The 72,089-nt window shown below is 40.8% G+C and overlaps 2 protein-coding genes across 2 annotated transcripts; one reads left to right on the forward strand and one right to left on the reverse strand.

The window, feature by feature from the left end:
* Positions 1 to 7,331: 7,331 nt before the first annotated feature.
* LOC133903512 (pre-mRNA-processing protein 40A-like) lies at positions 7,332 to 21,629 on the reverse strand. The gene is made up of 29 exons (XM_062344928.1): positions 21,445 to 21,629; positions 20,611 to 20,702; positions 20,461 to 20,529; positions 20,055 to 20,363; positions 19,792 to 19,920; positions 19,586 to 19,647; positions 19,390 to 19,459; positions 18,803 to 18,855; positions 18,649 to 18,706; positions 18,250 to 18,569; positions 18,096 to 18,168; positions 16,666 to 16,764; positions 16,498 to 16,566; positions 16,355 to 16,432; positions 16,125 to 16,211; positions 16,015 to 16,049; positions 15,800 to 15,905; positions 14,790 to 14,870; positions 14,616 to 14,708; positions 14,492 to 14,545; positions 14,302 to 14,418; positions 14,124 to 14,222; positions 12,925 to 12,972; positions 12,685 to 12,777; positions 12,472 to 12,579; positions 11,114 to 11,178; positions 10,360 to 10,462; positions 9,333 to 9,668; positions 7,332 to 7,633 (listed from the first exon to the last, which is right to left on the reverse strand). The coding sequence occupies exons 2-29, from the start codon at positions 20,644 to 20,646 to the stop codon at positions 7,502 to 7,504; spliced, it is 2,982 nt and encodes a 993-aa protein (XP_062200912.1). The 5' UTR covers positions 20,647 to 20,702; positions 21,445 to 21,629; the 3' UTR covers positions 7,332 to 7,501.
* Positions 21,630 to 68,643: 47,014 nt separating this feature from the next.
* LOC133903828 (calmodulin-binding transcription activator 4-like) lies at positions 68,644 to 69,782 on the forward strand. The gene is made up of 4 exons (XM_062345294.1): positions 68,644 to 68,732; positions 69,086 to 69,217; positions 69,324 to 69,439; positions 69,690 to 69,782. The coding sequence occupies exons 1-4, from the start codon at positions 68,720 to 68,722 to the stop codon at positions 69,780 to 69,782; spliced, it is 354 nt and encodes a 117-aa protein (XP_062201278.1). The 5' UTR covers positions 68,644 to 68,719.
* Positions 69,783 to 72,089: the final 2,307 nt, after the last annotated feature.

Raw genomic sequence — 72,089 nt, forward strand, 5'->3', positions numbered from 1 at the left:
AACATAAAAGGTAGACATATTACAATGGGAAAAGTCACTTAACCCCCATACGAAATTTTGAGTTATCTTACAAAGGAAAAGCTAGACACGCATCAAGATGGCAATGAATAAGAGCTGCAGCTGGGCCAGCCACCACGGGCGAGGAGGAAACTTGTGTGGCTGCGGGCGATACAGTCAGGCGACCTGGACCAGAAGTGGACTGTGGTTAATTATTTCATTTCTTTTCTTATCAAGTTTGCGTGGGGTACCATATTGAGTTGCACCAACCAATCAGGTCACCTAAATGGCCAAGCTGTTAGAAATAGTGAATAGTATGCATTACCTTATAACGGATGTTTACGTATAGATTTTAAATCTTATTACAGACGGTTATAGATTTTGATTCTGTAAAAACGTCTGTGATATCGAATTTATTATAGACGGTTTCAAAACCGTATGCAATACACTTACACACAGACGAATTTTTTCAAATAATTGTTTGTGCATAATAAGAGTCACCTATAGTGTTTGTTTAAACCTATTTATGATTACTAAGAGTTATATATAAGTTTTATTTGAACTCATCTGTGTTTATTATCATAGACTCATCTGTGTTTATTATCATAGACGAATATTTTTTAAAAGATTATATGTCTCTCTTTCCAATTTGCTTTATGGCTCAACAAATTTGCTTATAAGGGGGCAAATTTGCTTATAGGGAGAAAAAGTCATACAGATACACACTTTATGATTCTCAAATTAAACACATTGATATATTACATTGTTTATAATATCGATCACACATTGTTCAGAACACAAAACACAACTATTTACATATATATCACAAAGGTTAAGAGCATCACATAGATGCAAATCACATATTATTCAGAATACATAAATCTAGCTAGCTACACATCATTATTGGTCAATTGACACCGTATTCTAAGAGGATAAAATGATTGACATCATGACGACACCGTGTTCAAAAAATGAAAAGTGATCGACAAACATAGATCGATCGACATCGTCTTTTAAAAAGATGAGATGATATATATTATCTCAGCCTCTTATGTTTTAGCTCAATATCAACCTAAGAATCATCTTCAATTAGTAGCTCGCCGTCATCCAGATCTGGTCACACCTTGATGATCTCACACATCAGCTAGAATCAGACTGCGTTGCTGCCAAACTGCCAGCAATGGTTCAGCAAGAAATGGGCATTCAAGACTATCTTGCAGTTGACAAAAATGTCTCCACTCTAAAGAATAGCAATGGAGAAATTCCCATCCGATAGAACATAATAGAGAATGCGGTTGACATTGTACATAGGGTCGACGGAGGGAGCCTTCACAATAGTGAAGAAGACAGAGTCCACCGAGCCGAAGTCTAAGCCAAGTATCCGCGTCGTCGAAGCTGCCAAAGGGACAACCTAATCCTACCACCTCCTAATTGCCTTAATTGTGCCATTTAGATCTACAATATAAACAAGATTGTGCCATCAGTTGCACGGATCAAAGCTATAAAAACCTAGTTAATAAACTCTAACTAAACCATGAAGGGAACCGTATAATGCTCACATCGTGTAGTGAAAGGAATTAAGCCCCCACCGAGATCTAACTTCATCGACGTTGATGATGAGTAAGGATGCAGAACACTCCTCACTTCTCAATGACATGGAATACTTAAATATGACGAATGAGGAAGAAGAATACTCCTCGTCATTATATATTGAGGAAAAATGAGGAGTTGTGGGTGTGTAAAGCTAAAAGACCATTGTGAGACTAGCGATTTGTGTGTGTTTGAAGCCAAGAGGCAGGGGAGAATAATGATCAAATTTGAAAATATTCACAGGTCTCTAAATACAGATGGATGTTTATAAAATCTTTTTATGTCTACCGAATAGATACAGATAGATCTTACAAGAAACCATCTATGAAAATATCATATATGAATTTTTCTAAAAATTGTTTGTATCTGTATGATAGATATAGACGGATTATAAAAATTATACGTGAGTTCATTCACACATAGACGCTTGTCTTGTTACAGATACATCTATCTTAACAACTGATTGAGGATATTTTGTCTGTAACAGTTTTTAAGAAATTATGTGTGACATACCGTTTGTTTTTAATGATTTTCGTGACAGTGATACTTTAACACCGAAATCTCGAAAATTACAGGGTAGCATGTACTTTGCTTCTCAGAGCAAGCGGAGCACATGTCCGTCCTTCAGATTGATGCCGTCTGCTCATGGCGCGTCCTTTTGTCCTTCTCTTTTGATAGGTAACGATGGACCTGTTAAATCCCATCCAGCCAACGGTCTGGATCCTCCCCATTTTATTTCTAGCCTCTAACTCCAACGACTCGCCAACATGGCCACCTTCAACCCATCCATCCAAGTTTGAAGCACGTTCCACAAAACCTACTACTATAAGGTAGTGAGCGTACCATTCAAGCACTGTAAATAACAAAGTAAATCATCCTTTGTGGCTATCATTGATCCTCAGTCCGCTCCCCTCTCTTCTCTCTCGTACGCCTCCGCAGCCAGCTCAAATGCTGAATACATGTCTGAAGCCCGATCGGGTTATAACTTCAACGATTATCTTTTGGATTAATTAGTTCAAACCAATGAATTTGTGAAAATAACTGTTTTATGCAATAAGTACATGTATCTTGCCATCATGGTGCAGTGTTGATGTATAAATTTTCTACCAGTGACGTAACTTTGACACTTTAGAATATTTTTGCCCCACGGCCTATGAACCGTCTCAGGTAAGGGGTGTAGCTAAGTGCGACGGATATAGCGGGGTTTGTCAAGCGAGTTTTCGACAAGACCGCGTAAACCCTGAAACTTACCTCTTGCCGATCCACCGCAGACGTCGCCGGTGCTCCTGCCAGGTCCAGTGGGGTCCACACAGAGTCATTTAGGAGGTCTGATGTGCAACGCCGTCCACCGGGATCGGCACCCACACGGCCACCTGGACCACGCCCTACATGCCTCGACACAATAGGTACAGATATTTTATACGCAGGACGTTGAGATATTCTTTTATTACTGATGCTTTAATTTCAAACAAATATTATGTGCACCTACACATGTCTCGACGCTGCCACCTAGACCAACCTCATCGCCTGTAGGCCTCTAAGGTAATGGGCGACACTAAATTGCCGTATTCAGTATATTCAATAGTATATCTAATATATTCCACAGGTTACTACGGTGATGAAGCCGGACTATCTTCAGCTGCACCTCCACCGTTCGCCACCTACTACGGCATGCACGCTTGGCCATCTACTACTGCACACGCATACCATACAGGTGCAATATTGCATTTTATACAAATACTTTCATTTGCACATTTTCCGTATCTAATAAATTCATTTGTCCGTAGGCCCCTCCAGTCAGTACACATGGATGGTGGCAGAACCTTCGTAGTCGTCATACCCGAGTCAGAAGGATGAGCCTAGGCCAAACCTCCCATTCAACCTCGTGAGGGACTTCTTTGAGCCACACCGGACTACGACGTCATCGCACAGTTCCAGCTGCCCAGTGCTCTACTTCGGACACAGCACACCTAGGAGGAGGCCTCGACACCATTGATCCCTACTAGGTCTACCAGGCAGGTTGGTCCACCCGACGCCCTAACCTACTCTAGGGGGCACGTGAGGGCGAACCAGCGGCAGCGGCTCCGGGACCATGATGGTGGGACCAGCCGACGGCACGGGGGAGACAACAGTAGGATTGTACATTTACTTTTGTAACTTACATATCTGTTTCATGATGCATCTTCGATTAGCGAACTATTCTTACATATTCGGATGTGTCTACTCTCTATGGTCTACTTACCAGTCATAACTGCATTTCTTATTCCAACGTGATCGCATGCTAGCTGCATTTCTTAATCTAACATGACCACACGCTACTTTCTATCATCCTCGGCTTTGTATGAACCGTTCACGACAAAGCTAGAAAAGTATTTCTTACAAAGCTACTTATACACGAAGTGACCACACGACTCAGCTTTAACCATGAAATGACAACACCTCTGTCCTGATATAATCTGTAGACACGAAGTGACCGCACGACTCAACTTTAACCATGAAATGACAACACCTCTGTCCTGGCGCAGGCTGTAGACAAGAAGTGATCACACGGGAGAGCTTTAACCATAATATAAATAACAACACATGTATCTTGACACATGGAATCTCTGCCTAGCATCAATGTCACAACTTTTCCATTCTTGAACAGGGAATCCAATGCTCTATGCCCTCGCCAAGCCCATGCACTCAGTTCATGCACCTGCCCTCAGCCACCATAAATAACCTCACCTTCATCCATAGATACACCACTCATTTCTCAGCTCTCTCAACTGCAATGGCTTCCTCAACTGCAAAGTCTTTCTTAACTCCACCAAGCCCACCCAAGAAACATTGGAGGATTTTCATCCCTCAGGAGGTTGAACCACCGATGTGATTCTGTGGCGACCTTTGTAGACTTCGCGAGTCCCAAGATATCTCCTACTCCTATGGCCTACGCTTCTTCATGTGTGCCAACTACCAATACGACAAGCCTCAACATGAACCGTATGAGTACCCACGGGTATAGCGACATAGATCAGTCATGTGGCATTTTCCACATCTTGTTCCTGATTTCACACACTATTTTACTAATCTCTCATCTTGTTTTATTTGTGCAGTCTCCTCCACCTATTTATGTTCATTGAATGGCTTGACATTGAGCAAAATAAAAATCAGAAGCGGTGAGTCGACATGATGTGGAGGAGGGAAGCGTATGCACGCTGGGAGTACGAGCAACAGCAGGAGGAACAATGGCTAAAGCGACAGGAAGAGGAGCGCATGAGGAAGGCCGCGCATGACCATACCACAGCTGAAGCCCACAAAGCTGAGAAGGCAAGGAAGCGGAAGAGGGCCCGTCACGCTAAGGCGGCTGGCCCTAATGCCCTTAGAAAGTATAAATATCCTAGATGCACTCTGTAGAGAGCATCTAATGCAACCCGACATATTTTCACTCTCTAAGGCATGTTAGGATTAGCAATGGCACGCTATTAGGTAGGTGTTTAGACGTACCGTACATGCCACCATTTTTTGTCATCGTGTCTTCGTGGTTAGGGTCCCATGTAATGTTTGCTACCGTATGTCCCATGTAATCTTTGTCGCCGTTTGTAACCTCTGTGCCGGGTAATATGATAAGAGTGTTTCACATCTATAATTGTTCACAAAATTAGATTTTATATTCTCCCAACAATACGTCACTAAAAAATTATTTATACAATTTTACATCAAATACATAAACAAATATCGACAAATTTACAACGATCCACAATTTCCAAAATATCTCTACTCCATGATGCTGTATTGGTCACTTTTTGATCGTTTTGATCCGAAATTTGCAACATTTCAATTTCAAATATTTTTCACTGAACGAATGTGCACTATTTTTCAGATTAAGCTATAGAAACGTTAAATTAAAAAAAAAAAATTTCACCAAAGCTAGGCAAAGCTAAACCTATCCACCCTTTAAAAGGGCGGCGAGTAAGGACACCAAAGCCGAGCAGGGCTAAGCCTACCCGCATCTGAGAGGGTAGTTAGGGCGGCGGGGGCCCACCCACCCTCTGAGAGGGCAGTAGGGGCCGTAGCAATCCCTACCGCCGTCTAAAAGAGCCGTAGGCGACTATTTCTACAAATCTTACTGCCAGGAGTCTATTTATTTAAATATTTAATAGAAAAAATATAAAAAAACTCAAAAACGAGGCCATTTGGATCAGATGCTGGCCTAGCTAGTGTCTACTTGGGCCTGGTATTGTGATGGGCTAGACTACCTAATGCCAAACTGCACACCAGCTAGGTGAACTTTTATTCCTCCCAGAAAATGATATTTTTTCTTCTTTCTTCAAGATTCTTGTTTATTCAATTGTGCATAACACATAAGGATGCAAATGGGGCGGAAAGTGGAGGCTCAGCCAAGGGGCCATCATCACGGCCGCCGGGAGAGACGGTGCAGGCTTGCGGCGCCACTGGCCCGCATCGACCACTCCAGTTATGTGGGGCTTGCGGTGCGGGATACATGGGCTTGAGGCACGGGCTGATCCGGCCTGGCCCGGCCCCACTTGCACCCTTATTAACCTGTAATTCTCCAATACGTGACAATACATATCCGTTGATATAGCTACTAAATACCAAAAGTGAGGTGCTGCACAGGAACCAGCCATGATCAACAGGAATGTTTGAAGTGATTTCAGGCTATGGCAACAAACAGGCCAAGCGGCAAGAATACAGTCACACATCAGCGCATATCTGCATGAGCCAACAACAGAGAAAGAATGCGTTTAATGAAACGCTGTCACCTGCCCCAAACAGGAAGCCCGAGTCTGACAGTACGGAGTACATATGAATTTGGGGGTACAAACTTTACGAGTTAAGAGTAGAAACTGGATAAGTTTGTCGCTGAAAACCGCACTACAGACATACAGTGAACACACTTGACTACCAAAATCAGCTATCCTCGACACATTTGCGACAAAATCAACCGCTCAGAACATTTTGATGACAAGATCAGCACTCGTCCAAGAGTACATCCATTCCCAAAGCAAGATAGGTACCATACTTGTCAAAAATTGAGTAACTTCAATCTGTTACATCGTCACAAACCACCCTGTTAAGATCAGCTAATAGCAATGGCAATGCAGACTTCAGATGGGATGCAAAATTGGCCACATGAGAAGTCAGAAGAGCTGCAGCAGGACCAGGAAATTGCCACATGCTTGTGCTGGCGCTATTGCCACATCCATCCCCCCCCCCCCCCCCCCCAGCTGCCTCAAGGCAAAGCAACAGGCAAGAGATGGCAACAAATCCATGATGTGTCACTAAGAGCTACAGGTAACACGCTGATGTTTCGGTAATAAACTTCAACCAAATACAATAAGCTTAATCCTGGAAAGAAGACAACTAATGGTGAGAGCTATTTATTTGCTAAAAGTTGCATGTCTGAGTCAGACCAAGACTTGCAACTGATATTTAAGCCTCAGTCACACTTTTCACGCCTACACAGTAAAGAACAAGGGGAAAGGCAGAGAAAGAAGTAAAAAGGTGTCTAGGAAGGCAACAAAAGTAGTTTGGCAATGGTACAAAATACACGGCTACATTTTGCATGTCCAGACAATATTAGTTAATATTCACTCACACCAACCCAAACCAAGACATACCAATCACATGAAGCAAACAATATGGTTAAGATAGATCTTTTCAAGAGAATGTGTACTGCCAAGAAAAATCACACATTGTTTACGTAAAAAAGAAGAAAACAGCAATATGCTACTGCAGAAAAGTAGGACAGTAATAAATATATTTTAGAATATGTAGAACTAAACTCAGTAATTATAACACTATTTGATTGTTAAGCAGCACCACTACTTTGCCAAAAGAAACAAAATAGCAGCAATGGAGAACATGACAAGGGGACAGTAAGTACTGACAATCTTCGTAGCAAAAGGAAAGACTAATGGACCTCCCCATCTTCTCCAAGTTCACCATCTTCAAGCTCATGTGCACCATTTCTTCGGGAACTATCTCGATCCTTTTTATGTCTTTTGTGCCGGTTTTCACTATCCGAGTCTGAAGCATGTGTATGCTGCATGAATGACAATCATGATCTTATCACACGTTTAACCATATGTATTCAACCATGGTAATATTTGAAGTGATCTATGCAGACTGCAGAAAATATGCAACACAATACAACAATTACATATTGACGGCAGCTATCGTGAACATTTCTATTAATTTTGATGGGAGTACAAGGAGTTGAAATCCCAGTAATGGGCAATTCTTCTTTAGCATGTGCCGGTAGCTGGCCACACTTCATTTTTGCTAACTTCTTCCAACTTTTTGAAAAAAAAAATCAACTTACAGAACCATTGATATAAATAGCACACAGTTACAACCAGCATCGGGGTTTCATTTACTGTTACATGTGCCAGTAAATGTTGAAACTGATATGATTATGTTATCATTTCTTCCTTAGCTCTACAAAGTTATGCTCCCTCAGTCCACAAATGTAAGGCATATTTTTTAATTATCTTGTCCACAAATGTAAGGCTCATTCCATACTCCAACGCAAATTAAGGTTGTTGTTCCCTATAAACCCTAATAAATGTCCATTTTTCTTTTGTACACTTAACATGCATGCACTGAATATAGCCTTTAGAGATAATAATTAGGGGTAGTATAGTCATTTGAAAGCCTTCTTGGTCTATGTGCAAGACAAAATAGATCTTGCATTTGTTGACGGAGGGAGTATATCATTAACAAAAATTGCAAAAAAGGTCCTTGGTCTGGTTATCTTACAAAGTTCAACTTTAGCCGAACATGTTCCTTGCCAAATAGGTACATGCATCAATTAATCAACGAACAGATGACAAGCTTCCTTTTAGTTTTTTACCCATTATGATGGATGCACTTACATAACGTATTGGTAAAAGTCCGGAAACCAACCAAACTAGAACCGAAGTTTAAAAAACAAGAGAATCTAACAAGTCTGAAGGACCTCTGCTGCAACACTAGTAAAACGACATAATGACCCGTACTTTGGTAGAATGGGTCACTAACAAAGTGTTACCCTGCAACAATTCTCCAAAGCCATGGAAATTTGTCGGATTGTCCTACAGCTAATTTTCCCTTTGAACAATATAAAGTATACCTCTCAAATGCTCAATGTTCTAAGAAAACAGTAAATGATATTCTATCGATGACCAACCTAATAGAGACAAAATGGCCTAATCGGCTGATTTTGTGGCCTATCCAACTGATTATAGCAGAATGGGTGGGTATATTCCCTGCAGATGGCCTAGTATGCAGTTTAGTAGATATAATTTTAGAATAAAATACTATAACTACTAAACTAAACATTTTGTAGAGTAATGCTAGTGTTGCTTTGCAACAATTCTACATCAGCCGTCCATTAGCAATTCTCTTCTACCAAGACAGTATAGTTGTTATAAAGTATACTAACAAAAAAATTAGCAACAACTGCATCACCAAAAAGTCCTTGTAATTATACAATTGAACATCAAAAGGAAAAGGCAAGCATATTTTAAGTCCAATAACACAAACAGGAAACAATTAGGTGTAAGACTGGAAAGGAGACGGTCTTGCAACGGTTGCGACAAGGTCTGCTGATATATTGGCACTAAACACAGTAAGCCACAGATACGTTAAATCTGGTGATTTGAATAATCTTAACACCACGGGTTGTATGAACAATATAATGCCAAATCAGAGTCACATCCCTAATGTTTAGCTTGATTTGCACGGAATAACAGATGTTATACCTTCCTAGATTTCTTGCGATCACTGTTATGCCTCCGAGACTTCTTAGAGTCGTCCTTATCGTCCCTTTCTGAGCTTACATCATCTGTGTCATGGTGGCGTCTCTTATGCTTCTTTTCTTTATCTTTCTCTCTTTTCTTATCTTTTGAACCATGGGTGTCCACATCAGCACCATCAATCTCCATGTCATCTCTCCTTGATCGATCCTTTCCTTTTTCCTTTTCTCTTTCTTTCTCCCGGTCTCTTTCTTTTTCTTTGCGTTCTTTATCCTTCCTTTCTTTCTCTTTCTCTTTCTCTTTCTTCCTCTCTTTCTCTTCACGCTCTTTCTCTCTTTTTGCCTAAGAGTAAAAATTTCACAAAAAAAGGGAGAACTCAATAGAAACAAATGACAAAAAGATTCATATGCTGCAACTAATACATAAAGTAGTGGATAAAGTAGTTCATAGTTCAGTTGGTTTTTTTACAAATGTTAACAGAATTTGAAATTTGGTTTTGCAATGACTCAAACCGAATTAATCGAAGTGCACATGCTTAATTTGGTTGACAAAATACATAATACTAATTGAGAAAAATTGCATGACATGCCTACACGATCATAACTTATAGATGTGAAGCATGAACTTATTAGTTAAAAGAAAGAATGTAGTTTAAACTACTCGTGACTATTGAATTTAGCATTATGAATGATTGAATGTACATGACATCTACAAACATACTAAATTTAGGTGATAAGACTTTGATTCTAATACTTCAGCTTGTCGGTTACATAGGTTTTGTAAGTTAAAACCCAACTAAACCAAAGGAGCCAAAAGGCCGAAGTAATCAGCTTTTTTGGCTCAGTTAGGTAACAGGTTCAGTTAGTTTTTGCCCCCAACTCTGATAAGTAGCACAAGTGAATACATCAAGACATCTACTATTCCCAGTAAGTGTGCTTGCAGCCATGTACTAATACAAAACACATAACAGCAAGAACTAAACAGGTTATGATGACCGCAGATAAATTATAGGACATGACAATATAACCATTACCTTCTCTTCCTCCCTCAGACGCTCTTTCTCTTTTAACCTTTCTTTCAGGTGGACAACACACTCTTCAAAAAGCTCTTTAGCGTAAGTTTCACTGTCCAAGGCCCTAATGCAAACAAATCCAACATATCATTCCCTACCCCCAAAATAACAAATAGCAAGATCTGATAACATGTACTGTCATGCAGCAGTTCAAACATCGAAGATCTGTCAGCCCCAAATATGCAAGAAACATTTGATTTATGGACGAATTTCTCATGTTGCCTCTGAGACCCAAAAGAACATTTTGCATGACAGCTTTGTAAATAGTTAATGGAAGTCCAGCACCATCATTATTTGGCTTGAATTAAATGAACAGATTATTCCATAGGAGATAGGACTCCTTGATTTCACTTATAGGAGCCCAAAAGTATCAGGAAAAGACAGGACTCATGCGTAGTTATACCAGATAAACTAGTTTCCAAGATTTTTAAAATAATTCATGAAAAGAAATTCACTTGTGTCCACGTTCACCACAAACTAACATCCCCCCCCCCCCCCAAGAAGTATTTTCCAAGTCCAACTGAATCTATCCAACCTGTTACCAGAAGCAATTGGACTGTTGCGACTAATATTAATTTCTCTGTACTACGCCCAGGATAAAGCTAGGACTGGTTAAAAAAATGTTTTCTTACTAGCAATGTCAGTACATAAACCAGTGGAGTGTATCCAGGTAGTATGGTAAACTGTTGTTATAATGTTTAAGGAGTGCCAGTACCTGAACTCTTGGCTGTCTTCGAATAGTTGTTTAGAATCATCCCATGTTGAAGAAGATGATATTTCCTACAATGTTTTGAAGAAACACAATAAATCAAATCAAAAGGATGACATGTCCAGTCCAATACTGTCTGGAGATTTATATCACCAGGCCCATAGGAATACAACACTGGACTAAATATACATGATGTTGCAAGCAAAACATATATTCATAAAAGCGGCCTCGGAAAGGACTCAAGACTTGCAGTGGAAACCAGACACTTACCCAAACAAGTCCACACTAAGTTATTGCTTGGATGGAGACGATATGGTTTTTGAAATATCAATGCAGAAACTATTGATGATGATTCAATATGTTCAGAGCAAACAAATATTGAGAAAATTAAAACATAAAAGGCAAATATAGAAGAGCAGCAATCTATTTTTCTGGTTCAGAGGCCAAATTCCAGAACCAAAGGGTCCCGGATTGTGGACTGATACTGGGAATTATTAAATCTCGCAAGAACCATACAATGTAGTCGAGTAGTTGATGCAAAATCAGAATAAGAGAGGCACAGAAGTGACGCTTCAGGAAAGAAGCACCCCGTAAGATTTTGAGTTTTAAAGCACCCAAATTTTCTAGACTTCGAAAATTCTGCATTTTTATGCACTCCACAAATACAGATAACATTTTCTAGTTCAAACTGATCCACTGTGTATTTATTAAAAGAGGTCAAAAACCATCTCATCAAAAAGTTGTGGATTAACGTCTACAGAAGCAGATCAAGTTAGCCGATAAGTAACAAGTTATAGCCAATTATTTATGATATTTTATCATCGCAGTTTACCATATAGACAATATCAAAACACTTAATTAACATAGGGCATGTTCAAATACTTTGCCTAACCACACCCAGCAAGGGTAGGGAGGACACATATTTGGTTCGCTCACCTTGCCTTTCTTCTGGGTAAGGTGAGCAAGGCTTCTCTTCCATTTAAATTTGGCTCACCTCCATGGGCAAGTTTTTCCTTGCCCAACCTTGTGCACTAGCAGGGATAGGTATGTTTGGATAACGAAAAAACAGATGCCAATACTATTATTACCACTTGCGCGTTTATCACATTTTTATACTAACCGCTTGCAGGTTAATACTACATGCAACACAAGTTGCGCTTACAGATTAAGTTGGCAATTCGCAAGAAAAGCTTCTTAGGGTGCAAGACTTCAGGTGTGTTGTGCAACAGCCCTTCGTTTTGTCTCATTTTCTCCATAATCTCTAGAAAAAGGTTGACAATCTTTGTTTCCCAGCATAGCAGGACCATGCAATGTAGGCAGCGGCAAGGCAAATAAAGTAACATGCTTACAGTTAACTGCAATACCTTGATTGAATACAGAAGATCTGAAAAATTTTCACCCAATCGCTGGCGTTTCTTGGCCTCCTTTTGCTCCTTTTCCCTGAGCCTTTCAATCTGATCATCATAAATAAGCTGCAACAAATCCAGCGAGAGTAAATCAACTGTAAACTTGCAAAAATACAACATATCGATAACATATATTCGGGCATCGACCAAAACTTCAGACCAACAGAATACCTTGATGTTGATTAAAGATAATCCTTTAAGAGCGTCATCCTCCAGAACAGCAGTTTGGAATTCCTCTAACATCCATGAGGTTGTCATAGGAATCTAGACAAATTAAGTTAAGAAGGTTGCAAACCATAAATATGATAAATTGACAACTTTATGCTGCATGCATACTACATGATAAAACAAAGCCTGCTATTTTGCACAAGAGGAAAAATGTAGACCATGGATTGTATACAAAGGAGGTACCTTTCCAGATTTCACTGCTTCCTTAATTTGGTCCTTGTCATCTTGATACTGAAAGAAGATAAATATAGCATGAAACCATACGTGTGCAGTAAGTAAATAAACAGACAGCTATCTAAATGAACTTATTTCATGCATAGTACAACAGATCCATATGAATGGTGAGATTCATAATCATAAACATCAAATTAACAGCTAAGAATTTTTCCAGCAGATATTCAACTGAGATTGAAATATTGAGTAAACATGTCATGTAGGGCACCATCCAGGAGGCGGAAACGAGCAGGGCCCAGCAGTAGCACCTGGCCTGGGCTGCATCAGTTAGTTTGGTTTATGTAGTATTTCAAATTAGCCTTTAGTTATTGCTAGATTCATTCGCAAGGGTCCCGATTTAAAGAGGGGACTAATTGTCAATCATGGCAAGCAAGAAGTTATATCCAATCCCTTCCCATTTTCTCTCTTCCTCCCCCTCTGCACGCCATCTTTTCCCATTCACTTCCCCACACCATCAGCACCATGGTTCCTAATTGCCGGTGAGGCCCAGGGTCTAACACCAGCTACAACACAACTATTCTTTGCACTCTAACTCAGCTAGTGATTAGTGACAACACAGATAAATTAACATCCACCTTGCAAATGTTGAAAGCGGTGAGCACCCCAAAGGATCTAATATACAAGCAAATTTCACGAATATATCAATGTGATTAGACAGAATGTGGACAACGAAGATAGCAGGGGTGCCAAATTGAGAAACAAGCGAGTAACTAAATAGAAAAATGATGTTCAAAAATACCAACTGTAGTTATTGAGAATTTCTTGGATGGGTAGAAGAGGTCAAATTGCAAAGGGTTCATTCTAAGGAATCTGTTTTACTATTACTAATTACCAAAGATTAGTGCATCCCAGCAATAACTCAGGCACAGTGAAGTTAACATAGTATTCCTGTATTGACATCTTTTATATCCAAGTGAATGTGAGTCCATAGCAATGATTAGGGGCAATGCAGAGTTCCAATCATTAACTAAATATTTGGTTCTATGCTTTCCAAATAACTTCTCAGTGCAGTCAATCGAAGCTCATAAATCTATGACGAATTATAGGAACATCTTTATACAAGTGCAAAAATAAAGAACAATAGTATAACAACCGCTTACATATAGGATAATATGTTACAAAGATAATCAGAATTTTCAGAAAATAACCTGTTTGTCAAGCTCCTCCATCACACCGTCAAAGAGCTCTTTTGGCGTCGAACCAGACGAGTTTGAGGCTACTGCCAAGTAAGCATGTGACTCCTTTATCTGTGAATTGATAAAATGTAAATAAGCAGAAAGATATTTTATCACTTTATCTATTTGCGAAAATCAATATTTCAAGAACCTGTGCACAATAATCACGCCACCGAGTTCTTGCAGTAAGTGTGCCATCGGCGACATGTTCTTCCAACATTTTACGAAACTCATCACGATTTTTCCTCTCTTGTCGCCTTGCTTGCTCCTGCGTGTGTAAGCTAGTTAAATTTTCATCTGCAGGAACAGAACATTACAATAGAGGTAAGAGAATGTAATACCTTTTGTATCCTCTTCAGCTCTTCCTCTTCTTTCTCCAGATGTCGTATATACTCCTGCAATACACAAAATGTATAGTTGAACTTGAACCACAGAATGGCAAAAGTTGACAGTTAAAATACTAACTTGAAAAAATTCCAAGCGATCAATCTTTTCAAGTCGGGAACAGCGTTCATCATCTTCCAGCCGTTCTTGAACTTTTCTCCACTGGGTAGTTGCCTGCAAGCATGAAAAAAGAATTTTTCATTTGTGGAGCTGTGTGTGTGTTGATTGACTAAATAAGAACATCAAAGGAATAACCTTGATGAAATCACATGATTCCAGAAAAGCTCTGTATTCCGCTACATGCCTTTTGTGTTCTTCAGCAGCCTTGGCTTTCTCCTATAAAAGGATAAACATTAGATCATTCTCAGTATACAGTACCATCTTGCCATAAATGAAAATCAAGCGAGTTGAGCAGTAGCTCAGTAGGTTAGTGCCTCCGGTAGAGAGGACAGCCACCCGGGCTTGAACCCGGGGCGCACCGGTTTGTGAGTACCTCCCTGAGAAACTAGTTTCAACGAGTTTCCTGGCTAGCCAGGGTTCGGTAAACCCCTACCTTAAATTTAAAAAATGTCTGGGGGGGGAGTCTCTCCTCGTGGTCAAGGGAAAAAAATTAAAATCAAATTCTGATCAACAACATGTGACAATTCTGAAGTAAAAACTCCATCATTGTTGGAAACTAATGAGGTGCTTGAACCCAATCTTATCTCTAAACTTTATCTTACTACAAGGTTAAAGAAATGGGACGATCCTTCGCCATGGGATACCTCTTGGGCATAACGCCACAAAAAACAAGGACAGGGGCATGCTACAAATAACGGCTAAGTTCATAATGAGACAAACCCATTATAGGATGCGGCCATTCCCTAAAACGAACAGGTACTAAATGAAGTGCTTACGATCAAGTATACCATAAGCAAATAGATTCACAATCAAAAAAGCAAAGAAACCAAAACCGTAAAGGAGAAATGCTTCAGTTACTCATTTCAAATGAGGAATAATTGTGATCCTAGAAAAATAGTTTGACAGACTAAATAAGCAAATAAAGGTATCAAATATCTTGTATTTGAGATTTAGCATTACTAAAAAGTTTAGTAATTGCAACTAAGCTTTTCTATTTCAAAAGCTTAGTACTAGGACAAGTGTGAACAAAGATGTAGCAGGCTTCAAAACTAATCTCAATGAAGTTATAAGAATCCTCCAAGCTCACTAGTAAAAATTACCACAATGGCAAGAGTAACAATGCATAAGGTTTAATATCAGAAAACCTTTTTATGTAGTTCCACAACATAGTTCTCAAATAAATCCTCTCGCTCCCTAGGACGCTCTACAGCTTTGAACCTTTCATCATCTTCAAACATAAGTATTGCTTTGCTGCACAGTGAACAACAAAATTAAGTGCACCTCCAACAAAAAGGAAAAGTGCAGAACTGTTGGGTTTGATTGTTATATCCAAATCATAGCCTGGAATTGGAGGGCATACCTCCATCTTGTCGACGATGTAAGCTCCTTGCATTCCTGAATTACACAACAAAACATTCAATATGGTACAAGTAATAAAGAAACATGGAAAACTTACTAGAGCCATCTTACTTCAAGCATCACAAGGAAATCATCACGTGCTTTCCTCTGTTTGACACGTTTTTCTTCGGCTTCAAACTTTTTTCGCTGGTTCAAGTACTGCAGAAACAAAAACATCAGACCTGAGCCTTAGTGAACAATTTACTACAAAGACCTGAAGGAATCCACGATACTAATAAGAAAGAATTCGGATCTTACAAGAAACAAAGAAAGTTAGGATCTTGCAAGAAACAAAGACTAACCTCATTAAAAGCTTGCTTTCTCTCTCCAAGAGTTTTCAAAGCGCCATATCGTTTGTCATTTATGATAATTCTCATAGCCTGGAAATATTATGTCAGTGATATGCAATTCAGTGGTTGATGTTAAATTAACTAGACTTGCATACCTGATCCCATGTCCAATCAGACTCAACATTTACTGACTCAAGCAGGGTCTTGAATGCATTTTTTGCATCCTATATATCAAAAAAAAAAAACACTTGTATACATAGATGAGATTATCACTTCAAAAACGAACATCTGATTCTTAATTTAATTATCTTATCCATTCTCACCAACTTATTGGCATAGACTACGGGTTCTTCTTCACTTGCTTTCTCCTCCACTGGCGTGACATTGATCTTCCCTGCGACTGGCATGGTCTTTTTGGCCTCCTACAGAGTAGTATGAGGAAGCGGCATCAGCATACAGTTTCTCTTAGTCTACTAACCGCTATCAAATGCAGAAACATACAGCAACAAAGCCTTATATCAAATGAAATAATATAAGTGGAAAAATGTGATCACATCCATTATCAAAAAGATTGTCCAGTCCAACTCCAAATCGCTCAAATTTCCTTCAAAGGAAAAAGTTATGATGCTGATGCTGAGGATGTTGACATACTCCATGTCTCAACTCAAGTCCCTTCCTCCCACCCTCCCTCCAAAAAAATAAGGGAAGATGCAGTCTTTTAACAGTCATTTCTACCCACTAAAGGAAGCAAAAAAGTGGCTCTCCTTGGTTCCTTCTACATACTGAGTAGTCACAGTACAGGATTTTATAATACAGCAGTCACAGCACTCCCTGAAGCCTCTTAACACACTCTCTCTAAGTGCCAGCAGAGAAGTAACATGCACAAGAGTACCGAACAAGGTGATGCAACTAGATAATTTTAATAAGAATCTACTTCACGGTACAGGAACATCCTTCCATAGAATAAGCTACCTGATGTCCGGAAAATCTCTAATCAGTTTCAGTGTTGTGGCACACATCACTACTGCACGAGGCAGCACCAGTGCCAGATGAAGGGAGTGGAGTAGATAATGAGTCTATCATCATGAGATATTGGTTTTATTGAGAAGCCCTGTTCCACTAGGGATCCAGTTTTATTAGAAAGCCTGTGAGGTCTGAGTCCAGTGCACCAAAGTAAAATATACCTATCTCTTATCAACCTCCCATGTATCTATTATTCTTCCTAACAAGCACCTCTCTAATCTGTTCTGCTTTTTTCCTTTACTGTACATCTCTGTCACCCTCTACTCTTCTTCCCCGACCATATCACAAGTTCAAAACTCTCTAATATGTCCTTGTCCCAAGCACACAGCAAGCATTTAAGTGTTCCACAACAGTTGTAGAAGATCACAATTTTCCGAAAGAAAAAAAATACATTGACATCAGGGTATGTCTAGTTACTTTATTTTTCATAAATAGGCTAATACAAATAGGTAAAGCAAAAGATTATTATCTATCAAAGAATAACAGAAAAAAAGGAAGCGCTAAAAGGCATGTAAAAACAGGCTTGGTAAGGATGTTGAGAAGGAGAATAATTCACATACAAATCTGAGCTGTGAAGTTAACAACAACAAAGAGGCAATCAGAGACAAATTGTAACAATGCGGAGTCATTGATTTGGAATTTTGGACAAAATAGAGGAAAGGTAAATACCTCAATTATGAAGCACTTGCTAATCTTACCAAACAAAATTGCATATGGAATGCAAGCATACCTCCAAATCTGAAGCGGATGTACCATCTTCTGTGTCAGCAGCACTTATTACAGATGAATTATCATTATTGTTTCTGCATAGTTCAACAATGGCATTAGAACAGTGTCAGTTAGTATAAATTTTTGGAGAGAAAAAGGTAAATATCTGTGAAAACCTGCTAGTCCCTGAATCAGTTGCAACTAATGGAACTTCAGTGCTTGTTGTAACAGGAACAGAAGTACTTGGACCACCATTTTGCATGCTAACATTGGAAGAACTGGTGGTGTGGTCCACATTATGTGATGGGACAGCACCAGGAGGAACAGAGTTTCCATCATGCGAGCTGGAAGCAATTATACCGACTACAGATGAAGACTGATTAGCAGGTACAGTAGAGGGCTCCGCAGAAGCAGATCCGACAAGAGCACCAGCAGTTGTTCCTGTTTCTCGGTCAGGTTGTTGATTCGATGCCTTTTCTGCCAATTCACGTGCAATCTAAAAGAAGAAAGTAATTGTAGCAATACTGTAGTTGCCAACTGGACAAATATGTCAAATGAAAAGAGAAAGAATAAACCTTTAACTCATCAGGAATAGTCCATTTCGATTGCTTTGTCACTTTGTTGTAATAGTACCTGGAATGATAGAACAGTCAGAATACGGAAAGAAAATGGATGAATCATTGACAAATAATAAAATTTGAGTGGCAATTAATTCCAGTATGAACTTACTTTCGACCTTCTGGTGTAGTAAACTCCTTCCATTCAGTCGAGGCGTCAGCCCTCTGTTAAAATGCTAAAACCAGATAAGTGCATCTAATACAGCAAGGATGCATTCAGTACATTAATTATTAGAGAATGAACTGTCATCTAGAGAAAAAAAGAATTAAAAAACTTTCTTGGTCCATTGTAAATGCTCCTCAACCAAATACATAAAAAACGACATAAAGAGATTGAAGCCTAAATTAGGCAAAATGGCAAGAAACTCTGGGTGGAGGTACTTTGGGTGACAATGCTGCTTATAAAAGAAAGCACAGCCATGTAAGAATTGTTCTATTGTGCTTAGCAATTTTTTGGACTCTGAACTTTAATAGTGAAATATGACATAAAATGCAGAAACAAAACACAAAATTTGCATAGCACGAGCTAATGAGATGATATCATGATAATCATATGTTTAAGGTGCAACTACAACAACACAAAATTCATTAAAACGACCATCAATTCACCAGAGTATCAAGTCAAAATTCCAGCTTATAGCACCAAAAACAGAAGTATAAATGATGCATATAAGGCTAGAGGCACAAAGTACAACTAACCTCCAAAGGTGTCATCAACTCAACAGGTTTCTCCCAACTTGACTGCCTTGTCTTCTTATTGAAGTAGTACCTAGATAAGGGGCGGGAAAAAAAAGAAAGCAAGCCAAATGAGGGGAAAACCAAAACATGGAATAATTAAATTACTAGTGTGTCATGAAACAAGTTAATAACAGAAACTAATTCGAAGGTGACTTACTTTTTTCCATCAATCGCAGTGTGTTCTTGCCAATCCGAAGAGCTAGGTTCAGATGAGTTGACCTTGTCATTATCAAACTCAGTTATTGCAAGGTGAAGTATATAAATTTTACATAGCAGACAGAAAAAAATGATGCAGCAGAGGTCATAAAAAATTTTATGCTAGACAAAAATCAACTGATGGAGCATAGGTCCTACAATACTTACTGGAGGCAAGGTTGCTGGAGCTGACACTGGCTGATGCCCAGGCTGCACCAGAGCTGTCACATGAGGTACGCTCTGGCCTGGAGTTGTACCCCAGGGTTGCATTACAGGAGGAACCGATGTTGGTTGATACTGAAATGTACAATATAAGAATTAGTAATAACATATAAGAAGAGAGTTCATACTGTATACACCAATAACCAAAACTAGAAATAAATAGATAACGGAGGATAGTTAACTTGAAAAAAACAACAAATAAGACTTACCGTGTAGGATGGAGGTGGCATAGGGGCACCCATGGTGGACAAATGGCCACCAGGATACGCAGCTTGCTGCTGCGGCTGCAGTGGTGCTGATGACATTGGTCTAGCTGGCTGATATGCCATAGGAACTGCTTGGGATGAGGGTGGAACCTGACCTGAGTGAGGTAAATGCTGCCCAGGTTGCGGAAAATGTGGCATCTGCCCGGGCATGCCAATGTTAGCTCCTGGCATAGGCTGACCAACTGGTCGAAACTGCTGCGCCGCTGGTTGCATGAATTGAGGATGCTGCTGTGGAGGAACCACTGGCCTAAACTGAAATTGGAGCATGAAAGAACAATGTCAGACACATAATATACAACTCCGGAGGTAAATGCAGAAAGAAGAAAAAATGCCTGAACTTCCGGTTTACCTGCATAGGCATTGGTGGTCCAAGATTTTGTTGTGGAGCGCTAGAACCCATCATGGGAGGTCTGGGAGGCTGCTTATAGACAATAAAGATGCTTACCACACGGGCACTACAGACAACAAAACCAGATTTACACCAAAGGGCAGCACTTACCTGAGGTGGCCCAGAAGGCTGCATATTACTCGCCATCAAAGCACATCAAACAATGACCAAAAAATTATGAAGTGTCTCTCCAGAAATCACAACTGTCAATTGCCAAAAGGAATGGAAGATCAAAAGACTGGTTAGAACATAACACGTGGAGAATCAATCAGTTACTGAAGAACTGCAATAGCTAACGTAAACACCCTACATGCCATGTGCTCACTATTTATAATCTACCAATACATTGAATTTGTACATGGGCAAGAAACTGTAGGTTTTGGCGCCTTCCCATTGCTTCTCCGCGGGAAAAAAGGTAAACCACCTGCGCCCTTCATTTTTTTCTTCTGGCGGCAAGTGAAATATGGCGTCGGATCAGGTTCACTCCAATGCAGTGACCATTAGATGCTACAGGCCAGCCAACATGAACCAAAAGATCTCCCACCGTGTGCTTTCATATGCCTACCAATGACCAAAAAAAATTCTAGGCTTTCCTTCCGGGGCTGACTCCCTCTGCACCAAGACATCCAACTTCTCTGATATAAAAAGCATGCCATTTTGTTGCGGGCAAAATTTAGAGTCGTTGTGCTCGACATGCGCCCAGATTAGCTACAGGAGTACAAAAATCTAGGTTCCAATCCCTCTCCTCCCCTCCTCTGTCAAAGGAACAGATTAAAAATACCTGCTTTCCGACCAAAAACTAGCTCCACATATTACAACCGAAAGCTTGCGCGGAACGCAGACCCGGAAACCCTAGCAGCCGCAACGGACAAGCGCGCAGGCGAGCGAATCGAAACCCTAGAAACTGGGAGATCGTAGAGACGGGGAGCAGCGAGGGGCACTCACCAGCGAGGAGGGGGAGGCGGCGAGGGTCTGGAGCGCCGGGGAGGGGTTTAGGGTAAGGGGTTGAGTCGGGCGCGGACGCCGCCCAACGGGAGTGAGTCGGGAACTCGGGATGCGCAGGAGACTCTGCCGCTGGTCCTCCCTCTCGGGGTTAAGACGTGCGGGGGTCTTGGGCGGATTAATTAATTCCTCCCTAGTCTGGGTTTGTATTTTGGGGAAGTGGAGCATACCGTCGCGGTCAGCCGTAACCTGGGGTCGCCGACTCTGCCCCTCGCGGTCTCCGGTCGGCGGTAACACGATTTCGTTTCTGCAAACCCGATCAAACACGTTAGCGACTCAAAAAATTGTGGAGCTGGCAAAAGTATTGATGAACAAAATTGAGCACTTGACCTTAGATATGTTTGAAGAAAAAAATATGACACGTGTTGGCAGTTTCATATACAAACTAAACAGGCCAGAACTCCTCTGCCACCACTGGTATAATGAAATAGTTTTACTCATGTATCATCAATATTAAGGAACATTACCTATTTGTGAAAGTCCATGCCCTATTATCTACTAATATTTAGTCAATAATACATCGATAAAAAGATTATAAAATATGTATGTGCCTCACATCGTGCTATGTGGCAGTGTCTACTGCCAACCTAAGCAAAGGAAGAATCTCAAACTCAAAATATAGCAAGTGATACAAAGTTGCATCATTCAAAGTGGTATTAGTAAAGATCGAAGATTCTGTAATCAAGAGTTCCCACAAAGTCAATATTATGTAACATATCTTGAGCGATTGCTTTTTTCTCATTGCAAAAATTAAGGTATCACTAAGAAAAATTGGAATCCTAATATGTAACATGTACAATAATAGGAAGCGATCCTTTTCAACGTGGTTCCTGACTATAGCTTTGAAAAGTTCATGCAACATCAAATCAAACCTTATCTGCTAGATCTTTTTAGCCTTATATATAAGATAGTTAAACAATAAGAACCATAGAGTGTTGTGCATCATTGTTGTAAGGAAGTGAGAAGGAAATGAAATGAACGAATAGAATAGTGATAGAGGCTCCTACCTCTTATAATTTATAGTGGAAGAGGCAAGCAGCATGAGCACTAGAGTTATCATGGAGGGGTAATCAATCAGAAAAAAAAAATCAATGAGTTTAATATAGCATGTACCACACAACAAAAGTTTGTAATATTCTTTTTAGATAGTCCACTACAATTGAATACCCTATCCCATTGAAATTTATGGCATAAAAGAAGAAAATGAAGAGTTGTATGCCCCTCAATGCCACTCAATTTGCAACAAAGATTTTCTTTCTAACTAGAGTAGCAAACTTTATTTTTGGCTTCATTTACATGAAATGAACCCTATTAATGAGACAATGCCATGTTGTTAACCTTAAATGTTCACATAACCCTATTAACTAATCATCGTTCAGTTATTAACTTATGGTATTTTGTTGTGTTTAGTTCAAAACTAAACTATGTAGCAGTTCCTTAGTTTTTTTCTCATAATTTGAACTGATCACCTCTAATTGTTAATTTAGAACCAAACTATCATCATTCATCAACTCCTTAGTGTTTTTCTTAATAGCAATTGATCGCCTCTAATGTATGAAATTGATTTCAACAACCAAAAACATTCCTTTTGAGCCATTTTTAGATGAAACATTGTGCATGACCTTAGTATCATATAGCAATATTACTTTACTAAAGATTTATGATTTATATGTACATGTGGCATATTGATACGATGAAGATATTCAATGTCAACAACTTTACTTATGTTATATATATATATAGCAGCTCATAGAGCTCATAGAGCTCAGAGCATGAATCGACAACTTTGGTTTGATTAAAGAGCTCACATCATATTATTAACTTTTTAATATATGTGAAAACATAATAGGACATATGTTTTCCAGATCAAAACAATGACTTGATAACCATTTGTCGTAGTTATATCATTGAATGTATAATGTATTCATACATAAAATTGGTATTACCATTGGATATAGCTTATTTCCTAGCATACATGCTGCCCAATTGTGATGGTAGTAGTAGATAACTTCACTGATAAAGTGTCAATGACACAAGTTACAATTTCAAATCTCTTTGCTTCTCTTAGTTGTCTAAGATCAAACTGTAGTTATAGCAGTGATGCATCACACTTAATCAAGCAAAAGATCATGGAATTACTAAGCAAAAGGTAATTTGTTCTTTATAAAGCTGGAGTTTAAATTCCTAGCCAACTCGAACAAATCTATATTACTTATAAAAGTTGTAGTTTGACATATCAAATTTGTTCACCTCCATAGAGAAACATAACCCTATTAAGCTCGACGCCCTTCTCTAATAATTATTATAAACGTTCTTTAATACCATGACTAGTAGTCAATACCAAAATCCAAGGAACATCATCGTCCCTTCAAACTCATGAGTATAAATTCACCTCATATTAGGTCAAATTATTGATGTAGTGGTACTATATCTAGTATATGAAGATAACTTTAATTTCTACAAGTAGGAATATTAACCGACAAGAGAAGATTTTCTTTTACCACTCATTTCACGTGCATTCTCTCTTGTGTCATTGATAAAATGTGCAAATAGATATAATAGTGACTTTTGCTTCTTAGTATATGAATCAAATAATATATGGACCAAAGAAAGGTTACTTCTTCTTGATCCAAAATTAATAAAATAAAGAAATCCATGTTTATGATACTATCGTGCCCTAATCTAAGCAAAGGAAGTCCAAGAGACAAATCTGAATAAAGAATAAAAAGTAATATTTGACCAAACAAAACTAAGAAGAAAGATGATTCTTACTTTGATACAAGAAGAATCGACACAAGAAAAATCCAGCTCTTTTTCAGGAGTTAGAGGGAATGCATCTCAGGTACACCAATAGGTAGATATAAAAGGGTTAATGGGGGATTCTCAAAGGACAAATAATTGATTTGCCTCTTCAAAACAATTTACGCGAGGGACTTTCTTTGACATAATATATAATTTCCTGCTACATAGCCTATAAAGGGGTTGTAGATATCTAGAAGTGGAATAGAATAAACTGGTTGAAGGGTAATGCATTGAATTGACTAGTTTTCAAAATAGTCTCTCTTTTTTAGCTTAGCTCTATTCATGCTAGTTCCAGATAATCCTTCTAGTTAGAAAACTAAACATTTCAAAATATGTATGAATATACAACCTATAATTATTAGCATTCTCAGAGCCATAGAATGGAAGAGGGGGTTGGATAAGCCCCTGTACCATATCTATACAAATAGAATAGTCCATTTATATAAAATGGTAAAGGGGGCTCTTCTACGATCATCAATTACAGAAATTTTTTATTTACATTCATGTCTTTTAGAAAGAGCCGCTAAATTAAATCATCTTTTAGGCAAAGGGAGTATGATCGCTTTAACTACATGTCACATCCCATTGTTTGCATTTGCATGTTGTCGGTGTATCAGGAACCAGGGTTCCCGAATCCTGAGGCCAGGCCAGCCACCCGCCATATGGCGCCATCCCGCGAGATCTTTCCTGTAGGATGAGAAAAGGCCAAGTCCCGGGAGAAGATGCTCGGGGTCACGGTCGGTGGCCCCCCGAGTCCCCCAGTTCTCCGATGATCCACGGAGTCTAAGTACCGGGAAGAAAGTGCTCGGGGAGGTGTATGGTCACCCCCGAGCACCCTAGTCCCCCGACGTTCAGAAGAGCTAAGTTCCGGGAGAGAGTGCTCGGGGCTGCGCGCGGCAGCCCCCGAGCACTCTGTTCCCCGAGGGTCCGTGTAAGATTGCTCGGAAGAGAGTGCTCGGGGCTGCACGTGGCAGCCCCCGTGCACTCGGTTCCCCGAGGGTCCATGCAAGAGTGCTCAGGAGAGAGTGCTCGGGGCTGCACGTGGCAGCCCCCGAGCACTCGGTTCCCCGAGGGTTCGTGCAAGAGTGCTCGGGAGAGAGTGCTCGGGGATGTAAACAGTACCCCCGAGCACTCGGTACCCCGACGACCCAAGAAGGCCCCCGAGGGACCCACCGTCGAGGTGTCAACCAGTCAAAGGTCTGCGGCCGCATTTAATGAGCTTGCGTGGCCTGACATCTCCAACTACTCCCGCCGCATCAGTTCCTGCCATGTTCTGACAGGAAGGCGTGGGGTCATTAATTGCACGGGTCCCGTCCCGTGCCATCCGACTCGTCTCGGGATAACGTCGTGAGGATGAAAGCGTTCCGTCTGCCGCACTGCTGTGGCAGGGGAACAAGACAGGACGGGCACGCCGGGTTGCTCTGCGGTTGCCCGATGGGTCCTCTCCACGGCGCCCGTTGCCAGGGTATTTATTATGGTGACGGGCGACCGGGCGTGCGACGCATTTTTCACCCCCGGTCATTTCGCCCAGAAGAAATGATGACGCCCTTTCCATTCATGGCGTCTTGACAACTCGTGCCCCCTCCTTTTCGTTCGGGACATGTCTCGGCCGGCGGGTATTTAAAACCGCCGGCAACACAGAAGTAAGGGGGTAGGAAAAAATATCAAAAGTCCATCAACGAACAACGAACAACGGGCAACAAAGAACAAAGAGGAATCGGAGACGGCGAACTGGGATCGAGAATAGACACAAAAGAAACACTGTGAGGAAGGCTGAGCCCAGTTCCAACCGAAGAACAAGGAGCTCCATGCTCTTAGGTAGGCCATTATTCTTGTAACTAGCAAACATCCTTGAGGGACTTCCTCAGGACAATTATAGCATCCATACAGGAGTAAGGTATTACGCCCCCGTGCGGCCCGAACCTGTCTAAACTCCGGTGCATTTACTCCTTTTTGCACTAGGTCCACTCCCCCACCACCGGCCGTTGCATTCATTCCCATTTATTTTCCCGACGAACTTATTCAGGATCATCCCCCGGCCGAATCTCTAAAAAGGGGTCTCTCGGGATCCCTGCGACAGGAGTTAATTCTCCGACATATGTTAACATGCATGTCATAAGCATTCATAAGTATTGTTTGAATGTTGTGCAAATTGAATTGGTTTGAATTTTAATTAAATTACAAAAGGAAATCACATGAAATGATAACAATGCAATTAAGTGGAGGTTTACATAGGAACTCACTTTCTCACCATATAACCTAGGGCTAAAAATAATTTTAGAAATTAGTCTATCATGTGAAATGAATATTAGTGATTTTTTTTAGATTTTTGAGAATTTATTTGAGGCCCTAATTTTGCTACAATATTCAAAAGTAACCCTCTTTGGAGAATTTTAATTTGAGTTCTACATGAGCTATTGAGATGAATCTGGTTAAAATGGGTTTTTTAATCATAGGAGTTGCACAAAAAGTTGTAGAATTTTTTGAGGTCTCTTGGATCAGTGTTCAAGCAGAGAAAGGTGACATAGGTGTTTTATGCCTCCGTTCACTATTTCGCCAGCCCCACACGTCAGTCACCCCTCTCCCTCTCATTCGGTCATATAGGACTTAGACGTGGGGTGGCCGCATGTCAAAGCCCAAATTTCATTACATGCTATTAATCATTCATGAACATCATTAGTATCATAATTAAAGCTATGAGCAAGTAATTAATGCAATTGAAGTGTTAAACATAACTGTTAAGTTAATGAGAAGTGATGTTTTGTGAAGGAGCTCACAGAATCACTATGCAATATAGGTGTCGGTGACATAGAAACCGGGGGTCCCCGAGTCCCGAGGCCAGAACAGCAGAGTGCCACGTGGCGCCCTCCCTCGGGGGTTATCTCCCCGAGATCCGAGAAGATCAAGTTCCGGGAGAGGGTGCTCGGGGCCATGAACAGTGGTCCCTGAGTACTCGAGTTCCCCGATGACCCGAGAAGACCAAATACCGGGAAGATGGTGCTCGGGGCCATGCACAGTGGTCCCCGAGCACCCAAGTTCCCCGACGACAAGAAAAACCAAGTTCCGGGAGAGAGTGCTCGGGGTCGTGAACAGTGGCCCCCGAGCACTCGGTTCCCCGAGGACCCGAACAGTCAGTTCCGGGATAGAGTGCTCGGGACTGGGAACAATAGCCCCCGAGCACTCACAGTTCCCCGAGGGCCTGAGAATTCCTCCGCCGGTGATCCCCACAGAGGCCCAGCGATGAGGTGTCAACTGGTGAGAGGCCCGATGCTGCATTTAAGAGGGCGCGTGGCCTGTCACTTCCAACCACTCCCCCCACGCCTGCTGTCAATCCCTGCCACGACCTGGCAGGGAGGCGTGGGGACATTTAATGCACGGGTCCCATCGCGCGTCATCTGGCGCGCCTCGGGATAACGTCGTAGAGCTCGAGGCGCCCCGCCTGCCGCCCTGTTGTGTCAGGCTTGCTCTGACGGGCAGGCACACCGGGCTGCTCGGTGGCTGCCCGGTAGACCCTCCCCATGACGCCCGTTGAAAAGCGGCATGATGATGAACAAGATCAGACGGGGGCGTTTTCAACCCTCCCCGTCACCTCGCGCAGTAGTACATGATGGTTGCTTTCCATTTATGGCGCATCGGAACTCGCGCCATCCTTTCTGAGCACGCTACCGCCCCGACGAGTATATAAGCGGGGCGGGCTCCCCGGAGAAAGAGGTTTTTTTATAGATCGACAGAGCACACAGAGGTTGAGATCAAGACAACAGAGGACGAACCAGAAGACAAGTCTCAAAGAACAAGGAGCATGAAGCTCTAGACTTAGATAAATATTTTTGTAACGCAGCAGATACTCAGAGAGGCATTCTCAGAGTATTTATAGCATATACACAGGAGTAGGGTGTTACGCTCAATACGGCCCAAACCTGTCTAAAAATCCCTTGAGCATTTACTACTTCCTGCATCCGTTCATTCCACCTCCACCTGCATCTCATTTACTCCATTTATTTCACCTACGAAACGAATTCAGAATCATCCCCCCGGTCGAATCTCAAAGGGGGTCCCTCCGGATCCCCGCTTGAGTAGTTCACCATCCGACAATAGGGTTCAAAATAATTTTAGAAATTAATCCATAACATATGAAGAATATTAGTGATTTTTTCCAGATTTTAGGAATTTAATTTGAAGCTTTGGATATTGGAGCAAGTTAGAAAAATTAACAACTTTGAAGAATTTTAATTTGAGTTGGGCTTGGGATTTTTGGGTCAACCAATTAAAATGGGTCGCATATGAATAATAGAACCCCCCACAAAATTTTGTAGATTTTGCAATGTACGGGAAGATCTTTTTGGGGCAGAGAGAGGAGGAGAGAAATGAATTGAGCTCTGGTGCTGTTCATGGTGGCCACTATTCAATGGATTTTTGTGCACCTCCAACGGATCAAGCATTACCATGGAGTTGCTGGCAAACCCAGTCATCGTCCCGAAGGCCAACGGCAAGCTCCGCATGTGTGTCGACTACACCGACTTAAACAAGGCTTGTCCGGAAGATCTTTTTCCTCTACCCCGTATAGATCAAATTGTAGATGCCATTGCGGGGTGTGATCTTTTATGTTTTTTAGATGCAAATTCGGGTTATCATCAAATCCGCATGGCCAGACAGGATGAAGAAAAAACTTCTTTTACCACTCCGGTGGGGACTTATTGTTATGTGTCAATGCCATTTGGTTTGCGCAACGCTGGGTCATCTTTCCAGCGTGCCGTGCGCATTACCCTTGATTCGCAAGTTGGCCGCAACGTCGAGGTTTACATCGACGATCTCGTGGTCAATTCCCGAGACCACACCACCTTGCTGGAAGATTTGGCTGAGACTTTCAACAGTCTCCTCACTACCCGCTTGAAGTTCAACCCCGAGAAGTGCGTCTTCGGAGTGCCCGCGGGCAAGCTCCTCATTTTCTTGGTCTCTAGCCGAGGAATCGAGGCCAACCTAGAGAAGATCCGAGCCATCGAGAAGATGCGACCCCCGGCTCAACTGAAGGAAGTCCAGCGTCTCGGGGAGCGAGGGCTCCCCCTCTTCAAACTCCTGAAGAAGACCGATCACTTTGACTGTACACCGGAGGCCGAACAGGCCTTACAGGACTTAAAGATGTATCTCACCTCACCACCCGTACTGGTGGCCCCCTCCGAGGGTGAGCCCTTATTGCTCTACGTCTCGGCCACTCCTCAGGTCGTGAGCATGGTGCTGGTGGTGGAGCGTGACGAGTGCTCGGGCAAGGTGCTGGGTCCCAGCTCCTGGCCGCCCCCGAGCAGCCTTCAGTTCTCGGGGCTCCTCTCGAGCAGGGAGTCGAGCCCGAGCACGCGGCTCCTCCCGAGAAGGGAGTCGAGCCCGAGCACTCAGTCGGCCCCGACCACTGCGCTGAGCTCGGGGGCTGTGACAAGCCCTCGGGTGAAGCCACTGTCCAGGCCTGTCGTGTACAACGGCCGGTGTACTTCGTCAGTGAAGTCCTCCGAGATGCCATGACAAGGTATCCCCAAGCCCAGAAGCTGCTCTACGCCGTGCTCGTCGCCTCCAGGAAGCTGCGGCACTACTCCAGGCGCACAAGGTCTCGGTGGTTACTACGTATCCACTGGGCCGATCCTCCGAAACCGAGAAGGCACTGGGCGCATCATCAAGTGGGCAGTGGAGCTGGCGGAGTTCGATCTGCACTTTGTCAGCCGCCAGGCGATCAAGAGCCAGGCCCTGTCTGACTTTGTGGCAGAGTGGACGCCCGTCCCCGAGATCGACCATGAAGAAATTTCTGCATATCCCGGGCACGATACGTCCAGGTACTGGGTTATGCACTTCGACGGCTCCCTCACGCTGAAAGGAACGGGGGCTGGAGTGGTTCTCACCTCCCCAACGGGTGAAGTACTTCGGTACGTCGTACAACTGCATTTCAACCAACAACATGGCGGAGTATGAGGGCCTCATCGCTGGCCTCCGAGCCGCGGTGGGCCTCGGGATTCGTCGCCTGCTGGTGAAGGGAGACTCCCAGCTGGTGGTCAACCAGGTATCCAAAGAATACCAGTGCACGGATCCTCAGACGGGTAGTCACCGATGTTAGGGATTTTTCTAGATTTTCTCTTATCATCCCTTGAAACCTAGATGATTTATGGTTAGGTATCTTTTGTTGGTAGATTGCTTAGCCATGCTTTTGGGATGTTAAGAAGTGTCATAATCTTGACTAATGAACATATACAACATTGATGGTTAATTTGTTAATGGTCTAGCGACATGGAACCTTAGGCCTTGAGCAAAGTGTTTTGATGGTTGTCATTGTTATGATATTGGTTTAGTATTTGCTCAAGTAACCTAAGTAAGGATCAGTTCGTGGAGCGACAACCCAAGAAGTAACATACCAACCACAAAGCTGATATGGGTAAGGCGTGACATACTGATTAGAGTCTATCCAGTGTGTGTTGGGTCAGCACAAAAGGGGCTTCTAGGTAGGAGCTTAGCTTGCGTAAAGCCTAGTGGTGAAATCTAGTGGGCAAACACATACTGGATTAGTCTCTGGTTAGTGGCAAATGTCATTCAGTGATTCTTGGCGGCACACCACTGGCGTGTGTTAAGTGTTTCACAAACACGACAACATGGAATTTACTGACTCGTGGGGAAAGCTGGACAACCTCTGCAGAGTGTAAAACTGTTATAACAGCCGTGCTCACGGATATGAGAGACTTGTATCCTCACATGATTAGTGGGTTGTGATTATGGGTTGTGGTTATGATTGTGGTTATAGTTCTGGTACAAGGAGTACTAGATGGTTGTAGTTATGGTTCTGGTACAGAGAGTACTAGATGGTTTGGTTATAGTACAGTGAGTACTAGAAGGTTATGGTGTGCAAGGTGGGGAGTCTTGTATGCTGGATGCTGAACTGTTTGGGTTACATTCATTTAATAACTTCTTAACATTTCTTAGTCCAAATATGCTTTCATTACTCGTATTTACGCAAAATACCATGTGTTAGCCTATTTTTGATATAAGCCTGCATATCATTACTTCCCTCCACTTGCTGAGTACTTTATGTGCTCACACTTGCTATTTTCCCTACACTATACGACATGTATGCTGCTGCTCAGTGTGTGAAGATGTTGAAGACTATCAAGACGAGGTTGTGACGTTTTAGGCACGTGTCTCCCGGTCGGTTGCCAGCGGTGTTGTTGGGCACCAGTGCTTCTGTTCTGCTGCAGACATCTTCATAGAAGACAATATATGTCAATTGCTGTAAGAGTTTAACGTTTATTTAATAAAAGTATTGCTTTTGTTACTTCACCTGTAACGTCCTTATGTGTGTTGAACATCCTGGACACACATAAGCTGCATTTGGTTTTGTCCGTTAAAACCGGGTGTGACATCACTCCATTAGCTTGGCCAAACAACATCACAGCACGCAAGGAGCAATGCAGCTCCACTGCACAGTACAACCGCTGCCAAAATCCAACATCGCGCGCCGAATCCACCACAGATAAGGCTAAAGAAGGGAGGAGGAAGGCCACCAAGGGTTGTCCCCACCGTTTCTTGAGCAAATCCCCATCTTCCTTGTCCAAATCGAGCTTTCAGACGTCGTCTTCCCTAACTCCAACTAGCCGATTCGGTCGCACATTGAGTTGTCGCTACAAAGCTCCTTCCGGCCAAACGAGCACAAGGTGAGCTTTCCCCAACCCTCCTTGAACTTTTGCCCGTGCTAGTTCATGTTTGGCCTGTCGCTGACGCAGCTGTCCACGCAGACAGAGCACTACCACGCCATGGCGCTCGTCGTCGACCATGCTTTGGCCATCACCATCAGCTGGCTAACCATCGAACGAGATCCCTTAGTCACGTTGTTGCCATTGGTACTTGTCTTGGCCACCTTTGTGCCGTCGGTAGCTGGCAAGCGCACGTACTGCCGACCAGTGCAGCCTCTGTACAAGCTCTGTACATGCTTTGTATAGGCTGACTATGGTCAGTTTTGACTTGGTCAGGGTGCCTTGGTCCCACTTGCTATGACTGAGGCTGGGTTTTTATGGGTAAGAAAAGGTCTGGGTAACATAGAGATTCAAAAATATTTAGGACAAGCCAAAATCAGTTACTTGTACATGGAAAATAGTTACACATTGTAAAATATGTAGAAAAATGGGTATAGCTCCAAAAATCATGAAACCAGTTCTGTTAGCTTTGTATTATCATGCTCTACATGTTAAAAAAATTAGCAACCATGAGATGTTTACTGAAATTCATATAATTAGTGAAATGTGTTTAAGCTTTATTAATTCACAATTAATTATTGGTATGTCCAAAATTAGTGAAACCAATTTGGTTAATCTTGTTATGTTCTGGCCTATTTATTAAGAATACTCATCCTCATAATAAATAATTAACTTTCTGTTTAGGATTAAGTTTTGGTTTAAGCTTGATTTATCCTGGAAAATGTTAAACGATTAATAGTAAACCAAATTAAGAAATTATTGATGCTATAAACTCATGACATGATGCATTGCATCTCCACTATTGTTATGTATTGTAGAGCATCTTTCATTGCATGTCATCCATACTCATTTGCGATGCACCATTCTTTTATTTAGAAACCAACGCTTCGGAGAATCGCGTGTTTGAACCCAAAAATGAACCAGAGCCATTCATGAGTGAAGGGCGGGAAGCATCAGGCAAGCATCTATCATATCTCTCCTATATTTTGGTGAATTGTTAGTTAAATTGCTAGATATTGCTACATATCGTATATGCTTGTTTAGTGAGTTGATGTCAGGAATGTGGGTAGATCCTAATTGTTGGACAATACCTATCATGACAAAGTTGTTAATCCTGATCCTTGTAACCTGTGAATAACCATGTTAGTGTCCAGCTTAAAATTTTATCCAAAAGACTTAGCAATTCATAGGTCACCAGTAGAAGTCGAGTGGTAAAATGATGAGTTTGAGACGAGATGTGGGCGGTATTAGGAGCAGTTCAGGAGAGGAGACTCAGGTGTCATAGACTGTTTTGCATCGATTAAGCATTGACCATGGTGTCATTTGGCTTAATCATTTTTCCGTAGTACCACATATCTGAATATGGTAAAGATGAGCTAAGTATCGTACATCACCACGTTCTTTTGACTCATCCGTCCAAGGTGTGAGTTGTATTTGTAAGAGACTCCTAGGGATATTCGAGTGTGGACCTAGGTACTCTCCGCAGACTTGGACATGGGAACAAAGGTTTGGAGAGTATAGATTCTGAAAAAGGATAAGCAATTTCCTGCCGAGATAGAAATAGAGACTGAACATCATGATTCAAACAAGTAATGATACAACAAAAAGGATGAATCAACTTCATTATCCAAAATCTGATATGCTAATCAATCTCTGAACATACAGTACAACACTATCTAGGGATCAAATTATAATAGGTAGCCCACTGTAGGGACAACACCAGAAATATGTCTTGGTATACAAGTACAAAGTAGCAAGAACCATCAACAAGTCTCACCAGGAGCTACAACAAATATCAGACAACTAGAGAATCACAGGTCTAAAGTATTGTACTCAGTAAATTACCCAATCTCAGTGTATCAATTCATCATTGAGCAAAGGGAATATGTACCAGTACTGTCCAGCACAGAAGAGGGGAAATACTCATAAGCATCATTTGAACACACAAAAGGATCGAGGCAACATCTGTTCTTATCATTTGAGCGCACAAAAGGACCAAGGTAGCATATCTGTTCTTATCATTTGAACACACAAAAGGACTACAAACAACATCTATTCTTATCTAAGCACACAAAAGGACCACAAACAACATCTGTTCTTATCATTTGAACACACAAAAGGATTGAGGCAGCATATCTGTTCTTATTATTTGAACACACAAAAGGACAAGAAGCAGCCTCTGTTCTTATCATTTGAACACACAAAAGGACCACAAGCAGCATCTATTCTTATCATTTTAACACACAAAGGACCAACACACAAGCATATGTTTTTATCATTTGAACACACAAACAGTCGGCCATGAATCAATACGAACTTGCACTGAAACCCTAGGAATCAGAGGGGAGAAGGAGATGGAAGGGGAGCCGGGAGGCCTACCTCGACGTCGAGGTGGTTGTCCATGGTGACGGCGGCGGTGGACGAGGGCGTAGGGCACAACAGTGTGGGCTCCTTGGCATCGGAGTGCTTGTCGGGGTGGAGGCAACGAACTTCTCGGTGTCGGGGTGGTGGTCCTCGGCGGCAGTGGACGAGGGCGTAGTGCACGACAGCACAAGCTCCTCCGCGTTGGGGAGGAGGCGGCGAGCTCCTCAGCATCAGGGTGGTGGTCCTCAGCTACGATGGCAATGGATGACGGTGCAGGGTATGGCAGCGCGAGCTCCTTCGCGTCGGGAGGCGATTCGGCAGAGGGCACATGCTAGGAAGGGGAAAAATTTTCTATGTGTCAGTGAGCACAAGCGTCGAGCACTTTTATAGGGGAGGACTTTCACTAACGTCTCAAGATGAAGACCGACAGTGAAAGAGAATCTTCACTACCGGCTCAATAGTATAACCGGTAGTGAAACATATTTCATTGTTGGCCCAAGAAGTCCAATGGCAGTGAAACAACTTTCACTACCGGTCAAATATGTTCACCGGCAGTGAAACTCCTTTCAGTACAAATCCGGAGTGCAAAGAATTTGTTTTAGCTACGCGCGGGCCCGCCGAGACTCGAACCCACGACCTGCCTCAAATAAGACCGAACAATTGAATCGATGTGCTACTCAGGTGTTTTCGAATAAGTTTGTACTATCTATGTTTATTAACATTCCGTTGACCTAAAATCCTAATACATATTTATTTAAATTTGAACTTGCTATACACCTAAATTAAGTTTTGTATATACCTAAATTTCATAGTTCAATTTTTAATTCAATAAAAAATTAAAATAAATATGTTCGTACCTAAGTTTCTATATTAGGGCTTGCTATATATCTTAATTTCATCAATAAATATTTTAAATCATTAAAAATTAAAAATAAATACCCTTATAACTATAGCTAATTTAAATCGTGTAATATGCAAATAGCAATATGCTAGTCTTATTGCTAATTCATTAAAAATAAAAAATAGTAATTATAGAAATAGTGCTTGTGCTATTGCTAATTCATTAAAAAATAAAAAATCAATAAAACTTCTCTAACATAAGTGAGGTATAATTGTATCTAAAATAAATTCATACATAGTAATTAATACAATTTAGCTACTTTGTCTTAAGGATTCGCCCTTCGTTATGATCATGCGTACATATGGAGGTTCATCAGTGTCTTCCATGGGACCTAGGTCGGTGTTCTCTCCGAAAGGAGGTAGCTCGTCGAATTGATTGTAGTCTTCCTCGTCAACGGCATTCTCCACTACGACAATCCTTCTTTTTCTTTGAAGAACCACGTAGCGCTGCTCCTTTTTAGCTGATTCTGATGAGTTTTTGTTGGTGCCATCCCTATAAATTTTATTTATTATTCAATCCTTACATGTATGATATACATATAGTAATAACTTATCTAAATTAAACAACACATTCACCCTCGGGGTCAACCTCATGACACTCCGTGATGTCGTTCTCTAAAGAGTGATAAAGTGCATCGAAATGAAAATGAATGAAATGTCATGAGATGTGATCCAAATGAAATGAAATTTGGTAGAGATGTATTGCATGAGGTTATGAATGCAACAGAGGAAGAATCACATGAATTGGAGTTCATTTGACCACTTAATTAATTAAATTACATGCTTGTTATTTTTAAATCCAAAGTTATATGAGGTAGTTCAAACAAACTCACATGAGGGAAGTACTAAACATGGAAAAAGGTATTTTTATTGTGTAAGGTATACATTGAGAAGACCTAAAAAATTACTTTCACATTTATAATTTTTATTAATTTCTATATAAATTAATCAAGTTTAAAAGGCTTAATCAAGGTTAACAAAGAATTAGTGCTAAACAAGCATTTTATGCTTGATATATATATATTTCCTATATAGAGCATGACAAAATAAGATTAACAAAGTTGGATTGATCAACTTTGGATATTTCAAGATTTAGGGCCCGTTTGGTTGCAAGAAACGTTTCAGATTCTCTGGTGATTCTCTAGAATCCCTGCCAAACGCACCAAAACGTGAAACGTTTCACCTTGAATCACCTGAAACATTTCTCATTTTTAACACTACGAGGAGAATCATCCAAAATGGTGTTTCATCCGTTTCGAGAATCACTCAGGTCATTTTTCTTCAAGAATCCGAATCCAGAATCCCTGCCAAACATTTTCAGAAAATTGAGAGTGATTCAACACAGAAACGTTTCCAGGGAGAATCTGAAACCGAAACGTTTATGGGAGAATCTGGAGCCCTGCCAAACGAGCCCTTAATTATGGATTAACAAGTTATAGCATATTTAATGAAATAGAGGTATTTTAGTGGATATTTCATGCATGCATGTATTTTTATCATGTAGATCATGACAAAATAAAACTAACAAACTTGGTTTCATATTTTTCTGAGATCTAAATACTTTTCTACAAATTATAGATTATTTCATGCGATTTATCAATACAACTAATATTCCTTTCGACATTTTCTAGATTTTTTGACTTTGACCTGTTGCCGGTGGCAAACGATGGCGGAGCTTGGCCAGGGAGGGATACCAAAATGCTTAACGCACTATGGCGAACTCGTTAGAGGGGTCGGCGGTGTCATGTACAGCGACAAGCACGACCGACGACGACAATGGTGGGCGGTGGAGCTAGGCCAATGGTGGTGGCATGCTGCAGAGGGAGAGAGTGGACGGGAAGGGAGTGGCAAGGTTCCCTGGACCACGGTGAAGCTCACTGTGCATTCAGCTCATGCAGAGGCGGCTCATGGCCTGGAGTTCATCGGCGAGGTGGGCAAGCTTGCGGTGGCGGCCGATGGAGCACTGGGCCGATGACGGGCTACTATTGAACTAATGTGCACAAAAGATTGGGTATGGCACTATGATGCTCACCGAGTAATGGGATTGGATGAAGAGGGATCAGAAGCGATGATGCGTCCGTGAGGGTGACGAAGGTCGCCGGGGATGGTGCTGTGTTTGGACTTGGGGAAGGGTCACTGTTTTATACTGTACACATCACTACCGGCTCATCCCACCAATTGATAATGATGTCCAGCTATCACTGTCGGTCGATGGCTTAAGCCGGCAGTGATGAGGTGGCTGGGCATCATTGCCGGCTCAAGCCATCAGCTGATAGTGATTCCCGTTATCACTGTCGATTCATAAGCCATGATGGCTGGTTCTTCCCACGTGACCTATGAACTAGCAATGATGCCTTATCACTGACGGCCCATAAGGAACCGGTAGTGATAGACCGACATATAAGCCCGGTTCTGTAGTAGTGACGGGTGAAGAGTCCCATCTATGGTTTGGACTACAAATGATGTAAGCCGATCCCTTCCATATCTTGCTACTTCCAGTGTTGGAGATTAATCAATCATAATTGCCTTGGCCTACCGAGTTATACTGCTATTACTAAGGTCTGCGTCGATCTTGAGATACTTACCAGTGCAAGCCATAATTCTGGTTCATGCTTATCTTGTGATTGATTTCTAGCTGCACAAAACTCTGGTACTACTTTGGCCGAGATCAATCAACTAGATATTTGTGCTGTTGTATTTCTGTGATTGAAAATTCAGAACAAAATTTGTGCTTGACATTGGTATCGTGAAAGATTGGGACAAAATCAGGCACCGTAGATGTGTGCTCATCATATGGGATAAATATTGCTTGTTAAAACTCCACCTTCTCTCGATCAGAACAGTTTTCCTTTTTGCAACCGTTTCAATCACACCCGATAAGGTATCACGAACTAGTCATTGGTTGTGCCACCTGTTGTGATTGGTAATAACACTTACAAGAGCATGCCAAGACGCTTGAGTGTGATTTCACTTCAATCTATACCACCTAGTAATTGATAGGGATACTATATTTTTGTTGTCTCTTGTTTGCTACTAATCATGACAGGTGAAGCATCGAATGTGAAAGAGTGTTTTTTGAGAGAAGAACTCACAATGTTGTTGGATGATCATCGATAATCCCTTAATGACGACATTGATAAGAAGCTTGCAGGAACAAATACCATTTTGCAGCGACTCAATGATAGCATTGCAATGCTCAATACGTGCTTTGACTAGTTGGTCACTCAACCCCCGGACAATGGCCGTATGGACCCTCATGGTGCAGCCCATGAACATGGCTAGTGCATCACTAATAATGAAATTTTTAGGCAAGAACAAGACACCTCTGATGCACAAAAACAAGATCGATTAAACTTCAACCGTTAATGATGATCCATTTGCTAAGGTTAAGTTTACTATACTATCTTTTGCATGTGCTTATGATGTTGAAAAGTATTTAGATTGGGAGATGACGGTCGAACAAAAGTTAATGCTCATTTAGTCCTGAAGTACATAGAGTTAGGCAAGCCACTAGTGAATTAAAGAATTTGCAATTATCTGGTGGAATAGAGTATGCATCGATGGGTTAACGCCTACTACATGGAATGTTTTACATGTTGCTATGCATAACAGATTTGTTTCACCTTCTTTTAAATATGATTTGTGTATGAAATTATAGCGCTTAAACCAAGGCAATGGATCCGTAAAAGAATATTATCAGAAGAATAAGGACAACAAAACCGTTGTTGTGAACAGGAGAAATTAAGTGAGTGATATTTGTTCAAAGCTGAGGATAGCTTTGCTTCAAGGGGCGAGAATGATATGACCATTAAGTCATCATTTACTTATGTTTGCCCATCTGAAAATCAGCAAGATTGTGTTATGCTTGCTACTAAATCTGACATTGCTGAAATTTATGATAATGAGCTACCATGCTATGCTTTGAAATGCAAAAATGTGAAATTTGTGAAAACAAGAAGATTAGAAATGTCACTAGTGTTTTAATTAATTGTGTATCAATTTAGTGGAAGAATTTATGTGCATCTAATGAGGTTCCTCGAACTTAGAAAGAAATGAAAATTCTTATGAGAGAAATGTTTATTCCTCAATCTCATACATCTATTTGTAAAGAAGGAGTGCATATTTTGGAGGAGCAACGCCTTGATGCACCTCTACTTGTGCCTAACATTTCGTAGGAAAATATGAACAAACAAGAAAAAGAAAATGAGAAGAAAAATAAGGAGAACGAGGAGACATCTGCTGCATCATGCATGTTACAAAAATGTAAAAATGCTAAAGTACCTATATCACCTGAGGAAGAGAACAAAGGTAATAAAAAAGTTGCTACAATCACTCAAGGTAAGAATTATTTTAGTATCCAGAAATTGTCCACCAATGATTCTAATGTAGAACAAATGTTAGTGGAACCAATTCTTGATTTATTTTTGTTAAAAGATAATTTGGTTGCTATTCCTTGTGACAACAAAGAGTTGTGTTGTAATGCTTCACTTATATCACAACCACAACTTATGAATGAACGTGTTAATTCTGTTTTACAAATAAATACTTGTTTTGAAACTAAACATGTTCAATGCATTGCTAGTGAGAAAAAGAGCTAAAATTGCTATCTTCTCTAAATACTTAGGTTATATTGAATTTGGTGTTCTTTGTGATTTGGATAGTTTAAAGAAGAAATTAAAACTTAATTGTAATTTTTCATGCTTGTCACATAATACTTTTCATGTTATTGGTAAATACAATGATAAATTAGAGTATATGGTGCATCAAGTTTATATTTGTTTAGATTTGAAACCTTTTATTTTTGTACCACAAATTAATCATTTAGAGGACCGCAATAGCAATATTAATGTCATATCAAGTTTTTCTAGTTCTATTTATAACTCACCGAATAGTTCACAAGAATGGGAGCGTTGTTGGACTACCATACACCATAACCATCGTTTCAACTTTTTTTTAACAGAAGATACAAATTGATACCAGGTTACAATACAATATCACTTCTTTTAAAAAAGGGAGCAAAAAGTGTCATGTGCATATATTGTACCAATGTGTCTACTATAGCCAATTATGATCAGGTATAATCATTTCAAAGAGAAATGCAATTGTTTCATAAAGAATTTACGATATTACATAACGAGATGTCTTTGTACATTTTGCTTTGTGTAGAAGTTTATGGACAAGACAATGCTATACGCAAACCGAGGACGGTTTGTTGTAAAGAAGGGGGGATGATACGGGCATGGCTCCCTCGGATACACAAAAGGTAAATTCGTTCCTTATTGTTCATATTTTCTTTGTAAAGAATAACATACTACTAAGTTTTTGTGTTGTTTTATTGCTTAGGAATATAGGAGAGGCATCACAAGCTTACTTGGACGTAATTATTCGACTGTCACGTTTACTTGAACATCAAGTCGAGCTCAAGTCGGACTCCAAATTCAGCTTGAAATATCAGGATAGCACGTTAGTAAAAGTGGTATAACTCTCGCATATAGAGTCCAATTGAGGCGATCTTGGACTTGCTGAAAAGCTTATGACAAGACATTTCTAATGGATATGGACTCGGCTAGATATTCCTTATAGTTTAGTTAGAGTCGAAGGAATAAGGTGATGTGTCACTGTTTCGGATCTTATTGAGTCTTGTAATCGTGTCTGGGTCAGAGTCTAGGTTGTGTATGCCTCTATCCACGGCTGCACAACCCGAAATCGATATCCTCATGTTTCCTCCTATATATACATAGGAGTCATTGTAGTTTAGGCTTGGGTTTTGTTTAGATTATTCTGTTTTAGACAGTTTCGTCGTATATCAGTTTGTGGAACCCCAAACTCGAGCACTTCATTGGTAATCAGCGATATTCAGATTGCATCTACATGTTCTTGCTTGTGTTCTCGATTTGTTTGTAGGAAAAAGTCTTCTTAGGAAGGTCAGCCGCGTCTTGGCACGGTTGATAAACACGGAGTAGTGGTGTAGTGGTTGCGAGGGTTCTCGATCTGTTCTGGTCGGAGCCTTTGGATCATCAACGTTGAAACTCCACCAAATTGACTTGTCATATTACCTTCGAAATATCGGGCAAACCAACATCAATCTCGAAATCGAACACATTAAACATGATTTTTTTTTGTTCAGAAATAGTCAGGCTTCCCAAAGGTGACGAATAGAAATATTTGACCAATGGGAGAGGGCGAAGATCCGAGTACTGTACTATGAAAAGGTTGAGTAACAAGCTTGATAATAGACCGAGAGATCTGCATTCCTCTAAGTGCGTTAGCGAAGGGGATGTTTAAGGAACTTCCACCATTGATAAGGACTTTGGTAACCCTATAATTATTTATCGTAGGCTCAACCACTATTGAAAAGTGACATGGCCATACGAAATTATCAGGGCAGTCTTTTTTGTCGAATGAGATTTCTGTGTCCGACCACTTCACAGCTTGATGTGAAGACCCTGAGGAATAGAGGCTAGAACTTCTTGAGCCACTGTCTTGTACTGTCGCTTGGACTCATATGACGTGGAACCACTGAACATGTGCTCAATTGTCCTCTCACCCGGCCAGAAAGACATTGTGTCAGTATCATCCACCAAGAGTAACAAGTCAATAGCTTCACTTGATCAAGATCAAACCTAAACTACAACTAGATGCACACTTGCAACTCTCTATGCACTAATGATGTCCTTAATCTTCAATTAAAAACTTTACAAATCACTCTAGTACACTTTCTTGCTTCTTGATGACACACACAATGTATAGGCTCATCTGAGTTCGCAAGAGTTATTAGTGAGACAAAATTAGGAGGTATTTATATGCTAGAGGTCCAAATCTAGCCATTGCCAACCACTTACATTTTCTGTGAACGCCGATCCGGACCATCCGGTGTGTTCCTTTTCCAGACATTGGCCACTGCTAGCTGTCACTAGTTGTTATTGCTCTGAAATGCTCCAGCGAAGCCTTTTGTTCACACGCCGGACCATATAACGTGTACAACCACACCAAATAGATGTTGAAACCTTCTTTGGAAAATTGCTCCGCTGAAGTTACTAAGTGAACGCCGGGCCATCTAGTGATAATAACTGCATCTTCTGAAAATTGCACATCTCATGTGAAATACTCAGACGTTCTCTTTACTCTAACACCAGACCATCTAGTGTAAGACTTGTGATTTTTCCAGTCAAAAATACTCCAGCGAGAGTAACTTTTCGATCGCCGAACCATCCGGTGTACTTATCATCTCTCTGACATGATCCAAGAATGCTCCGGTGAGTTTAATTCATTGAGTGCCAGACCATCTAGTGAGAATAAATTTTTCTGAGCTCGTCCAATTCAAACTTTTTTGAGCTCTAACTTCTCGATATCTCAACCATGGGCTTCTCTGAGCTACCTAGTGCTCTAACTTCTCGACATCTCAACCAAGTCTAGACACAGCTAGGTCAAGTTACTACTCTTAGCCCTTCTTTATAGTACGGTCAAAAGACTAAGAAAAGATACATATACTACTCTAAGTGTCCTTCATCTCCTTGTGACACTTATAACTAGAAGATCTTTAATATTGATGCTCATATCCTTTGATCATCCGTAGAATCAACTTAGGGACCAAGAATACCCAATCATCACTGTGAACTAAATTTTTGATACCCTTTAAAATAAACTTATTAGTTACAATGATACGGTTGTCATTAATCATCAAAACACTTACCATTTTCCTAGGGAACTATATGCTATAATCTCTCTCTTTTTAGTGATTGATGGCAACACAAATAAGAAGATAAAAATATGAATTGAAGTACACCATATCAAACTAGACAATCAACGATATATAACAATTAAGGAAGAGAAAGCCTAGCACTAGAACAACCTACCATGCTAGTAAAATAAGAAATAAACTAAGAACGGAAGGAAATACAATGTGATGACAAGCAAAACACATCAATAGAGAGAGCCAAATAGTCTGTCATTACATCAAAGTCCAATAAGATCCAACAAGCCGAACCTAACTTCCCAAGCTAAACTCCCCCTGAAACTAAGGAACTCTCTATACACTCAAGCTAGATCTCTCTCCCGACTCCACCTAACACTAGACTCTCTCCCCCTTTGGCATCTAAGCAACAAAAAGAGAACACATCTAAACACCCGAGGCTAGAGGAGACGGAGCTGATGGCACCACGAACTGAGAACCGGAATCTGACTTGGAGTCAGACACGAAAGAATCAAGCTCGACGGCAGTGACATCGATGACAAGTGAGAGAGATCATACTGAATGCTGACCAGAAGGAGCAGGAACCTCTGACGACATTGCATTTGGTCGGGGGTCGAGCTGGAAGTACCGTGACACTAAGTGACATCGAGCTCATCAAACGCTGACTGCACAACTGGAGGAGGCTCAACTAATGGCTGCTGAACAGGATGGTCGACTGCGATGATTCCTCAAAACTAAGAGGTCTAGTAGACAAAGGTATTGCCAACGAAGTAAACACTGGCCTCTGAGAAGTCCCGGCAGGCTGAGAAAAGACTCCGACGGAGAAGAGTAGTGAAAGTGGGAAGTTTGACACCGAAGTACCCAAAAGACCACTGACACTGCTTGGGAGAGGACTCGGGGCTAGAGCAGGTGCTCGAGGTGCAGTTGGCAACTGAAGGTGAATCCCGAAACAGAGATCCCAAATAACCTGAGATGAAACTGAACATTCTGTTGTTGTTCTCTTTGTCGGACTGAAGTGCTGCAAACATGGCGTGCTGCTATTGCTAAAGTGAATGCATAAGCATTAGTTACTGCTCCTACTGGAGAATCATATCTGCCTAAAGCTTCACTTGCATCTCTGCATGGACTGCCTGCTGTGCTGCATCTACTGAAGGAGAGAGTGAGCTCAGACGGCTGGGCAGCAGGAGTCACGGGAGGTGCTGTCTCAGGTGCTGAAGAGGAAGGCACTGAAGTCTGTGGTGTAGTTGAAGAGGAACCTTACGATCGGAGGAAAGTACTCAACATCATCAGAATCCAAGTTGCTGTCAATATCAAAGATAGCCTGATGTAGCTCTGCCTTGGCCTCAGCTAGGGCATGGTCCTCAACAGGTGCCCTCTGTCGCTCGTCGACTGGAATGTGCTCTTGAGAATAAAACATAGCACGCTGACGACGTTTGTCTAAAGGTGCAGTAGGAGAATACTGTCTGAAGTAAGTCAAAGAATGCTCATAGGTCTAAAGAAACTCAGGAAACCTGACAGAGTGAGCTAGCATATATCAAATGAAGTGTGCATAGGGCTGCTGTTGTACCATGGTCATAGCATCTGCAAGCACATTCTCTATCTCACAAAGAATAAGATCCACAATATCAAACTGCTGGTGAGTGAGGATGGAGAGGATTAGCCACTGCCGAATACTAGTGATCGACTCCGCATATCCAATCCTAGGCATCAAACTCTGTCTCATGGCCATATGAATAGCCTTCACCTCAGGTGTGAGCATATCTGGCAAACGAGGAGAACCTGGGGCGAAGGGCTGTCATAACATAGGCCTAAGGGTACGACGTCTAGGTGAACAACCTTGTGAAGGTACCTGGCACTCGCCTGAACCCCCAATGCATAAGCCATATTACATATAAATTTAAAGATTAAGACTTTAAATTCGCTAGGACATAACTCAATAGGCAATATGCACAAACATCTTTTTAATCACACTTATAGAGGTGTATGTCTACATTGAAAGTGAACAACAATCTCAAATAGTTATATTCTTCTTTGTGATATCTCTACCGCCAATGCACATGCAATGCAAAACTAGGGCATGAAAGTAAACATGAGTGCAAGCTATATGATATATGAATACATAACATAAAATAAATCTATCTTGTTATATTACTTCCCTTCTCAAGCTTCTTCATGGTGAACCAAACAACATGCCTTGAGTAAAACTAGGGAGCCACCAATTCAAATAAAACCCATGTTCACCACTATCTTCAGAAGGTTAGATAAGCACATATCATTAATGCATCTATATGACAAGGCATCACATGACGTTTGAAGCATCTATCACGTCCAACTTACTTCACATTCTACAAAAGGTAGCTTCATCTAGAGGTTTTGTTAAGATATCCGCTAATTAATCTTCCGACCTTACACTACTTAGAGAAATATCATTTTTAGCCACATGGTCTCTAAGAAAAGCGATGATGGAAATTCATGTGCTTTGTGTGAGTGTTGAACGGGTTTGTTTGCAAGTTTTAGGGCACTCTCATTGTCACAAAGGAGTAGAATCTTTCCTCGACGAACACCAAAGTCTAACAAGGTTTGCTTCGTATAGAGGATTTGAGCACAACATGCTCTGGCGGCTACGTATTTGCCTTCCGTGGTGGACAAGGCTACAAAGTTTTGCTTCTTAGAACACCATGAAACTATGGATCTCCCTAGCAAGTAGCATCCACTCGAAGTGCTCTTATGATCCACACAACATCTGGTGAAGTTCAAATTCGAGAAACCCAAGAGTAAGAACTAGAGCCTTTGGGGTACCACAAGCCTATGCTAGATGTGTGCTTTAGGTATCTAAGAATCCTCTTAACCGCGCTAAGATGTTACTCCTTAGGATTAGCTTGAAAACGAGAGCACATGCATATACTAAACATAATATCGGGCCTAGATGCGGTAGATAAAAAAGTTACCCATTCATAGAATAATAAAGCTTTTGATCAACTGGTTTACCCATTTCATCCATGTCGAGAAGTCCATTAGTAGGCTTGGAAGTCTTGATTGGTTTGCTATCATCCATCTTGAACTTATTGAGAATGTCCTTCATGTACTTCTCTTGATAAATGAACGTCCATTCCTTCAATTTCTTGATTTGAAATCCAAGGATGTAGTTGAGCTCGTCAATCATCAACATCTCAAACTCCCTAGACATCATGTCACCAAATTATTTGCAAAACTCTTTGTTAGTTGAACCAAATATTATATCATCAACATAGATTTGACATAAGAAAAATTTATTGTCAATGATATTTATGAATAATGTAGTGTCTACCCTCTCGATCTTGAATTCTTGGTTGATGAGGAAGCCAGGTAGGCATTCATACTAAGCTCTTGGGGCTTGCTTGGATCCATAAAGTGTCTTGTGTATCCTATAAACATGATTAGGGTATCTAGGATCATCGAAATCGGAGGGTTGTTAAACATAAATGAGTTCATTAATGAAGTCATTTAAGAATGCACTCTTCATATCTATTTTATAAAGCTTAATGTTATGATCTGAAGCAAATGCAAGAATAATACGGATGACTTTAAGCTTTGCCACGGGAGCAAATGTTTCATCAAAATTCAGCCCTTCAACTTGTGCAAATCCTTGTGTGATATGTCTTACCTTGTTGCACACCACCACACCAAGTTTATCTTGCTTGTTACAGAATACCCGGTTGGTTTCAATCATATTCTTATTTTGAGGCCCCTCTTCCAGTATCCATACTTCATTACAGGTGAAGTTGTTGAGTTCTTCTTGCATAGCAATCACCCGATCCAGATCCTTAAGAGCCTCATCTACATGTGTGCATTCCAAATAAGGGACAAATAAATAATGTTTACAAAATAAAGCATATTGACGAAAGTGTGCTCTTACTCCCCTAAAGAGACTCCCATAAAGGGACTCCATTCCTCTTGAGAGATATGGACATTTTGTGATGGAAGTGGTTGATCGTCGTTCTTATCATCTTGATCAACTTGAGGCAACATGGAGGTGTGTGGAGTGAAAGTAGAAGGTACATATTTATCATCCTCAGTTGGCTTGATATTCCCAATTGCCATCTTCTTCATTGCGTCTCTCAAGGGTTCATCACCTACATCATCACATTAAACACCTTCTCCTTGGGAGCCATTAGATTCATCAAACTCCAAATCACATGTTTCTTCAACAAAACCAATGATATTGTTGAATACTCGATATGCTTTTGAGTTAGATGCATAATCAACAAAAAAACCAATATCACAACAACTCTCAAACTTCCCTAGGCGCTCTCTTTTCTTGAAAATGAAGCACTTACACCCGAACACCTAGAAGTAGGAGATATTGGGTTTCCTCCCAATGAGAAGCTCATATGACAACTTCTTCAAGAGTTGATAGAGGTACACGGTTGGATGCATTACACGCCGTGTTGATTGATTTCGTCCAAAATTTCTCTGGCGTACCATACTCATCCAACATAGCTCTAGCTAGAGTGATCGACGTCATGTTCTTCCTCTCGATCATGCTATTTTGTTGAGGGGTGTAGGTTGATGATAACTCATGTTTGATGCCTCTATCATCACAAAAACCTTCAACTTATGTGTTTTTGAACTCTGTCTCGTTGTCACTCTGGATCTTCACAAGTGTGACCTCAAACTCATTTTGAGCCCTCTTCACGAACTTCTTGAAGATCCCAACAGTCTTACCTTTGTCATCTAAAAATAAAATTGAAGTATATCTTGTATAATCATCAACAGTGACAAGGCAATATAGATTACCACAAAGACTTTTGTAGGTAGTTGGTCCAAAGAGGTCCATTTGTAGAAGCTCTAGGGGTCTTGATGTAGACATCATAGACTTGTATGGATGAGAGCTTGCAACTTGCTTCCCTGCTTGGCAAGCACTGCACAACTTATACTTCTCGAATACTACATCCTTCAAACAAAACACCATTCCATTCTTGAACACCTTGAATTGGCTCATTCCAATATGTGCAAGTCGACGATGCTAAGACCAACCTATTAAAGTTTTGGTGAACAGTAATGTTGTCAAACTCGCTTCATTAGAGGAAAAATCCACAAGATAAATGTTCATGTCTAAAGCCTTTAAAGATTAGATTATTATGCTTCTTGTTAGTTATAATAATATCAACACCACTAAATAAGCAATAGGAAATGATGATCATTGAAAGTAGATTTATATTTAGAAGGAAAAGTAGGGAGGGGTTTAGTAGGAATTGGACACTCTCTTGTGTGGTGACCGGTGACTTCATACTGTTTGTAATATGAACCAACTTCCTTGATGAAGTAACTGTTGATTTCCAGTGACTTGATGATCTTCTCCACAGGGTTAGGGAAGCACCCATGACCTCTCTTGTTGTAGTACATTGCATTCTTCATGAGAATTTCCTTTTGCTTGTAATCCCCTTAGTCAATCAGACCACGAACAAATTGAGACTTGTAATCTCATCTTTGAGCTTTGCTCGCTTGCATGTTTAGTCTTAAAAAATGATATAATATCACATAAAGAGGAGCAAGGTATATCAATAAAATCATCATAAGAACTAGATGCATTGACCTTAACAATATCAATAGTAGGTAATTCATTAATGTTAGGATCAATGGCATCATAAGCTAGCTCAAGTTCTTGATATTTCCATTTCAAGTCTACATGCTTATGTTTTAGCTTCTTCTTGCTCTCTTTAAGAGACTTGCTAGATGCAACTACTTTATCATGTTTGTTAAGCATACTATTGTATTTAACAAGTAACTCATTATGACTAGAGCTAAACTTAGCATTAACATTTTCAAGAGATTTGATTTTAGCTTTTTGCTTCTTGATGATAGTAGCATAGATATTCATAAGCCTAAATAGGTCATTAGGAGAAAGACCATCATCTTCCTCGCTACTCACCTTGTTGTTACCTTTTGGCATGAGGCACATAAGCGGTGGAGGAAGTGGTGGATCATTGGTGATGGCGAGACCCGCAAAGTTGTTATCTTCATCATCGCTTGAATCATTATTTGAGCTCTCGCCAGAAACCCACACCAACAATGTAAACCTTTCGGCCTCCACCCTACTTGTTGAAGATTTTCTTCTTCTTCTTCTTCTTCTTCAATTGCATGATTTGGCTAGCTCTTATTCTTGTTTCTCTTGTTAGGATGAGGACAATCATATGATATGTGGCCATATTCACCACACTTGTAGCACTTCTTCTTATCTTCGCCACCGGAATTAACAAATTTTTTTGAGCAAAATTTGTTCTTCTTGAGATCATAGTTGTAGCATTTCTTGCCCAATTTGGATATCATCCTTCTGTTCATCTCATGAGGAGGGCAAGCTTGGTGTCATCATCATCATCATCACTTTCACTAGAGGATGGAAGCTTCATCTTCTTCTTCTTCTTGTCAACTATCTTGGCCTTGAGAGCAAGATTTTTCTTGATGAATGTATTTCACCTTGATCTCCAAACAAGAACATCTCATGAGCATAAATCTTTCCAACGACATCGGTGACGGTCATGCCATTGATGTCCCTTTCATGAAGAAGGGAGATAACGATGTTGTATTGCGCCTTAGGAAGCAACATCAAGATACTACAAATAATGTCTTCTTAAGACAATTGAGTTAGTTCAAGAGAATTGATTTTCTCACCAAGCATATTCATGCGAGAATACATATCATTGCATAACTCAGTAGGAAACATCTTGAATTGATTAAGATTGTTTATTAGCACATGATATCTTTCATTCCAGATTTTCCTAGAACCCTCATCAATTTCACAAAGACCGATCTAAATTTCATGAGCTAATTCCTTACTTCTTACTCTAGAAAAGACCTCTTTACTAATTCCCTCAAATACAGTATTTCTAGCCTTAGCATTTCATTTAACTTGTTGTTCGATAAATGGTTGATGAAACCCAATGGAAGTGGCTAGCCAAACTTCAGGGGAAATAGCCTCAAAATAGTTCGTCATGCGAACTTTCCAATAAGCAAAGTACTTTTCGTCAAACCTTGGCACACTGCTTCAATTCCCGGGGCCATTACTCTAGGATGTTAATTCTATTAAGAGGACTTGGCTATATTACTAATTGAAAGAATCAAATGGCCCAAGAGAGGATGAATTGTGCTCTAATTAAAAACTACTTCTACCAGATTCTAGAACAATTAGCAAGTAATCAAGTAAGCTAGAACACAAAGTAAAAGCGGAATTTGAAAGCTTGCAAGAATGTAAATGCTCAATGTAAAAGCGGGAAAATAAAGAGATGAACAAGAAAACACCAATTTTTTCCTGAGGTATCGAGGAGTTGGCACCCCAATGTGTTGGGTAACGGGCTGGCTATGCTAGCCTAAAACAAAAAATTTCTACCATATTCACAGGATTCACCAATGAAACTATGCTAGTAGGAGATCATAGATCATTACCGCTCGACGCATAGTGCAGCAGAAGAAGAGTTGGAGTATATCAATCCAACATCGAGCACGTCAAACTAATCGAGCAGCTTCTCGATCAGATCCGCGACCAGCCCCGCGCAAGTGGTCACGCTCCCCAACCAACACCAAGCAGGTGGTCGTGCTCCTCGACCAGCTCCTGATCAGGTATGCCGCGTCCTCGACCAGTTTGAGTGGTCGTGTCATGCTGTCCGGCCAGATCCGAGTGGTTGTGTTGTACTTTGCGATCAGACGAGCAGGTACGTCAACCAGTTCGTCATGTCCAGCACAGTCCCAAACACGTCACGATCAACTCACCGAGATGATCAGCGCTGCAATAGCAGCAGCGCCTCTACGGTATCCACACGTACTAGGCAGAAATGCCGAGCGCCAATGTGCTAGCACCGCACACGCATCTAGGGTTTTAAGAGATCGTGTAGAAGGATGCGCCTAGGGTTTCAGAGTGGCTCAACCTTAGCACGCCCTACCCACGCCTCTCCTTATATAGAGCTCGACAATTGGCTCCCACGTTGGAAGCCCTTTAGAACTCTAACTTCTCATGGATCACAATACAATCAAAACTCATATACGAATCCAATTCACATGTTTTGTTCCAACCCTTTAAGTGTGTGACCCTTTAGGTTCATGTACAAATGGCTACGACTCGGAAACCCTTTCCAAACCGAAATCAATAGCGGTCCCTAACAGGACATGTTGACTCTCGAGTATACACAAAAGATCATATTGGCTGAACCTAGATATACACATGCACTGATCCCTTCGCCTCACGATACCAGTCAAGCTCAAGGCGAGATACATGCCACACTTGTGATAGCTCGACCATTCACTCGATCAAGTAGTGAATTCATCATGACCAACTCTTTAATCATATTGGCATGGCCATACACTTTCTCGATCCAACTACCTCGAGGGGCCCAGAGATATATATCCCATTATCAAGGTGGGGCAAATTCCATCTTGATCGCTCACACCCCACGATATGTTTCATGACAAGCCTGGAAACTACCTTTATGACTAACGAGTTATGGAATAGCGTTTGGCAACCTCAAAGTATGCCATTACACATACTGAGAATTAATGACGATCTCAGGTCTAAGGATCCTGCAGGTACACCATTTGAGATAACAACTGATGGCATATCATAAATACGATCCCAGTAGTATCTGTAGGTGGGTCTATCCAACATCATGTTTTTTAACAAAATGTCCACATTATTGGCTTCGTATCTCTATACCTATGATCCATAAAACATGATCATCAATCAATACATGTGCTAGTCTTATGTATTATCACAATGATATGCAACAAGGGATCGACTAAGAATAATATCATGATATAAACAAAGAGTTTCGTGAACAAGTCACATACTTGCCAATCAATGTAAAAGGTACTCATTCTTGGAATAACATATTATTCAAAATTAATATAGACATGTGATATAATCACCTTTATAATTGCCTCTTGGGCATATCACCTTCAATCTCCCGCTTGCACTAGAATCAATCATATAAGTATCTAATACCCATAGCTCTCATGTGCGCCTCATGATTTGGCCGCGGGAGTGGCTTTGTCAACAGATTAGAAATATTCAAATCCGTGCACCTAACATATCTTCATGTCACCCTGATCTAAAATCTCTCGAATAACGTGATAGCGTTGCAGTATGTGCTTGGACTTCTGATGCAACCTAGGTTCTTTGGCTTGCGCAATGTCCCCATTATTATCACAATAGAGATCCATTGGACTAAAAGCACTAGGCACCACACCTAACTCAGAAACAAACTTTCTGATCCAAGCAACCTCCTTTGCAGCTTCAGAAGCTGCGATATACTCGGCCTCTGTCATGGAATCGGCCACCGTTTCTTACTTCGAACTCTTCCAACTCATTGCTCCTCCATTGAGGCAAAACACAAAATCAGATTGCGATCTCGAATCGTTCTTGTCGGTTTGGAAGCTAGCATCGGTATAACCATTTACAACGAGCTCCTCCTCACCTCTATAGAGTAGGAACATATCCATAGTTCTTCTCAAGTACTTGAGGATATTTTTTACTATTCCCTAGTGAGCTTCACCCGGGTTTAATTGGTATCTACTCGTAACACTTAGAGCATAGGAGACATCTAGGCGTGTACAAAGCATGGCATGCATGATGGATCCGATAGCAGAATATACGGGATCGCACTCATTTCTCAAGCTCATTAGTGGTTGAAGGACACTGACTCTTGCTGAGAATGATGCCATGTGACATCGGCAGGAAACCCTTTTTGGAATCCTGCATATTGAACCTTTTCAATACATTATTGATGTACGTACTCTAGCTTAATCTGATCAGCCTTCTCGACCTATCTCTATAGATCTTTATGCCCGATATGTATGCTGTCTCTCCTAGATCTTTTCATTGAAAAACTCTTTTGCAACGAAGATTTGACAGCATCAAGCATCTTAATATCATTTCTGATCAATAATATGTCATCTACATACAAGATCAGAAACACAAGTGCACTCCCTGATGAGAGGATTAGGCCCGATCTTCCGTTAGGTAATGGTAAGTCGATTGGTGGAGACTTGACGTTGACGATCCAAAGCTTCTGATCAGGACAGAACGCAACCCTTGAAATTGCTACACCACTGCTCCGTTGGTTATCAACCGCGCGTGGCACGATTGACCTCGCCAAGAAGGCTAATTCTTGCAAGCGAATCGATAACAAGCAACAACACGGAAAAATATAATCTGAAATTGCAAATATGATTAAGCTCACGAGTTGGGGTTTCACAAACTGAACGACGGTGAAACTGTTCAATGACAGATTAATCTAAGCAAAACTCAAAAAGTCTATGACGACGGCTGCTAGATATATGAATAGGGGCGTGCTAGGGTTTTTGGCGACCAGGGGGGCCTCCACAACTTGGTCTTAGACCCGAACACGTTTACAAGGCCCGATATGGCCCAAAATTGTGACAGAACACATTGTTTTGATGACACAAAATAATCCACCATGAATCTGGAGCTGGGACCAGTACCAAAACAAAGCTATCATCCTTAGCTTTCCAACGTATCAAAGAACACCTTATTTGGACTCCATATGAAGTAGTTATGGCCATTTTAGTGCGTCGCTGTCTGCTGAATCCGAACCGAGTTCCGACTCCGACTTGAAGTTGGCTTGAGCCCCGTCCAACTTGGCTGTTCTATAGGTGTTTCTCCCATATTTCTAAGCATAAAAAATTCACAAAAATTGAGTAGCATCCTATCCTTATAATTAGTAGTATGGACAGCGGGTAACGAATTCACCTCATGAGTTAAACGACGTGCACGAGCCCGTATAATCGGTCCTTGTAATGGATCAATCACCGGAGGATCACTTGTAGTGCGTGTATCTAAATGAGTGATTTCCTCATCATCCTCCCCCTCTTGAATTGGAGTCTTCCTCAATGCAACCTCATCTTCCTCTCCAACATATGGTTTTAAATCTGAAATGTTAAATGTGGGACTAACCCCAAAATCTGCAGGCAACTCAAGCTTATATACATTATCATTAATCTTCTCAAGAACTTTAAAAGGACCATCAGCTCATCAATTTAGATTTTCTCAACTCAGGAAATCGACCTTTACGTAAGTGTAACCAAACAAGATCACCAGGTTCAAAAGTTAAATGTTTTTTACCCTAGATGCCATAAGCTCTATATTTCTCATTCATTTTTTTAAATATTTTCTTTAGTTGTTTCATGCATCTTTAGAATAAACTCAGCACGTTGTGTAGTATCCAAATTCAGAGTTTCAGAAGGAGGTAAAGGTAGTAAATCAATAGGAGCACGGGGATTGAAACCATACACTACCTGAAACGGACTTACCTTGGTGGTGGAGTGGATGGATCTGTTGTAAGCGAACTCAATATGAGGCAAACACTCTTCCCACATCTTCAAATTCTTCTTTAAAATAGCTTGCAACATAGTAGATAATGTGCGATTAACAACCTTCATTTGTCCATCAGTTTGGGAATGACATGTAGTAGAGAACAGCAGCTTCTTCCCCAATTTATTCCATAATGTCCTCCAAAAATGACTCAAAAACTTTGCATCATGATCAGAGACAATGGTATTTGGCACTCCATGTAAGCGTATAATCTCCCTGAAAAATAAATCAGCTATGTGTGTAGCATCATCACTCTTGTGATAAGGTATAAAATGTACCATTTTAGGAAAAACGATCCACCACTACAAAGATACTATCCCTCCCCCTCTTTGTCCTAGGCAATCCTAAAACAAAGTCCATAAAAATATCCTCCCAAGGTACACTAGGAACAGGAAGAGGTATATAAAGATCATGTAGATTCAAGTGAGACTTAGCTTTATTGCAAGTAGTGCAGCGTGACACGTAGCGCTTGACATCGCGTCTCATCTTTGGCCAAAAGAAATGAGTGGCCAGCACATCTTCAGTTTTCTTCACTCCAAAATGTCCCATCAAACCTCCTCCATGCGCCTCCTGTAAAAACAAAAGACGATCGGAGCTAGCTGGAACGCATAGCTTATTAGCGCGATAAAGAAGTCCATCATTCAGCACATACTTATTCCAAGCTCTCCCTTGTTTACAATTTTGAAAAGCATCTTTAAAGTCCGAATCAGTTGCATACAACCCTTTTATTGTTTCTAAACCAAAGATTTTGTGATCTAGTTGGGACAACATGGTGTAACATCTAGATAATGCATCCGCAATGACATTGTCTTTACTTTTCTTGTGTTTAATTATGTATAGAAAAGATTCTATGAACTCAACCATTTAGCATGTCGTTTATTCAGTTTAGCTTGACTTCTAATGTGCTTCAAAGATTCATGATCAGAATGAATAATAAACTCCTTAGGCCAAAGATAGTGTTGACATGTTTCTAAAACTCGAACTAAAGCATACAACTCCTCATCATAAGTCGAATAATTCAGAGATGGCCCATTTAATTTCTCACTAAAGTAAGAAACGGGTTTACCTTCTTGAAGTAACACTCCTCCAATTCCAATTCCGCTAGCATCACATTCTAACTCAAAAGTCTTACCAAAGTCCGGAAGTTGGAGTAGAGGTGCATGTGTTAGCTTCTCTTTCAGCGTGTTAAAAGCTTCTTCTTGTGCTGGACCCCAATTGAATGGAACACCCTTTTTTGTCAACTCATTAAGGGGCGCAGCAATGGTGCTGAAATGTCTCAAAAAACGCCGATAAAACACTACAGGACCATGAAAACTTCTCACATTGTAATAGTCTCTGGGGTCGGCCAGCTCTTGATGGCTTCAATTTTTGATTCATCCACTTCAATTCCCTGTGGAGTAACAATATAGCCAAGAAAACCAACTCGATCGGTGCAAAAGGTGCACTTCTCAAGATTAGCAAACAAACGTGCCTCTCGCAAAGCATCAAAAACAGCACGTAGATGATCAATATGCTGTGTATGTGACTTGCTATAGATAAAGATGTCATCAAAATAAACCACCACAAATTTACCAATGAAAGCACGTAGAACCTCATTCATCAATCTCATAAACGTGCTAGGTGCATTAGTTAAACCAAAAGGCATCACTAACCACTCATATAAACCAAACTTTGTTTTAAAAGCAGTTTTCCATTCATCTCCCAATTTCATTCTTATTTGGTGGTAACCACTACGCAAATCAATCTTTGTGAACATAATAGAACCACTTAACTCATCAAGCATGTCATCTAGCCTAGAGATAGGATGACGATATTTTATGGTAATGTTATTAATGGCTCTACAATCAGCACACATGCGCTAACTATCGTCTTTTTTTGGAACCAAAAGAACAGGAACAACACAAGGACTAAGGTTTTCTCATACATACCCACGGTCCAAAAGGTCTTGGACTTGCCGCTGAATTTCCTTAGTCTCCTCTGGATCGGTCCTATATGTTGCACGGTTTGGCAAAGTCGCTCCCAGGATCAAATCAATTTGGTGCTCGATTTCTCTCAAAGGTGGCAGCCCCGGGGGTATCTCGGTTGGAAGCATATCCTTATACTCTTGCAAAAGGTTAGTGACAGCAGAAGACAAAGAACAAGGTATATCATCAAGTGAAAATAAAGCCTCTTTGCATACCAAAGCGTAGCAAGGAACATCATTGTTAACAATTTCAGCAAGGTCTGATTTTGTAACAAGCATAACACCACCTTTTAATTTAATGCCTGTGGAACTAGAAGAAGGTGTTGGTTGCTCATTCTTTGGTGGAAAAACATGTTTAGCTACTTTCTTATTTTCAGATTGTAAATCTTGCTCTCTCTTCGCATTGTCAGCTATCGCTTTATCACATTGCACAATCTCACTCGGTGTTAAAGGAAGCAAGGTTATTTTCTTTCCTTTGTGCATAAGTGTGTATTTATTACTTCTACCATGGTGTGTAGCATTAGTATCAAACTCCCAAGGACGGCCTAACAAAAGGGAACATGCTTGCATAGGCACGACATCACAATCTGCATAATCATTGTAGGAACCAATGGAAAAATGAACAGGAACAGTGTGTGTTACCTTCGCCTTACCACTGTTGTTGAGCCATTGAATGTGATATGGACAAGGGTGTGCGCGAGTGGCCGGGCCAAGCTTCTTGACAAAATCTGAACTCACCAAGTCATTGCAACTCCCACCATCAATTATAACTCGAACACGGCAGTCCTTGACAACGAGAAACATCTGAAATAAATTATGGCATTGAAGCTGCTCCGCTTGCTCCATTTGAGCACTCAAAATCCGTTGTACAACAAATGTTCTATTTTTGTAGTCCTCAGTGGCAGCGGCACCTAAAATCTCATCACAATCTCTATCGGTCTCATGATCACCTGCAAGGTTAGCTTAAAGCACAAATTCATCCTCAACATCACTAGTACTGATGTACCCACCATCATAGGTTGCAACGTAAGCGCGTTGCTGGGGCAATCCTTCATGACATGGCCCATGCCCTTGCAACGGCGGCACACAATACTCGCTAAACTACTCGTGGAGCCAGTTGAAGGAGTGGTCTTCATCGCTGGTTGCTGCACAGAAATAGATTTGCTCACCTCGGTTGTATGTGGTGTTGGTGGTGACGGTGCTGCTGTACGCGCCCTATTATCGGAGGGGGCATTAGACCGTGCCGGAGCGAACGAGGCTGATTTGGCTTTGCCCGATTGCGATCTGGAGGAAAACGAACTCCCAATGTTCCGCGACTTTGGCTCACGTCCCTGCAATTCTTTCTCTGCCAACATAGCAAGATGGAACAACCTATCCATGGTATTATAATCTCTATAATCAACCAAGTCCTGAATTTCACGTCGTAACCCCAAATAAAAACGAATCATTGTATCCTCATCATTTTCTTGTATACCACAACGAAGGACAGCAATGTGTAGTTCATTATAGTATTCATTAACAGATCGACTACCTTGATTGAAGCGCTGCAATTTCTTTTTTAAATCTCATTTGTACTCAGGGGGTATAAATCTACTACGCATGGCATGCTTTAATCTCTCCCAAGTAGTAGGTTCTAATCCAGCATTTACCAACCCATTCCACCAAATAATTGCATAATTAGTGAACTCACTAGTGGCTTGTCTAACTCTATGTATGTCAGGAACCATGTGAGAATTAAACTTCTGCTCAACCGTCATTTCCTAATCTAAATAAGCATCAGCATCATATGAACCATCAAAAGAGGGTATCTTAAACTTGACATTAGCGTAGTGATCATAATTACCTCGAACATTACCTCCCATGCGGTGGTTACGGTTGTTGTTATTGTTGTTCGGTCGGCGCTGAAGTTGTGCCCTCCAATCTTGTCCCACAAAAACACCAGCATCATCATCTTCATGTCCAGCATTGGGATCATCATTGTCAGAAGCATCTTCTTCCTGTGGATCCCGCAGCTCAATGTCATTCATTCGTGTGACTAGATTAGCAATGCTTGCTCTCATGTTGTTCATCCTTGTGACAATGTCGTTCAATGTTTGATTCTGTCTTGCCATCATGTCGTTCAACGCTTGATTCTGTTGCTGAACGAGGGTGTTAAGTTCTCCCTTGGAGACACAGTCCTTGAAATCCGTCGATCATCTGCCATGGTTAGTAGAAAGCAAAGGATAAAACAAAATTATCCCTATAACTATTAGGCAGTGGAATCACACACACTCAAGCGTCTTACCACGCTCTTACAAGTGTTCTTACCAACGTAACAGGTGGAACAATCGGTGTCTGCTTCTTGATAACTTGTCGAGCGAGGGTATGATTGCAGGACAGGACCTGTTCTGATCAAGAGAAAGTGTAGCTTGGCATGGAATAATATGGTAGCAAGGAGTAGCAAAAATTATAATCAGATTAGCGAAGCTGAATAAATGTCCAAAGTAGTTATCGTTGCTGGTCCCTAGCGTGTCCCTAGACCTAGCACAACAAGCTGAAAGAAAGGACCAAGCACAAAGAACACATTGCGCTACCACAATCTGATTGCCTTTAATATTTCTGATTTTTACCACAATATTTTTTCTCTATTTTTTTGCACACTTTCTTTTCCAGATGTTGTAGCACACACTTATAAAGGGTCTAAAAGGATAGGCACAAAATTTGGAAGCAAGCAAAGCCGAAACAGATCACAAAGCGGTATACAGCATGATGTGAAAAACGGGTGCTGAAACTTCCGGGCCCCAAAAGAGGGTCTAAAAAGTCAAATTTGGGGGTCAAACAAAGCAACAAGTTAGTGACTAGTTGCTTTTTTCACGTCAGGCTCGAAATTAGTTTTCCAACGGCATATAGAACGTCCAAATCCGAGTTTGTAGGCAAAAGTTATGCCCAATTTAGTGAACACTGCTCAAACTAGGATTTCTGCACACTTATGCTTCCCTATCAACCGAACACAGGACACGGCTAAGTAACTCTGCTTAGCAATGTAAACACACCTAGGGCAAAGCTTCCCTGGGCTATGGATGATAACAGCAGCGAAAAATTAGGGCAAAGCTTCCCTACTCAATCGGTAAGCCCACGAAATTAGGGCAAGCAAGCAATCGGATCGCCAGATAAAAAAGAAGGGCTGCGGTGGCAGGGCGAGTGATACAATATGGCTTGCGACCTATCTAGGGCTAGCGTGGTGAGAATTAACACAAGGCGGTTCGCGAGGGCAAATCGAGTGATGTAGTGGCTCGACTTGTTGGTGGGGGTGGGGGTGGTGGGAGAGCGGCACGACAAATAGCACGGGCGTTGAACTAAGACCAAGAATACTACTCTAGACCAGCAACAAGACTCGACCACGATGGACACAAACTCAACAACTCGACACCAAAAACAAAACTGCAAGGCCCAAAGGGTTATAGCACAGTGGACAAGGGAAATATTTTTTGTTTTTTAGACTCTAGGTGATGAAAACAGAACTAATCTAAGGGAAAAATGAAATTACCTAGCGGGCAACCTAAAAATTTGATACCAGTTGATGAGAGGATTAGGCCTGATCTTCCGTTAGGTAATGGTAAGTCGATTGGTGGAGACGCGACGTTGACGATCCAAGGCTTCCGATCAGGACAGAACGCAACCCTTGCAATCGCTACACCACTGCTCTGTTGGTTATCAACCACGAGCGGCACGATTGACCTCGCCAAGAAGGCTAATTCCTACAAGCGAATCGATAACACAAGCAAGAACACGGAAGAACACAATCTGAAATTGTAAATATGATTAAGCTCACGAGTTGGGGTTTCACAAACCGAACGACGGCGAAACTGTTCAATGACAGATTAATCTAAGCAAAACCCAAAAAGTCTATGACGACGGCTGCTATATATATGAATAGGGGCATGCTAGGGTTTTGGGCGACCAGGGGGCATCGACAACTTGGTTGTCACACTCGGTTTTAGCGGCCAAAAACAGATGCGGTTTATGTGTGCCCAAGATTTCAACACACATAAGGACGTCACAGGTGAAGTAACAAAAACAATACTTTTAATAAATAAACGTTAAACTCTTCCAGCAATTGACATATATTGTCTTCTATGAAGATATCTGCAGTGGAAAAGAAGCACTGGTGCCCAACAACACTGCAGGCAACTGACCGGGAGACACGCGCCTAGAACGTCATAACCTCGTCTTGATAGTCTTCAACATCTTTACTCACTGAGCAGCAGCATACATGTCGTATGGTGTAGGAAAAATAGCAAGTGTGAGTACATAGAGTACTCAGCAAGTGTGGGAAAAAAATAATGATATGCAGGCTTATATCAAGAATAGGCTAACACATGGTATATTTGCGTAAATACGAGTAATGAAAACACATTTGGACTCAAAAGCATTAAGCAATTATTAAGTGAACGTAACCCATACAAATCAGCATCCAGCATACAAGGCTCCCCACCTTGCACACCATAACCTTCTAGTACTCCCTGTATTATAAACAAAACCATCTAGTACTCCTTGTACCAGAACCATAACCACAACCATCTAGTATTCCCTATACCAGAACTATAACCACAACCCACTAATCATGTGAGGATCTAAGTCTCTCATATCCGTGAGCACGGCTGTTATAACAGTTTTACACTCTGCAGAGGTTGTTCAGCTTTCCCCACGAGTTAGTGAATTCCATGTTACCGTGTTCGCGAAACACTTAACATACGCCAGTGGTGTGCCACCAAGAATCACTATATGACATTTGCCACTAACCAGAGACTAATCCAGTATGTGTCTGCCCACTAGGTTTCACCGTCATGCTTTACGCAAGCTAAGCTCCTACCCAGAAGCCCCATTTTGTGCTGAGCCAACACACACTGGATAGACTCTAATCAGTATGTCATGCCTTACCCATATCAGTCTCGTGGTTGGTACGTTACTTCTTGGGTTGTCGCTCCACGAACTGATCCTTACTTAGGTTACTTGAGCAAACACTAAACCAACATCATAACCACTTTGCTTAAGGCCTAAGGTTCCATGTTTCTAGACCATTAACAAATTAACCACTATCGTTCCATATGTTAACTAGTCAAGATTATAATACTTCCTAACATCCCAAAAGCATGGCTAAGCAATCTACCCAACAAGAATACCTAACCATAAACCATCTAGGTTCCAAGGAATGATAAGGAAAAATTTAGGAAAAACCCTAACATAGGTGACTACCCATCATATTGATAGACAATACATGCAATTTTGTAAAACAAAACATTTAAAAACATAGGTTCAATATGATCAAGGACACTTGCCTTTTTCCCAATGCTGCTCAGTGTTGTCGAAATCTTGGTCTTGAAATTCCTCGAACTGCTCTGGAACGTTATTGACTAATCGCGAGAACTACCGACATACAACACAAAGAAAACACTAAGAACAACATACCAAACATCATTAAAACACTTTAAAAATAATATAGTTGGATAGGGATGATTTTAGAAATATTTAGACGCAAGAATCGTCTAAATTGAAGTTAAGATGAAAAGAGAGCAGCTTTCGAGAGATGGATTAGGCTGAAAAGAAAATGCTGATTTTCCGGAACTATCTTCCTATGGAAAATGTTTTATTGCATAATCACTATGTAAGGCTTGACAATATCATTGCGCAAGATTCAAGAAGTGTAGGGCAGACCAGACTTTGCTGACTAGATTAAGGAGAATGATGGGGCACTGACTTGGCATGCTATGCAAGTAACATATTGGATTAAAGAAGGGATACACTGAGATCTAGTATCGACCACATATGATGAATCAAAAAGGGCGAAAGTTGCGCTTCTAGGTTAAGGATACTACTGGTGACTCTATGTAGCGGTGGTGGTTTGGGTTTCGTCGGAGATGGCGATTGGGCACGTGGTCACAGACATCGATGTCGACTTTAGTGGTATTTCAGTGAAATGAGAGGAGCATGACGTAGAACGCAGAAAGACTAACTCAGCGGTATGGTTGGTTTTGGAAGGGGTCATCCGAGTTAGTGGCAAAACAACGATAACTGCTGCTAGGTTTGGTGGTGACCACGAACAGATGCAGGAACGAAGACGCTTGCGTTCCAGGAGATTAGCTATGAAATTTGAGAAACCTTTTGAACAAGGATGTTCATATAACCTGGGAACACAATGCTATGATATGGGTTTTGGTAGATCATCCACTGAGAGGAAGAATGATCAGTATAGATGAGACGGGTGATGGCTGCGACGTGCTGTGGTTAGCAATGATGTCCTGGTCGTGTCGCTGCACAAACGGGGATGGGCTCCTAGGGTCACGTAGAAGACTCCATGGGACACTCCGTGACATGGTTGGTGCATCCATACAACTTTCGGATTGACGGGGAACGCGAATGCAAATCCGGACTCCAAATTGGACGTTTCTTGATTCTAAATTGTAGTACTCGAAGAGATATACAAGTTTGGTAGTCATTGGAACTTCTGAAAACGTCATCTTGATTTCCAAAAATGCGCCACAAGATAAACTATTTGAACTCGGACTTCTCTGCGCAACACTGATTTCGGAGGCCATAACTCCTAGGTTCATTATCCAAAAGAGGACTTCCATAGGTTCAAATCGAAGCTCTCGACAAGACCTACAACTTTGGTATTGTCAAGATTTGCATTTGAGGCCGTTTTGAACTCCAAAACATCATGGAAAGATGAGGCTATCCAGGACTCCGTGAAAATTTGCAGATTTTGTGGATCCTTTGTTGGGCCATCTAGAAGACTTGGCTAAGGGTTTGGACTTGAGCAAGATTGAGCCCAAAGACACTTTAAGTATATCCAGGGTTTAGAAAAAAAACTTTTGCAGAGAAATTTGAATATGATTTGAATTTGAATTGTGTTTGGAGTGAATTTAAGAGAAACGAAAAAGATGAGGTTGAACAAGAATAGGAGTAGATAAGGAATTTGAATTTGGATTTGGGTAGAATTTGAGAAAGATGAGAGATTAACTTTAAACAAGAATTTGGATAAGATTTGAATTGAGCTGGAGAAGGATTAGGTGTAATCAAGGATTGAATAGATGATGAATTCAAAGACTTTGAATTCAACCATTAAGATCCTTAACTTATTCATTACTAAGTTTTGTAAAAACCTTTTCAAAATCTTTTTCACTCAAAACACCAAAGAGAAAAAAAAGGAAAAAGAACTCTAATGTATTTACCTAGCTCCTAACAAAATTCAGCATGCAATGCACACAAAATAATAACCTATATTGATTGATTGATTAAGAAAATAGGTTTTAAACCTATACTACTGTTGAATCTATTCAATAATCTTGCAAAATTTTAGAAATTTGAGAAATCTGAAAAACAGGATGTTACAAATCTACCCCCTTAAAGGAATCTCGCCCTCGAGATTCGGGCAGATCGAAAAATGAGATAAGGGATCTTGATCTTCAAATTTTCTTCTCGCTTTCCAAATTGCTTTTTCTTCTTAGTGTTAACCTCATTGCGCTGACATTCTTTGATCACTTTGCCTTTGATGGCTTCTCATATTCAACGGTTGTAGTTGTCTCTGGGGTACTTCTTTGACTCTCTGACATGTATCATATAGGGTCGCACACTTTGCTATATCTCTCTTCTTTCCATACCATCAACAGCGATCCTTGAGATCATGGTACATCTTGGTGCTTTCAAAACTATTTCCCCAGAATCGTAGCTTTAGCACTTACGATAAGTTTCGTTTATTATTATTTTTTTAATGATCTTCTCATCTGTTGATTGACCTTGGCGGACCTTCTTATCCTTGATGATTTAGTAAGCCATATCCTAATTCTGAGGAAAGAGTACTTGTTCTTAGCAGTCGCTTCTATGGTCAGAGTGCATCTTCTAGGTGCTGTCCTTCCTTTGGCAACCCCATTACCTTTGCTGGCTAGCCGTTTCCAATATCTGTCTTTAGGTTCCAGAACCACGAGACTGGTTAGAAAGTCTACCCCCTTAAAAAGGAGCGGACTTCTCAGACTTACATTTCTAGTTCTTGAGAAGTAGATAGACATGTAGCCTTTGACATTGAATATATCACTCTTTTTTTTTGTGCCTACTGAGCTTCTGTGAGCTTGATGGGATCTCGTCGATCTTGGCTATCTCGAGTTACAACTTGAAAGTCATGATAGTCTGAATGTTGGACTGAGATCTTCATATGGGCTTTGGGATTGATCCAGTTCCGAGCGGGGTGCTTCGTGAGACATCTTTTGACCCAGTGCGTAGGTTCTCCAGAGTGGACATACACCTTCTTATCGTCAGGTATAAGGATCCTTAGGGGACATCCATTGGCATAGCTTACAGTAAAAACACACATTCCTTGTAGGGGTACTCTGCAAATTTTCTCTCGACCTATGAAACTTCCTGGTTGACAGAACAAAGTGCTTGTTCAGGAGTGAAACGTAACCAAGAACTGTTGTTTGTTTGATGGTCTTCAAATGCTTTCTTCCTCTTCTTGTTGTTGCCTTGCTTTCTATGCTCATCTTCTGCACCTAGAGCTTTAACGATCTGTAGCAGACTTTCCATATTCTGAGCCATATTTTGAAAGATCTGAGTCTGCATCTCCAAAAATTGTTCCTTGTGGTATCTACTGGATGTTGTTGTTATTGTTGTTGGTACCTTTACCAAGCTGATCTTTCTTTGTGTTCACCATCTGATCGGGATTGAGGCAGGAAGTTAGGGCAAGAATATAAGGGACTAGAAAGAGAAAACCCAGCTATACTATTAACTATAGAGATATATAAGGAACGTCGCTGTTAGCAGATGCTAAAGTATCATACAACGCATTCCAGCACTCAAACAGAAAAGCCGAATCACACAAGTTACACAACACAAACACACGACCTAACATCGCTCTAACGATTCCTACGATTGGGGAAAATCCTCCTATAACTCGAAGAACTAAAACTGGGAGCAGCGCAGAGGTAGATCTTCATGTATTCAGTGTTGTGGTAGATGAATCTTCCTTGTCGTGATGGATCTTCATCTTTATCATATAAATCTTCACTCAAGGTAAGAGCGCCAAGAGAGATCTTCAAGTGCATCCTCCTCAAACAGAGTAACTAGGATAGTTCAACAACTAATAGTTTGAAAGGAGGAGTGTTGGAAATTCATTTTTCTCAAAAGAGTGAAATAGGTAAGTAGAGAGAGAAACTGAGAGGTCAGAAAACCATAGGGATGGGTTTTTCAAAATAAGCTTTTAAAATATGATCTTATGGCACGACCATTCTACCTAGGCTTGCGTTCTACGGTCAATATGGCTCTGATACCATCTCTGTCACACCCGATTTTAACGGCCAAAACCAGATACGGCTTATGTGTGCCCAGGATGTTCAACACACATAAGGACGTCACAGGTGAAGTAACAAAAACAATACTTTTATTAAATAAACGTTAAACACTTCCAGCAATTGACATATATTATTTTCTATAAAGATATCTGCAGTGGAAAAGAAGCACTGGTGCCCAACAACACTGCAGGCAACTGACCGGGAGACACGCGCCTAGAACGTCACTATCTCGTCTTGATAGTCTTCAACATCTTCACTCACTGAGCAGCAGCATACATGTCGCATGGTATAGGGAAAATAGCAAGTGTGAGTACATAGAGTACTCAGTAAGTGTGGAAAAAAATAATGATATGCAGACTTATATCAAGAATAAGCTAACACATGGTATATTTACGTAAATGCGAGTAATGAAAACACATTTGGACTCAAAAGTATTAAGCAATTATTAAGTGAATGTAACCCATACAATTCAGCATCCAGTATACAAGGCTCCCCACCTTGCACACCATAACCTTCTAGTACTCCCTGTACTATAACCAAAACCATCTAGTACTCCCTGTACCAGGATCATAACCACAACCATCTAGTACTCCCTGTACCAGAACCATAACCACAACCCACTAATCATGTGAGGATTCAAGTCTCTCATATCCGTGAGCACGGCTGTTATAACAGTTTTACACTCTGCAGAGGTTGTCCAGCTTTCTCCACGAGTCAGTGAATTCCATGTTGCCGTGTTCTCGAAACACTTAACATACGCCAGTGGTGTGCCATCAAGAATCACTATATGACATTTGCCACTAATCAGAGACTAATCCAGTATGTGTCTGCCCACTAGGTTTCACCGTCATGCTTTACGCAAGCTAAGCTCCTACCCAGAAGCCCCATTTTGTGCTGACCCAACACACACTGGATAGACTCTAATCAGTATGTCACACCTTACCCATATCAGCCTCGTGGTTGGTACGTTACTTCTTGGGTTGTCGCTCCACGAACTGGTCCTTACTTAGGTTACTTGAGCAAACACTAAACCAACATCATAACCACTTTGCTCAAGGCCTAAGGTTCCATGTTTCTAGACCATTAACAAATTAACCATTATCGTTCCATATGTTAACTAGTCAAGATTATGATACTTCCCAACATCCCAAAAGCATGGCTAAGCAATCTACCCAACAAGAATACCTAACCATAAACATCTAGGTTCCAAGGAATGATAAGGGAAAATCTAAAAAAAACTCTAACATAGGTGACTACCCATCATATTGACAAACAATGCATGCAATTTTGTAAAATAAAACATTTAAAAACATAGGTTCAATATGATCAAGGACACTTGCTTTTTTCCAATGCTGCTCAGTGTTGTCGAAATCTTGGTCTTGAAGTCACTCGAACTGCTCCAGAACGTTATTGACTAATCGCAAGAACTACCGACATACAACACAAAGAAAACACTAAGAACAACATACCGAACAACATACCAAACATCATTAAAACACTTTAAAAACAATATGATTGGATAGGGATGATTTTAGAAATATTTAGACGCAAGAATCGTCTAAATCAAAGTTAAGATGAAAAGAGAACAACTTTCGAGAGATGGATTAGACTGAAAAAGAAATGCTGATTTTCCGGTCTGCTAGATCGAAAATTACAAATTTTGGACAAAAATATATTTAATTATAACTTGGATAAATAAATCACTACATCTACCATTAAATTTACTCCTATAACATGACACTTTTTATGAATTCTAGTGATGTATAGTCACAAACAGTAATGGTCAAATTCACAATTCGAGACCATAAAAATTCAAAAATGTCAAATTGAAAAGAACAGAGGAAATATCATACTTCTAGAGTTCAGAAGTCTTAAGGGCGACTGTTTTTTTTAGTTGTTACTGATTCCTGTTTTATTTTATTCTAAAATTTTTGTATCTGCTGTTACGTTTCCAAAAATCGGTCAGTTACTGCCTGTAACAGACCAAGTTGACCTGAACAGCCATAAAACAAGTTGTTTGTGTAGGAGTTGGCATACATGAAACGAGGTACTAAGTGATCCTCGGCCATTCGATCAACAGTAGAGGAGTTAGATTATTCGCAGCTAGCCCATCAGTCCAACCGCATGGATAGCGGGGAAAGAAATCTCATACTCGGCCCATCACCCAAATTCTTCCCTATCCAGTGAGCATCCTGTTAGAAACCCCATTGGTTAAAAAATCTTTCCTTCTATCATATTTTCCCACCACGGTTGAAACAAATTGGGTTCATATTAAGTTCTCTACACCAAGTAATGAAGTCATTCATGAAGATTTAGAAATTGAAAGAAAAAATATCAAAATCACATCAACCATTGATCGAACTTCAAGAAAGACAATGTTCTAAATGGAGGACAACGCAACGCGGAGATGCTTTGCGCCACCCTGCCGCTGTGATCTGAACATAACAAAAAAGCTGGGCGGTCAAAGTGCCCAGGTGATCCAAGGCAACAATTAATATGGCTAGGCAGAGGTGAAACCAAAAATTAGGGGGCAATTATTTATATAGAGAGTATCCATTGTAGTATGAATAACAAACATAGGTCACATAACAATCAACATATGTTTCTCTTCTCTCCTACTTAAAAATCTCTCCTACTTAGAAAATTAGTAATGCATCTATCGTCAGCCTTTTCTACCCCGCTCTGTCCGCCCAATCGCCCATCCGCCCACACTCCTGCCACGTCCACGTTTCACCCCCTGACAGTTCGTTCTCCATGCACGGGAGGGAAGAAATCCAGGAGACGGGTGGCGGTGACGGTAAGGGGGTGAAGGGTTCGAAGCGGTGGGCGAGGAGATGCGTGCACTTTCCCCTTCACTTGAATAAATTGTTAGTTTTGTGCACCCTCTTCGCTCCCTCAATCCCTCTCCATCAATCAGTGGAGTGCTTTGTACTAATCGCGAACGAACAATAAATTATCGCGTGGTTAAATTAAATAGTGGCAGCACCGCCGTTCGGTGACTCAGCCTTGACTTTGAAGCGTGGCTCCGCGGTGTCAGCCGCGACCCTCTGGTTTCTGGCTTGATTCGCTGGGGGGACGCGCATTCGTCGGCCCAGCGCGATGCAGCAGCAAGGTAAGGTCGAATCCCATGGCACCTCACTTCAAAGTTGTAATCTTTCGATGTTTTGCGTGGTCTCTGAATCCAATTTTAGTTCTCAAGAACTAGTATCCCTATTAGACAGTGTGGTTGGGTGGTGAGGGACGCAGGACCAGCTGAAAGGTGCCTCCTTTGAGATGTCCGACGCCTCTCTTATCAGGGGAATTTAGGGTTTTGCATTTGACCATAAATTCGTATATATTACCAAATTAATGGTCGTTAATGATCCACTTAGTGCTTTAAATCACGATCCATTGAGTTGTCATGTCTTTGGCATGCTGCTATTTCCTATCTCTTATGAGGAAAGATTGCTGCCTTTTGTTTTATAGCTTCAGGCTTCAATATACACAAGCTAGAACATGAAGTGAAGACCCGCTGGCTGAAGCCTCACGAAGTTCTGAGGATATTACAGAATCATGAGTGGCTCACGGTGACACATAAGCCCCCTCATAAGCCACCGAGTAATAAAAGCAGACTTTGGTTTTATCTTGTTTATATCTGATTCAAGCTTGCGCTAACTTGCTTTAACCATGAATGTGATTCACCAAGCCAATTCTAAAACTGCAGTTGGTTCTTGGTTTCTTTACAACCGTAGAGTACTTCGGTACTTCCGAAATGATGGATATGAATGGCAAAAGAAGAAGAATAGGAAGACCATTAATGAAGCCCATGAGCGTCTTAAGGTCTGTTTATCTATCTTTTGTTTAACAGTCACGTTCACTTCTAGGTTAAAGATCTTTAAAAAACTAATAGATTTGGTTTGTTAGTCAGAATATGTTTGGGAGTGATCAGTGATCACCCTAAAAGGCAATAAGCTATCGAGAGGTATTTGTTGTTAGAACTGAATTAGGAAAGTGTATAGCAATAGAATCTTGCGTATCGAGATGAGATGCCTAGCCAATATGATTTCTGCTTCGGTGCTGGAAATTTCAGGTTGATAACATGGAAGCACTAAGTTGCTACTATGCTCGTGCAGACAAAAATCCTACATTTCAGAGGTGGATATATTGGATACTTGATCCGTAAGAGTACTTTACTTTTTTTGTATTCTTTCTTGTTCTAAAAATCTTCATATCAATTTTTCTCGTGCTCTGGGTCTCTTCATTCATGGAGCAACTAATGACCATTTTATCTTCGTCACACTCACACCATGGGGTATTTTTATCTTGTGCTATGCAATAGTGTTTTTTCATTCTTTTTTGCATTTGCTCATTATTACAAGTTATGCATGTCAATGATTCGGTGTACTTGTGTTACTTAGAATCTTGTGCTATGTTTTGTTGCTCAAAAATTATAAAACTTTTTGTACATGTTCCATAATCAATGTGCAACCCATTTTAATTTAATTAACCCAAAAATACTGTGTAAAATTTAAACTAAATTCTCCAAAAAAGACTACTTTTATAACTTATAGCAATTGTTAGGGCTCAAATAAATTTCTAAAAATATGATAAAATTCACTAATGTTCTTATTATGTGATGTGATAATTTATAAAATTATTGTCAGCCCTAGATTATGTGGTAAAAAAGTGGGTTCCTTTGTAATGCACTATTTATATGTATTTTTATAATTTCATGTGATATTCTTCTTTTAACTTAATTTGAATTCAAACATATATAAATCTAGTGCTAAAAATAATTTTAGAAATTATCACATCACATAAAAAGAATACTAGTGAATTTTACCATATTTTTAGAAATTTATTTGGGGCCCTAACAATTGCTAGAAGTTATAAAAGTAGCCTTTTGTAAAGAATTTTAGTTTAAATTCTACACAGGATTTTTTGGTGAATTCAATTAAAATGGGTTGCACATAGATTATGGAATACGTACAAAAAGTTTTAGTATTTTTGGAGTAACAAAACATTACTGTTTTGAACAGAGAAGGTAGTAAGGAAATTGAACTTTGGAATACTGTTCACCGCGGTTACTGTTCATGCACTGGGCGTACCGCCACTACCCGCCCTATGAAAGGGCGGTAGGCTACGGGTGAACTGCTTACCGCCTTCTCGGTGGCGGTAAGGATCTAACCGTCCTACAAGAGTGCGCTAGGTGCTTATTTTCGTAAATCTTTTCATCCGAAATATATTTAAATAAAATTTTATGTTAAAAATATAAAAATAAAAAAGTGGCAACGTCGTTGGGGGTGCAAGCCCCCAGCCCACCGTGTCTTTGCCACTGTGGCTAGGCATAGTAGGGTGGAGCGTCACATGGGTCAGCTGGATGGTAGGAGAAGTAAGAAGAGAAGGTGGTGGTGCACAAGGAGGGATGAAGTGATGGTGAGCCATCTTGCTCAGGGTCCTGAAGCAGAAGCGGCTACCGCTGCTGAGAAGTGAGAAGACTCCATGCTGCCCTAGCCATTGATTTCTGCCTCACACCAACCCATCATTGACCTTTTCTCCAGCAGCATGTTACCCAACTAAAACAACTTAGTCAATGCCAGTCTGCCAAATAGTCACCAAGTCCCGTGACTTGCTTAACTAGTTGAGTTGAAGGCCATTAGTCACCAACCTAGGCCAACCAGATGACTATCGGTGATTAATAAATGATTAGGCAATGACTTGATGACAATGCTCCATGAGATAGAAGACCTATTGCAGGTGTACAAGTATATATGCAGATATTCATACTACAGCAACAACAACAAAGTTTTCATCCCAAGCAAGTTGGGTAGGCTAGAGATGAAACCTTAAAAATCCAAAAAAAGATGATGAGAAAACAATAATAATAATAATAATAATAATAATAATAATAGTAAAAATACGTAGATATTCATACTAAAAAAAAGGTCTAATGAAGGAATAGGAATAAAATGGGCGGGGAATCTGATTTTTCTTTAGGCTGGAGGGATATTTCTACTAATTGAAGGATAGTGCACATTGGATGAGTAGGCATAAGCGAGTTGATGAAGTGGTAACAGTTATCCCAACCAACTTTCAATATGGAGCATATTTCAGGGACTACCCTAGAACACCCAAAATGATAGTTAACTGGAAACCAAAACCTAAAATGTCATCTAATGAGAACCGGATCGGAGGTGGTAACAATTTCAATCAAATATAGCTTATCATTTTTGTAACAAATTATTCAAAATCTGTTAGGATATACAATTATTTACAATTGGCCAAGATTTGTATATTCTAAAAATCTATTTTTCTGCCAATAACTAGTCAAGTTCCGTGCAATCTAAACACTCTATTAGATGTGGATCCCAGAAAAATGTAGTTCAATCAGTTCTGATTTTTTACTGTTGGGACTTCCCCAAAGATTGAATAGATATTATTGTGGATGCTTTCATTGGCAAGACCTATAGGCGCAAGAAAGGGACCAAGT

The sequence above is a fragment of the Phragmites australis genome, chromosome 2 (genome assembly GCF_958298935.1).
Source record: "Phragmites australis chromosome 2, lpPhrAust1.1, whole genome shotgun sequence".
Lineage (NCBI taxonomy): Eukaryota > Viridiplantae > Streptophyta > Magnoliopsida > Poales > Poaceae > Phragmites > Phragmites australis.

Coding starts and splice junctions, on each gene's coding strand:
- LOC133903512 (XM_062344928.1), bottom strand. CDS start 20,646: ATGGCGAGTAATATGCAGCCTTCTGGGCCACCTCAG. Junction 19,460..19,585: donor ACTGCGATTGATGGAAAAAA/GTAAGTCACCTT, acceptor CCCCTTATCTAG/GTACTACTTCAATAAGAAGA. Junction 14,709..14,789: donor AATCATGTGATTTCATCAAG/GTTATTCCTTTG, acceptor TCATGCTTGCAG/GCAACTACCCAGTGGAGAAA.
- LOC133903828 (XM_062345294.1), top strand. Junction 69,218..69,323: donor GCCCCCTCATAAGCCACCGA/GTAATAAAAGCA, acceptor CTAAAACTGCAG/TTGGTTCTTGGTTTCTTTAC. Junction 69,440..69,689: donor AAGCCCATGAGCGTCTTAAG/GTCTGTTTATCT, acceptor TGGAAATTTCAG/GTTGATAACATGGAAGCACT.